This window comes from Zootoca vivipara, chromosome 4, assembly GCF_963506605.1.
Source record: "Zootoca vivipara chromosome 4, rZooViv1.1, whole genome shotgun sequence".
In the NCBI taxonomy this organism is placed as follows: Eukaryota; Metazoa; Chordata; class Lepidosauria; order Squamata; family Lacertidae; genus Zootoca; species Zootoca vivipara.
Genome location: NC_083279.1, coordinates 32,251,262 through 32,322,149, shown reverse-complemented (window position 1 = coordinate 32,322,149; position 70,888 = coordinate 32,251,262). Strand labels below are relative to the sequence as shown.

The 70,888-nt window shown below is 43.1% G+C and overlaps 4 protein-coding genes and 1 long non-coding RNA gene across 6 annotated transcripts in view; 3 read left to right on the top strand and 2 right to left on the bottom strand.

The window, feature by feature from the left end:
• LOC118085773 (P2Y purinoceptor 8-like) overlaps window positions 1–11,291 on the top strand; it is a 23,115-nt gene extending 11,824 nt beyond the window's left edge. For both annotated transcript variants that reach the window (XM_035116751.2, XM_035116749.2), the window contains exon 2: window positions 5,600–11,291. In XM_035116751.2, coding sequence (XP_034972642.1) covers window positions 5,667–6,746 — 1,080 coding nt within the window. In that variant the 5' untranslated portion in view covers window positions 5,600–5,666 and the 3' untranslated portion in view covers window positions 6,747–11,291. The remainder of the gene's footprint in view (window positions 1–5,599) is intronic.
• A 6,422-nt stretch (window positions 11,292–17,713) lies between these two features.
• On the top strand, window positions 17,714–39,101 carry ASMTL (acetylserotonin O-methyltransferase like). Its single transcript, XM_035115029.2, has 13 exons — window positions 17,714–17,895; window positions 18,958–19,089; window positions 19,569–19,616; window positions 20,693–20,757; window positions 21,746–21,807; window positions 27,774–27,882; window positions 32,668–33,082; window positions 34,225–34,387; window positions 35,333–35,514; window positions 35,970–36,102; window positions 36,761–36,904; window positions 37,273–37,395; window positions 38,736–39,101. Exons 1-13 carry the CDS (start codon window positions 17,803–17,805, stop codon window positions 38,951–38,953), a joined length of 1,887 nt encoding a protein of 628 aa, XP_034970920.1. The 5' UTR covers window positions 17,714–17,802; the 3' UTR covers window positions 38,954–39,101.
• Window positions 39,102–40,679: 1,578 nt separating this feature from the next.
• LOC132591982 (uncharacterized) lies at window positions 40,680–42,453 on the bottom strand. Its single transcript, XR_009557451.1, has 2 exons — window positions 41,987–42,453; window positions 40,680–41,643 (listed from the first exon to the last, which is right to left on the bottom strand). It is a non-coding gene; the product is annotated as an uncharacterized LOC132591982 (long non-coding RNA).
• Window positions 42,454–42,603: 150 nt separating this feature from the next.
• Window positions 42,604–49,477, top strand: LOC118084911 (ADP/ATP translocase 3). Its single transcript, XM_035115031.2, has 4 exons — window positions 42,604–42,828; window positions 45,463–45,949; window positions 47,798–47,938; window positions 48,851–49,477. Exons 1-4 carry the CDS (start codon window positions 42,718–42,720, stop codon window positions 49,006–49,008), a joined length of 897 nt encoding a protein of 298 aa, XP_034970922.1. The 5' UTR covers window positions 42,604–42,717; the 3' UTR covers window positions 49,009–49,477.
• Window positions 49,478–50,780: 1,303 nt separating this feature from the next.
• LOC118085219 (granulocyte-macrophage colony-stimulating factor receptor subunit alpha-like) lies at window positions 50,781–63,291 on the bottom strand. Its single transcript, XM_035115622.2, has 11 exons — window positions 63,255–63,291; window positions 62,660–62,783; window positions 61,830–61,955; window positions 60,248–60,380; window positions 59,970–60,151; window positions 59,395–59,525; window positions 57,434–57,460; window positions 54,884–55,004; window positions 53,139–53,232; window positions 52,668–52,740; window positions 50,781–51,787 (listed from the first exon to the last, which is right to left on the bottom strand). Exons 2-11 carry the CDS (start codon window positions 62,679–62,681, stop codon window positions 51,704–51,706), a joined length of 993 nt encoding a protein of 330 aa, XP_034971513.2. The 5' UTR covers window positions 62,682–62,783; window positions 63,255–63,291; the 3' UTR covers window positions 50,781–51,703.
• Between the last annotated feature and the right edge of the window lie 7,597 nt (window positions 63,292–70,888).

The window sequence follows — 70,888 nt, the reverse complement described above, 5'->3', positions numbered from 1 at the left end:
ATCTATGTGTGTGAGGACCATCTTGAGAAGGACAATTATTTCGACGCACTTCTCCTCCCTCACATCCTTTCACTTTCTTGCCTGATTGCTACTCCGCTCATTCATCTGTTGGACGCAGCAACGGATTGCATGAAAGGAAAGGTCTTTGGCCACCAGTTCTGATCTTCAGAATTCAACTTCAGTCGGAGAATGTGATAGATATAGCTTACTCTTTGGTAAGGGGTGGCCTATGACTGCTTCTTCTTTTTCTGACAGCCACAGGCTACTTCCAAGGTCTTCGACTTAGATGCCTTGCTTCAAAATCCAAAGCACTATTATTTTAAAAAACAAAACACTGTTCTACTGTATCTAAAGATTCCTGCATTGCAGGGGTTTGGACTAGAAAACCCTCGTGGTCTCTTCCAACTCTACAGTTCTAAGATTTGGTCTTGTATCTACTACAAGAGTGTCTGGAGGCGGTTGGATGGCGGATTGAGGTTGAATCCTGACAAGACAGAAGTACTGTTTGTGGGAGACAGGAGGCGGGCAGCTGTGGGGGACTCCCTGGTCCTGAATGGGGTAACTGTGCCCCTGAAGGACCAGGTGCGCAGCCTGGGAGTCATTTTGGACTCACAGCTGTCCATGGAGGCGCAGGTTAATTCTGTGTCCAGGGCAGCTGTTTATCAGCTCCATCTGGTACGCCGGCTGAAACCCTACCTGCCTGCGGACTGTCTTGCCAGAGTGGTGCATGCTCTAGTTATCTCTCGCTTGGACTACTGCAATGCGCTCTATGTGGGGCTACCTTTGAAGGTGACCCGGAAACTACAATTAATCCAGAATGCGGCAGCTAGGCTGGTGACTGGGAGCAGCCGCCGAGACCACATAACACCGGTCTTGAAAGACCTGCATTGGCTCCCAGTACATTTCCGAGCACAATTCAAAGTGTTGGTGGTGACCTTTAAAGCCCTAAACGGCCTCGGTCCAGTATACCTGAAGGAGCATCTCCACCTCCATCGCTCTGCTCGGACACTGAGGTCCAGTGTCAAGGGCCTTCTGGCGGTTCCCTCGCTACGAGAAGCCAAGTTACAGGGAACCAGGCAGAGGGCCTTCTCGGTAGTGGCACCCACCCTGTGGAACGCCCTCCCACCAGATGTCAAAAAGAAAAATAATTACCAGACGTTTAGAGGACATCTGAAGGCAGCCCTGTTTAGGGAAGCTTTTAATCTTTAAGAAATTAGTGTATTTTAATATTTCTGTTGGAAGCCACCCAGAGTGGCTGGGGAAAGCCAGCCAGATGGGCGGGGTATAAATAATAAATTATTATTATTATTATTATTATTATTATTATTATTAATCTGGATGTTTTCTTTTGCCCCGTTTTTCTCTGTGAAACACATTATGGTTTCTCATAAATAAAATGAATTAATCATGCTAATAACAGAACAAAATGTTTCCTGTAAATGAATGTTTTGAATCTCTTCACATTTTTTTCTAAGAATGTGTCAAAGTACTTTTAACAGTGAAACCAACAAGCCAACATCTTGTTGTCAGCTATGTTTAAAACATTAACCTATTTCAGTGAAAAAGTACTTCAGCCTTTAGAAAATCTCGTGCTGGCACAGACCTTCCCAAATACACAAGCAATTTGATAAATAAATCCACAGCTGTTCTAGGACTCAGCTATATAGCTGCAAATAAAATGTTTTAAGTGTATATTAAGTGCAATATACAATGTGACATTACATGATGATGGTGAGCCTTATGGGAAATGCAATGTATTTTTTAAAATGCTTTTTTAGAAAAAGCATTTTCAGAATGGTTTTTGTATGTGTGTAGATTCCACCCTAAACGTACCATTTTCATATTGCCAATTACTGTCTGAAAGAGCAGCAGATATACAAATCAGGTATATTTGCAGAACTAGCAGCAGCAGGGTCATATGTTAAGGCGTGGTCCGACTGAGGAAACCACATCCAAGTTTCCTTTCACATCTCTCCCCACCCCCGGGCAAAGTGCTATACTTCATTTGTCAACCTGGTTTCTCTAAAGCAGCACAAATAGATATGAGACAAAGGTGTGTTATGTCTTAGAATGGCACACCAAAAATAGCTGGTGCAAGTCTCAGCACCTGGTTTTCAGGGCGGTGCCTGTGCCTAGGACCCCACTTCTGGGCTTTGTTGTGGGGAAGGCAGCATCACATCAAAGAGGCACTAATTTCCACAGAATGGGCCTTGTGATGTCTAAGAGCCATTGTGAGGGATGTGATTTCACAGTGAGCATCTGCAACAAAGCAAGCTGCCTCCTATATTCTGAATAGTTGGCATAGAAGAGGGGAAATTTGGAAGGTCTCACTTTTGGAGCCCATAAATCAGAGGTTGCCTATCTTTCTGGACCAGCGAGCACATTCTGAATTTTGAGAAAGTGCTGCGGGTGCTGTCAGAAAATAGCTGGTGTGTGTGGCATAACACAAAACTAGAGAGGCAGCCACTCCCGCCATCCTTATGCATACCATGGTAAGACAGCTACCGGTATATCCTACTGGTCGTGACTAATAAATAATAATAATAATAATAATAATAATAATAATAATAATAATAATAAATACCCTGACCATCTGACTGGGTTTCTCCAGCCACTCAGGGCGGCTCCCAACAGAATATTAAAAACACAATAAAACATCAAACATTAAAAACTTCCCTCAAGAGGGCTGCCTTCAGATGTCTTCTAAAAGTCAGGTAGTTGTTTATTTCCTTGACATCTGATGGGAGGGCGTTCCACAGGGAGGGCACCACTACCAAGATGGCTGTCTGCCTGGAGGAGATCACACCATATTTTACATAACACATACAAACACACACACACACACACACACACACACTGCTGCTGCTGCTGCCTAAAAGCAACAGAGAGCATTTCTCAGTACCAGGGGAAAATACACAAGGTGGCTAAACCACACTCCCTCTCATTTCACAGAAATCGCTTAGAAGGTACCTACACATTTTGCCACATAACTTTCTTTTTAGAAAAAACTAGAGACTTACCGTATTTTTGCGTGTATAAGATTAGGTTCCCCCCCTAAAAATTACTGACCAAAATTTGGGGGCGTCTTATACACGGATAGGTCTTCCCCCATTTTCTTAAATCAGAACCCCCAAAATAGGGGGCGTCTTATACATGGAGGCATCTTATAGACAGAAAATATGGGACTTATTAGAAAAAGAAACAGCTTTGAGCCCAGGGGCAGCTGTGAAATCTATATGGGCAGCAGTTTAGTGACCCCTGCCCTAAATGATAAGCTGCAAATGTTGGCATGTGTAGCTTGCTTATCATTTGAGGGATACAGAAAGAGGAACCTTCCAAATCCTCCCTTCTATACAACTGTTAAAAATTATGTATGATAACAGTACAGGAAGCTTGCCCCACCCCTCTGCATTAGTTTACAGTGTTCCTTTGCAGAATGAAGCAGCAAGATGAAGCAACTTTTCACCACTGGTGTAGGCTCTCCAGCCTGCCGTTTGGTGTGGAAGGTTCAGGTATTTACCTGCTTCTTGAAAAAGGCTGCCTGCTTCTTCAAGCAGCGAGCATTTTCAGCAAAGAAGCATCCCTTGACCTGTTCCAAGCAGCAAGCTGGTGCACCTCCTCTTGAGTAGGTCTTGGAGGGGGTGCACTGAATGAGTTGTCTCCTTTCTAAGCTCAAAAGCCAATATACTTAATTTGAGTACGACGATGGCATAGTATCTCAGTAAATATCAACAGTGTGCTCACACCCTGACAGTTCTGGTCACTCCATTAGCTATGTAATATTTAGATATTTAGCATTTAATCTTTTCTAATAAGATATGCTTGTGCATGACTCAAGTTGTAGCACAATGATATGGTGCTTTTCATCAAAAGATCCACACTGTGGTTTGAAGATTTCATTACTTAATCGGTAGCTGTGAGGTTATTTTTTTGGTCAGTTTGATTTACTTTGCATTTGTCAACACAGAGATGTCATGCAAAGTCAGATATATGGGATGGAAATCTCTGCCTTTTACATCTTTGGCTTAATCTCTGAGGTTGACCTTTCTGTTTCGGCAATAAATGGTATATGGTTATAATCGCCGCCATCTTCAGTATTGGTTACGTGAAGAAAGGAAGCAATCCGTCACTTGACCAATGCAAAGGAACCACAAGAAAGTCTGCTTAACTGATGGACCTTTTCCAGTCCTGTCATTCTGTGGTGTGGTAGTGACAATAATATAGTAAATTGCTGGGAACCCAACAAGTCTTTCAATACAGGCAGATCAGCCCCAAATTCTTTACAAATGTTGGTGAAAATGTACCTTTGTCAACCTGGTTGGCTCTAGTTCCACTGAGACTAGACTGGTTTAACAGAGAAACATTAAGGATTTGGGGCCACGTATGTCAAAACATCTGAGCTTCCTAAATGGTGAAACTTCTCAGCTTCCTAAATTGGTTATGTTTTATTCAAACCGTAGGTTAAAAATAATGATTGTTTAGTAACTTTTAAAAATGTCTACTCAATAAATTCTCACCTCAAGCTGAGAGGGCGGTGGTTCTGGTCTGACACTACCTTTAAACACTTGTGCATTTGAGAAATTCTCCTCTCTCACATCAACTGCCCTTATATTGCTCTTGCTTCAGCAGTGAAGCAGGTCAGAATGGGAGGAAAGAAGCCTTCCGATCCAGACAGACCCACCCATCCTTCCCCAGGACTGCACAAGTGCCTGCTTAGCTGCACATGAGCTGTTTGGAAGGAAGAGGCAGCACATGGAAGTATCTGAGAGTTGGCTAGGGAGCCAGACAACTAGTGTGGATATCCCTAGTCCTGGGGATGCCGAGATCTGATGGCTCCTCAGGGCACTGGCAGTGCAAAGGTCTGCTGGGAGGTCCTGCACTCCTTGCTCCTCATCTGCAGAATGAAACCTCAGGTTCTGAGGTCTGGGCATGGCTGAGCCATGGCATTCTGCCATCGACTGAGGGGATGTGGGCAGTACCTGAGGAGAGAGCCTTCTCACCTGTGGTACCCTGCCTGCAGAATTCTCTCATCAAAAGGAGAATTCTTAATTAAGTCTTAAATAATTAAGTGAAAGCTTTCAATCTCCTGAGGGTTTTAATTCCTGCTGAAATACACAGACAGAGTCCTACCTCCCCTGAAACATCTTTCCCATTCATTGCAGTGGACAGGCCAGCTCATGGCATCCAACCCTTTGAGTATACACTGATCAGTGCCTCAGTGCTACCTAAATGATGCATTATTAAGCATAAAATAATTATAATAAAAACAGGTATTTTTATATCTTCCAATATAATCTTGGGATGTGCCTATTGATGCAATATTGCACTTTTGCACTGGTTGTGTTTGTATTATGTTCATAGTAGGAACAACTTGTTTTTGCATTTTACTTATGGCAGCAACATCAGCCATAATAACCATGTAAGTATTTTTTACGCAACAATCTGAAGATATTACACTATTGCATAATAGTAAGATATAAGGGAAACTTGGTGGTGGTGGTTTTTATATAGCTGGAAATGGATTTAGCCATAAAGGAAGCTGGAAAATCGATGTCATTGTTGCTACATGTTGTTTTCACTTATCTCTTCTCCACCCTAGGTTGCAGACCTCAGTCACATGACAGAATTCTGCAGAGCCTCAAGCGCCAACAAGCCCATCATACGGAATGTATTCAAATATTACCAATTCACCTCTGGACAATGCAACCATTAACATGCTCCAGAACCAAGCTATCATGGTCGCCTTGCCAGTTGTGTACTCCCTGACAGCAATCATCAGCATCCCTGGAAATGTTTTCTCCCTCTGGATACTCTTCTTCCACATCAAGCCCAGAACCACCTCAGTCATCTTCATGATTAATCTTAGCATCACCGATCTTGCGCTGGCTTCCTTTCTCCCCTTCCAGATTATATATCACTATGATGGGAACAACTGGACTTTTGGCAGGCGGATGTGCAGCATCGTCACGGTGATGTTTTACGCAAACATGTATTGCTCCATAATCACTATGACCTGCATCAGTTTGGAGCGCTACTTGGGAGTGGTCAAACCAATGACATCCCAGAAATGGAGAAGAAAGAGGTACGCGATTGCATGCTGCTTTGGAATGTGGTTTCTTGTTCTGTTAGCCCTATGGCCATTAGAAGCGGGAGACCTGACTTTCGAAGTGAAAGAACTGAACATCACCACATGTTTCGATGTGCTTAAGTGGAAAATGCTTCCTAGTATCGGGGCATGGGCAGCTTTCCTTTTGCTGCCCTTCTTCTTCTTCTTCTTGCTCCCGTTCATAGTGACCATAATCTGTTACTTTAGCATTATTCGGAAGCTGATCCAGGCCTCTCAGAAATATGGCAATGGGCAAAAGACACGGTCTATCTACTTGGCCACCATAGTCGTCTTGGTGTTCATCATTTGTTTTGCTCCCAACAACTTTGTCCTGCTGGTGCACATCATCTGCCGCCTCCGTAAACAGGAAGGCTACTACCACATTTACAAACTCACCTTGTGCCTCAGCTGCCTCAACAACTGCATCGACCCGTTCATTTACTACTTTGCATCCAAGGAGTTCTATCAGACGTTCATGCAGGTGATCGGCAAGAAGGTATCTCTGATGGAAAGCTGGGAAAGTAGAAGGGAAAGCATGCTCACTGCCAGGACGACGTCGGCAAGATCGATGTCAAGCGGACACGCGGAAGGGATGGCAGTGCATACACCCTTTCTGCAAAGAAGTGAAAGTGTGTTTTGACACCGGGGTTCCAATGGGAAGCGGGTGCCATCTTTGCTCCGTAAAATGAAACCATAGCACTGGTGTCATTGACTGAAACCACTGCTGGTGTCATTGGAAGGTATAGATATCAAGGAACACCTTGACTTGCGCACCAAAAGCAGAACTACATGTTACTGGAGAGACATGGCGCTGCTCCCCTCAAATGGCATTGTTGTTGTTTAGTCATTTAGTCGTGTCCAACTCTTCGTGACCCCATGGACCATAGCATGCCAGGCACTCCTGTCTTGCACTGCCTCCCACAGTTTGGTCAAACTCATGTTCGTAGCTTCGAGAACACTGTCCAACCATCTCGTCCTCTGTTGTCCACTTCTCCTAGTGCCCTCAATCTTTCCCAACATCAGGGTCTTTTCCAGGGAGTCTTCTCTTCTCATGAGGTGGCCAAAGTATTGGAGCCTCAGCTTCAGGATCTGTCCTTCCAGTGAGCGCTCAAATGGCATTACTTTTATTATTTATTAAATATCCATCCAAATATTATGTTCTCCTCAAACCTCCCTTTAAGGGCAGTAAGCTAATCATGTGAAGAAATGTCATCATGCCATGCATTTCAGCGCATGTCTCAACATCACCCAGGAATATGGGGCCAGGGTGGAAAAACTATGATATGATGGCATTACATCAAGGGATAAGTAATATAAATTATGGGGGACTGGGGTAGAGTTTGAGACAGGGTTACAGCCTTTCATGGCACCCCAAATGTGCTGTAATGTGGAGTTCTGCCCTAAGGAACCAATTCTAAAAAGGCATTCACTTACTTGCTGAAAATAAATGTTTAACATTCACCACTTTCCCATCTCTTTTCGGCTCATGGCAGTCAAACCATTTGCAACTCAATCCTCTCTGTTTTGACATACTGTGTCTATAGTATCTAGGGAATCTACTTTATGGAGATCTTAATGTTAAGCTTGAAAGTGCTGCCAAAGGTCAGCAACACCTTCACCCACTTACTTAACTATGAAACATTCAATGGGCTGCACTTTTGTATGTGTGCAAATACAGGTTCCATTGTCTCTTGAATTATTCTTTTTTTTTTGAAATCATTTCCGGCCTTGCTTCTAAGTTTGAGTAATTGTTTTTAATTTCCACTTAATGCAGTTTATACAATTTGATCAACAGAACTTTCAAGCTTAATATGGAGATACCAATAAAGTTTATTTCCTTGTTTCATAGGCAAGTCAGTGAGTGCAAGTGCTACTGACCTTTGGTGGCACCGTAAACAAAAATATTAAGACACACCAGGCAGTCTTACATGAGATTTAAACTGAGGTATGAGGTTATCATATTAAGTGTTCCATTGATGGAATAAGTAAAGGTGTGGCTCATTCAACAGCTGCAATCTTTTCAGAAATCTTCTGGATCATTAGTGCAACAAACAGAGCTAGAAACCAGAAGTGTGAGGACCCTCCAATGTATAATTCATGGTTGTATAAAATGGGAATCTGAGCTGAGTTTAATCCTATAGCTAATTTTAGAAGTTGCTGAAGCGATTTATAAGATTCTAGTCCTAACTAAAGGGGAATGTTTTGTAAGTTTTAAAGTTTGAGTGTACAATGTTGGGATTTTCTTAATGGTATGACGCCTGTGTTTTTCCTATTAAAAGCAATATACTGTGGTAGAAAACGGTGAATGATTTCAATTTCAAAAGCAGAATTTATTTACTTACATGAAGTGCTTAGGGGGGGAAATAGGCTGTATTTCTTTACCCAAGCTTTGCTGGAAGTAACCTCCCATGACCTCAATGAGGCTTATTTCTGAGTAGACAAAGACATTGTAGGGTTGCACTTTATTATCCTGAGACAGTTATCCAAAGAAAAAGTTTGCTTGCTTTTTAGTGCACGGGCGTGCGCGCGCGCACACACACACACGTGCATGTGTGTGTGTGTATGTGTGATAATTTCAAAAGTCCACTTTTCCGCTTGTCCAATGCCTAGAAAGCAGGGGTCTGAGCTGTTTTCCACTTGACTAGCAAACAGTAACCTTTGGAAATCCCGATCGCTGTTTGCTCCAATTGAGCACTAAAGAGTTTTCCCTGAGTGATGGGAAGCAGCGGGAAATGTTACTGCAGTGGACACCTAGTAGAAAAGGTAGCACAGGCAAGTCTGAATGGTACTTCACAGACATGTGGACAAGCAATGCAAGGGGAAAGACTCAGTGACAAAACATGTGTTTCTCACACAGAAGATCCTGAGTTCAATACCCAGCCCTTCCAAGTAGGACTAGGAACACCTCCATCCAGGGCCGGATTTAGGTTTGATGAGGCCCTAAGCTACTGAAGGTAATGGGGCCCTTTATATGTCCAGCCGTCCTTCGTCAACAACAAATTGTCGCTGTTTTTTGTGTTGAATATACAGTCATACCTCGGGTTAAGTACGCTTCAGGTTGAGTACTTTCAATTTAAGTACTCTGCGGACCCGTCTGGAACAGATTAATCCACTTTCCATTACTTTCAATGGGAAAGTTCGCTTCAGGTTAAGTACGCCTCAAGTTAAGTATAGACTTCCGGAACCAATGAAGTACTTACCAATTAAGTGCTATATGGCAATTAAGTGCTATATGGTAACTTATGGACCTAATAGGCATCGAAAGCCATTTGCACATAACAAAATATGTATTTTTACAGTGATATTTTAGGAAGCAGACTAGTAGGTGGGGCCCATTACTTACATCATAGGAGCCTACACAACACAAAACACTGTTGCTGCGTGTAGGTTTTACTTTATTTGTTTTTTATCTTATATTTTGGAAATGTACAGCCAGTGTTTTTCCCCTTTAATTTTTTTTTGCCCCCCCCCCAAGAGAGTGGGGCCCTAAGCTATAGTTTGTTTAGCTTATATGTAAATCCAGCACTGCCTCCATATGAACTCCTGGCAGTTGTTGCTGGTCATCTCTGCAGACGGGGTTAGATGGGTCTGAATAGAGTTCCCCTTCTTTCTCACAAAACCCACCCATGGCTACCTCCCCACCATGCCCAGCTTTCTTAATTTCAGGGTGTGTGTGTGTGTGTGTTTATATGTACTCTTCCAGATTCTCACTATTTTCAGGTGGGCTCCATTCACATACTGAGCTGAGCAATTATAGCATACATTCCAAGCGTCCTGATTTTCCAAGGACAGTCCTGAAATTACAAAAGCCCAACCAGCTTCTGATTTGATCCTGGAATGTCCCCGTCTCCCCGGCCACTGCTGCTGCCGCCAAGCTCGAGGAGGAGGAGGAACAACTGGTGCTTGTCCTGAGCAGTGGCAGCAAAGGAGCATCCCATTGATGCTTCTCCATGGCCGTTGCTGCTGGCCTACCCACTTCGGCAGCTTGTAGCGGTTGCTGGAGAGCGGGTGAAGAGGAGAGGATGCTGCCACCAGGGCCCAGCCCTACGTGACACACTGGTTCTGAGGGAAAGGCAGAGGGCAGGGCCACCCTGGGTGGGAAGAAAGGGGGAGCAGAGCAAACTCCATGGAGTCTTGATTACTATATTTTTAAGGAACACTTTGTGCATCCATGTGACTAATCTTGCCCCTTTCTAAAACTTAATTATCTCTCTGTGTTTGGAAATCGACCAAAGAATAAAATAAAATAAAATTGCAATTAAGGGGCTTTCTCAGGATGGCGCAGGGTATGTGTGCTGAGTCCTGTGGGGTGATGGTGGTTGCAATTGCCTTTCTTCCAATAGGAAATGCTGGGGGGGGGGCACAAAAATGGCAGGGTTGAGGTGGGTAGATGGGTTACAGTAAGAAATCTGAAGAATGTTGAAGGGTATCTTATAGTTCATTGAGAGGTCTTATGCAACAAACCCACTTCCCCCCAAAGAATGTTTTTTTTTGCAATAAGGACTGTGAAGGGAAATTGCATTGAAAAGTGTGTGGCGTAACACTTGCTTTAACACAACATCATCTAACCTCCTTGTAAACAAATCAGAATAGTTTTGAAAGAGCCAATGTGATCTGATCTCCCTGAAAACAAACCAGGACAAATGCCCACATTTTGTTGTTGCTATCGTTAAGCAATCGGGAATAAAAAAATGCTTGCTGATCTACTGCCTTTGAGAAGCAGCAGAGATACCTTATGCCTAGTTGCTTGTTTGAACAAATGAATGGGATGTCAGTGCAGCAAGTCCACAACAGACTGCTGCATGGAACCACCTCAGTGGTGCTTAGGAATGCAAGTTTTTTTGGCTTTTTTACAGTGGCCACAGGATGATGTCTTCAGCAAAATGCCATCCCGTTACCCCCCACCCCCAACCCAATGTAATTGAGATTTACCACAAGTTTCCACAAGTGCTTCTATTTATTGAAATAGAAAACCTGGATTAAAGAGGGAAATAATATGTGGCAGCATTTTTATGAGGATGGCAGGTGAATGCTGTGCACACTTTGCAAGCATGAGCAGAACCAAGACCACAGTGAGCTGCCACATGGGAGTGCAGACGATTAAGGGAGGGAAAGAAAGAAAGAATAGTCTTAAAATCTCACTGTTGAATTATTAGACTGACCTCTTGTGGTCAATTCAATGAAGAACCCCCAAATGATTTTTCTCCCAATTGTAGGCACCTGTATGGTAGTAGTTCTGTTTTGGGGGGACAGGGGGCGGGCGGGTGTGGGGGACTTCCTGGTCCTGAATGGGATAACTGTGCCCTTGAAGGACCAGGTGCGCAGCCTGGGAGTCATTTTGGACTCACAGCTGTCCATGGAGGCACAGGTTAATTCTGTGTCCAGGGCGGCTGTCTACCAGCTCCATCTGGTACACAGGTTGAGACCCTACCTGCCTGCAGACTGTCTCGCCAGAGTGGTGCATGCTCTAGTTATCTCCCGCTTGGACTACTGCAATGCGCTCTACGTGGGGCTACCTTTGAAGGTGACCCGGAAACTGCAATTAATCCAGAATGCGGCAGCTAGACTGGTGACTGGGAGCGGCCGCCGAGACCACATAACACCTGTCCTAAGAGACCTACATTGGCTCCCAGTACGTTTCCGAGCACAATTCAAAGTGTTGGTGCTGACCTTTAAAGCTGTAAATGGCCTCAGTCCTGTATACCTGAAGGAACGTCTCCACCCCCATTGTTCAGCCCGGACACTGAGATCCAGCGCCGAGGGCCTTCTGGTGGTTCCCTCACTGTGAGAAACAAAGCTACAGGGAACCAGGCAGAGGGCTTTCTTGGTAGTGGCGCCTGCCCTTTGGAACGCCCTCCCATCGGAGGTCAAGGAGATAAACAACTACCTGACATTTAGAAAACACCTAAAGGCAGCCCTGTTTAGGGATGTTTTTAATCTGTGATATTTTAATGTATTTTGGCATTTGTTGGAAGCTGCCCAGAGTGGCGGGGAAAACCCAGCCAGATGGGCAGGGTATAAATAAATAATAGTTCTGGGATTTTGTCACCGGTTGGAAACGTTTTTCTTTCGTCTGGCATTTTCAGGCACTTATTTTTGATTCAGTGTTATGTGTATTGTAATATATAGGAATAATTTAATAAATATTTTAATGATTTCATTGCCTTGAGTTTTTCATGAGTTGGCAGTTTATAAATATTCCAATGAATATTCCAATGAAACGAAAGAAATATGTTAATGTATACATTGGGATATTTTGCATAGGAGATTTAAAATGATTTCCCACTGGATCTCCTTTATTTAGAGAACATCTAGATGTGTACTTGTGCAGACTTGTGTTCTGTCTCATGCATAGGAGCCAGTTCCTGGGGCCAAGGTCCCTCAGCCCCCCCCCCATAAAATATTTGAATGGGCTGGGCCCCCATAGTTGATGGGCAATGCCATTCAAATGTGTGCCGTGTCATGTGATCAATTATGTGGGGTCCATTATGCAGCCACATTTGATCCATTATGCAGCCCCAAAAGTCAACAGTCATGTGCATTATCAGCAGATAATGAGGCTTGCCAAATTAAGAATAAAAATCTTTAGAAAGGGGAAATTCCACTACACCCACCACCATCATCCCAGTGGCAGACCTCAGAATCTCAAATTTCAGCAATGAGAGTCCTCAGTGAGAAATCGGGGGGGGGGGGGGAGCAAAAAGCAGAACTCCACATCGCCATCTGGTGTCACTGTGTTAGAATGCATAAACAACGCATATACAGTAAAGCAATTTTTTCTTTGCCAATGTAGCTGTGTCCTCAGTGAGAGACCCACTGTCTAAGATTTCCATATCTCACAGGGTTGGTGAGTGAAAGTCACTTATGTCAGTGGTAGACTTTGGTGGACTTTCAGTACCTCCCTGTGCATTGCAACACCCTAATTTGATGCCCACCCTGCCTCGCGTCTCACAGAATCACCCTCCATTGTTCATCACTATTGCATTGCCCCCTGTGACACCCTCTCAGTTTTGCACCCGGGGCAAGAGAACCGGTCCCTAAATCTGCCTCTGTTTCTGTCACCCTGAGCTCCTTGGAGAGCGTTGGTGAGATATGAGCGGAATAGAAATCGTAATCCTGCAGGCAGGAACTGACATTTGTAAGCTGACATTTGGGAGTGTGTTGTTGTTTTTTGGGTGTGTGTGTGTGTGTGTGTGTGTGTGTGTGTGTGAAGGACAAAGATGCTTTGAAATAAATAATAATGAAATAATAAACTGTATGCTTTTCTATACAAATGTTATGTTGCTATGTTCTAGCAAAGCAAGAAACAAAAATATGTTTGTCTTAGGAAACAAAATCCTCCCTGCTAGGCTTTCTATGGAAAAGTTCAAACACCCCAATGTCAACAAAGTAAACCATGCCTAATAAGTTAACACAGGGACCAGGTGACCCTGACAGGTAATCATTATAACTTACTCCAGAACAAATTTTGAGAAAACCAAAGGATGAAGTGAGCAAGTTGATTGAGATGGAGAACAATGACACCAGGAGTTATCAGGAAAGTAGTGGCCTAGGCTGGATAGGCAGGTCAAAGGTTACTACGTCCAAGGTTTCGTTATGAAACTGTTGACTTTTACAAATGTGTAATGTATTTTTCCTTTCACAGTATGGATTATAGACACAGAGAGCACAGTCTGTATAGATAACAATTTTACTGTGTTGTACAGGGAAATTGGTTCCTAAGTACCTGTGGTCTTCTGTCAAAGTCATTCCTAGCTGCAAATCACTGTGGGAAAGCTGTAAGGGGCAGAAGTGTATTTATGGCAGCAATAAAATAAAATAAGATCTGGTTAAATTTGGCAGAAAACCCAACCTTCTTGAAGCCCATAGCTGCCAAGTTATCCCTTTTTTTAAGGGAAATTCCCTTATGCTGAATAGGCTTCCTCGTGAGAAAAGGGAAAACTTGGCAGCTATGTTGAAGCCTAAAAACGGAAAACTTTACAGGACTCTAAGAAAATCATGGATCTGTTCAAAATTATAGTTTGTATAATTATGTGGGCCTTAGATTTAGTCACTTCTTAATTTTTTTTGGTATTTGATTCTTCTCTCAAGTTGTTTCTACCTGCAGAAGACCAAAATGTGACACACACACTCTCAGCTTAGAGCTGAAAATTTAAGCAAATGAGAGATACGATTTGGTAAAAGACATGGTTCTTTTTTGTTCGCAGATATTTTGTCATATTTAATTACGTCTCACGTCTTTAGTGTGTGGCGCTCTTTTGCTTTGTGTTCCATCATTTAATTTTTTTTTATTCTGTCTAAAGCTGGAAGCAGCCTAGGTCACTCTGGACCACTGAAACAGAGTATCCCTGATCATTGTTCTTGCTGGCCAGGGCAGGGAGCATCATACAGGCACTCAAAGGCTTGGCCGGTATTCTCTGTAAAACGGACTGCAAACACACACAGGAAGGTAAAAAAGAAGGTAGCGATGAAATCACCGTGTTTTCCAGGCTTAAAGATGTTATATAGCGGAAAGGCCATACAAAAAACGGTCACTGCATTGGCAATTGAGGCCAGTGGCATCAAGTGCTGGGCAATGATTATTTCAGAAGGTAGGGACTCCTCATCGTTTAATGGTATGCATATAATGTTGGCTTTCTTCATTGTAATTCTACGCACGGAACAGGCGCCCCAGGTCCCAATCCCTTCAATGCCAGGTTTGTTGCTGCCCATGATGTTCTCAACCTGGCACACTCTCCATTCAAGATTGGCAGATGATGGAGCTGATGCTCATAATTTAGCCGTAAGAGCCAGGACCAAGGCACCCAGTTGAAAACAGGACACCCTGCACAACAGCTGTACCGGAAAGAAGCCTTAATGTGCCCGGGGTGGAACTAGAGCTTTGGTACTGGGAAGGCTGGCAATAGAAGGCATGCTGGAGAAAACCAGACAAAAGATAAGAGTTAGATAGTTAGGTGCAGTATCCTATGGACAGCTCCTAAAGTTTGAGCAATTAGTGATGTGCAGTTAAAACAATGCCATCATTCTAGGGCAAATTCTGCATTTCCCCCCCTTGAGACGTAGGAATGGAAAAATCTGCTGTACCTGCAATCCTAAGTGCCAGGAATCAGACTTCCCCAGGGGTGAAGAAATTGCAGACCCGCACAACCCCTTTTGTTGCATGGGCCCTAGGGTGATGACTTTTTTACAACCTCATTTCCCTGTATCATAATTTGATGAGCTTTCATTAAAGATTAGATAAAATCTTACTTTCAAAGAGATTTGATTAAAAAATAACCTCACGCGCAAAATGATTTTTAAAAATTTATTTATCAGTTTTTTGACCATTTTTTGAAGTCACTGTAAGCAGATATAAAATTGGACCCAAGCTTTAGAGTCACATATACAGTATACAACATTACATAGGGTCATCAAACACACAAGGAAGCTTTTTTTTTTTTAGCTGCAGTAACAGTATAGACGCCGCTAGAGGACGATGTTATGCTACCTCTCCTGTAGGTTCTTTTCCCAGCATGCCCGGCAGGGTCTGCTGGCTGAGTTTTGAGGTCCCAAAAAGGGGCTTTTACCTTGCACAGGTGTGACATTTGTATACCCTATGTCGCCAAGAACACTCCCCATTGTGGAATGTGGTGTTGTGTCCAGATTTGATACAATATATATATAGAATTGTTAATATAATTTTATGAAATGGTAAAACGGCATACCAAAAAAATTAAAACGGTTTGTGCGTAACCTTTTTAAATATTTCAATGGAATATACCTCATTTTAGCCATTAATAGGCAAAAGTTCATCCATTTGTGCTACAGGAAATAATTTTTGAGGAAAAAAATTGAAAAAGTCATCACCCTAATAAGTGGGCTCTTGTCTTGTCCACTCCTCCTCTGCATTCCTATGCTTTTCTGCCTTCCCTCTCCATTGTCAAAATGTCAGGCATGATCCAAAGAAAGTTACGCATTCTACCCTTGAAAGAAAGTTTGGTGCAACAGACCAATACAGCTACTGTTCAGGACAGAATCCTTTCTGACTTTAATCCTCATTCTCTCTCTCTCTCTCTCTCTCTCACACACACACACACACACACACACACAATGTGAAAAGCCTACCAAGTGGCTCTCAGACAGGACAAAAGGAAATAAAAGTCAATTTGTTCTTATCTGAGAAAGAACAATGTTGGTGAGGAACTGAGGGGTGCTGCGTATATGCACCTACATGAGATCAGTTCTTCAACCAGTCTCTGTATGCAATGACTTTTCCCAGGGCTTTCTCTTCATGTGCCTGACCTCAGAGAAGACCTGAGAAGACTGAAGCTGGTCTGAGCTGGTCACTAAAGCAACTGCCCCTTGGAGTTCTGAGGCAGTTAGAATGCAGCTTGCTTTGAACGCTTGGAACAACACAAATCATAACTCCAGGGTACTGGTCGTTCGGAATGTTTGGCAACTGCTTGGAGGCAGTATGCATTTGAATACCAGTATGATCCTGGCACTTTGAAAATACACTTTTTTGTTAGACGTGAGCTTATGCAAAGATTGGGTACAAAATGTGGAAATAAACACTCCAAGCTGCCAGTTCCAAAGGAATGAGCGAGCAAGATTTGAAACAAACGAACAGACAAACAAAAACAAAGAAATATTTAGTTGTTTCCATTGGGTTTGAACACCACTTTGAATTACAGCAACTTTATTCAGTATTACTGGTGGATCTGACTAGTCCAGTATCCCTTTTCTAAAAATGAAAAGCTTTATAAAAACTCTATGGCGACAGGCAAGTATTATCTCCATATTACAGCCCGCCAGAGGTGTGGAGACGTCTGGTACTGTGAAATAAGTTATTGCTTAAGTTAAGACCACTCTGTAAATTCACGGAGAGGGGGATCTTTGAGTCAGAATTCCCAGCTCCTTGGTTGCTTTCCAGGTCACCCTACTGTCGCTGGTCCCCAGGTAGACTCTTTTGAGATTCGCTGGTTTTTATGTGCTATGGACTCGTCATATTTGTTTGTAGATTTATAAAAGTCGTCTGCAAAGATTTTTCCTGCACCTCCTCGTGGGGATCCCTTCCCTTATAATGAAACGTGGGACTGAAAATATCCCGCATTCCAAAGCAGACCCCCAATTTGAACCCCTGAATGGGAGACCGCCCTCTTGTTCCAAACGTGGCTGGTGTTAGGTGGTGCTTATTTTCCAACGTCGTGCGTGCTTTGCTGTGGTTGCCTTGGAAGGAAAGCCCCCTCATTCTGCAGCAAGAACAAAATACAGTACAGGAACTGCTTAGTTGGAGACGAGTCACTAAGCCCAGTGCCACCAAGTGACAAAAACACTTAAGAATGCCATGCTTAGTTGCTGCGTTTTTAAATGCACTCCCCACCCCCACCCCACCCACCTCCTTGAGATACTGTTGGTTTGTCTGCGTTGCAAACAGATCTTGCCCCTTATTTGTTCAATAATTTCTAGGGCACTTCCCCCAGCCTACAAGGCATGGAAAACGTCTTTCCCAAGCCACGGTAGCAGCAGCCGCCCACTGGCGGAAGGAAGGCGAGGCTGCTCTTTCCCTCCCCTCCGCGCAATCTGGGGAGGAGAGGCTAGAGGACTCCGCCCCTCGCCGCTTCCCCCAAGTGCGCCGCGATAAAGGCGCCGGCTGGCTCCCTCCTCTCCTCTCCGTCGGCTCGTCCTTCCCGCGGCTGTCCGGTCCCGCCGCAGCCATGGTCCTGAACCCCGTCATCGGAAAGCTGGTCCACAAGAGGGTGGTGCTGGCCAGCGCCTCTCCGCGCCGCCAGGAGATCCTCACCAACGCGGTGAGTGTGCCGCCTTCGCTGCTCGGCGCAGCTCCTGCGCCCTTCTTGGCACCGCCTGCCTTCCTTTCCGCCAGGGGGGCTTCTGCGTTTGGGGCGGCTGCACAGGTGGCGAGTTCACCTGTAAGTCGCCTTGAGACGGTGGTTTGGAAGGCGATTGATAAATAACTTGTAATGATATTAATAAACAGCCCATCACTGCATCTTGCTGGAAAAGCTGCACCGCTTGAATCCCTGCCTCCCAGGTTGACAGCTCGAGAGGGAGAGAGGGGGAGGGAGGCTGACAATCCCATTGGCAACCACTTTCTTCTCAACTACTTATCAAGAAAAAATAATACAAATCTGTGGTTCTGCCCCAACCACAACAAAAGTCTGCCCCCCCCCCAACAAAACAAGTTCGTTTTGTGGCAACCCTCCTCTGAGCCGGGGCTTGATGTGCTCTCTCTCTCTCTCTCTCTCTCTCTCTCTCACACACACACACACACACACACACACACAGCCCTCTGCTTTTGGCTCTGGGAAGCAACAATGAAGTGCCCAGGATATATTAGTGTCCTAGAATCCTCCTCTGCATGTGTTGGAACCACTGCCCCAGCCACAAATAGCACATCTGTCCTTTGGATGAGCCTCTGTTTCAAAGGAGACAAAAAATTCAGACAAACCTTTGTGTCAGTTATTGGGGTGGGGGTTTAAAAGTAAGTTCTAAAGAAAGGAACAAGTTTTCAAGTTCATCTGGCTGGCGAGGAAATAAATGGATGTTGAGTGCGATGGAAAGTTCACGTCTGCAGCCTGTAATAGTTTATGAGATGGCCTGTCTAAGCCAGCATCCTGTTCTCACAGTGGCTAACCAGATGCCTGTGGGAAATCTGCAAACAGGATTCAAGCACAAGAGCGCTCCCCCTCCCGTAATTTCCAGCAACTGCGTCCAGAATCCTGGAGATGAAGGCTTTCAGTAGCCGCTAGCCAGTTCAATAGTCCCTCCACCAGGGCCTTAAGCAGAGAGCATCCACATAGCCTTCAAGTTTTGTAAGATTTATTGCTGATATAACTTAGTGTCTCTAACAGGGCCTCCGGTTTGAAGTTGTTCCCTCCTGGTTCAAGGAGACGCTTGAGAAGTCATCTTTCGCAGCTCCCTTTGAATATGCCGTAGAAACTGCAAGGCAAAAGGCACTTGAAGTGGCAAACAGAATGCATCTGGTAAGCCATATATGTACCTCCATTGTCTGTGACGATGCTTTAAAAAGCTGCCAAGCTCTTTGCTGTTGCCGTCCAGATCCCTGCATCTTGGTTTATTGAACTTGGCTTATTAACAACAAACGATTTAACTACAAAAGTACATGAGTGTTTGAGATGGGGCATACAAACGATTAGTTGTGTCCATGTGACATTAGGTTGACATTCAATCTATAGTACAGTAGTACAGGAAGGCTTCCTGTTCCAGACAGTTGTGCACTAGTGATGGGACAAAGCAAGAGCCCCCTCATGTGACACCTTTTGCTGGCTGAGTTAGTATAACTGTTTTACTTAATGGTTGATGGGGAAGCTGGATGCAATCTAAATCAATTCAAGAGTGCTTCTATTGTGCTAATTCCCCACTTGCTGTTTAAATTCCCAACTGTTAGTTTAAGCTATTGTTAAGGTGGAAAACTGAACAAAATGCATTTTTATTTTTTCAGAAACATCTTAGAACACCCGATGTCGTTATAGGGGCAGACACCATAGTGGTAAGTCATATATACCAGCAGCTGAAAACTAGAATCTCTCTAGTTAGCAACTCTTGTTTTATCAATACACGCAGGTCCCGCTTTCACTCGCAATACAGAAATTCACTTATCCAAACAGAAAGAATTGTTCCCAAACCTTGCTACACACACCACTGATTCAGATGTCCGATCAGCCAGAGTTTGCCACTTCCTTACTTGTTTGTGCTTTCCTGATCAACGGCAACCATTTTGGGCAGAAACCAAGGAGAGAGGGATGGGGGAGAGATCAGACAATTCAGAGAGCAGAAGGGATCAGACAAATCAGTTTTTCTTTTGTCTCTCTTTTGCTGTTTGGCTGCAGCCAATAATGGAAATCGTCAGGAAATAACGGAAATCATCAGCTCGTCATGCAAACACTCACCTAAGGAACAATTTCCTAGGAACACATTTTGTTTGGAAAGTGGAAGTTGCATGTACTTATAATTGCACGATAGAAATTGGGTATGCCAAACAGTCCAGCCCAAGCTTCCATCAATGTGCTTTTTTTTAAACTCTAGGGTTGGTTTAAACATCTCTTTCCTAGACTTCCTGCTTTTACTTGTGCATGGAATTAAACGCTTATCACCTGCAGTGTTTACTTTAAGCGCTTTGTACACAGACAGAAAGCAAAGTAGCTAATCATTAATGTGTAAAAATATCCCAGGGTGAAAATGAGTTTAAGCGGGGAAGGACTGTAGCTTGAGTTGTACAGTAGATACTTTAAATGCAAAAAGTCCAGAGCAGGATGGTAAAAACTCCTGTCTGAAATGCTGGTGAACTGCTGCCAATAAGTGTCAACAGCACTGAACTAGATAGGCCATTGGACTGACTTGGTATAAAGTAGCTTCCTATGTCCCTATTTCACCTCGAGTAGCAACTCTTCTATGGGAGACATAGCTGCCAAGTTATCCCTTTTTTAAAGGGAAATTCCCTTATGCTGAATAGGCTTCCTCGTGAGAAAAGGGAAAACTTGGCAGCTATGATGGGAGAGAACAAGGCTTTCCCTTGACAAGCGTGTGTAAATATACATATTTAAATATATTTATTTTCCATTTCAGACAATAGAAGAACAGATTTTGGAGAAACCAGTGGACAAACAAGACGCATATAGGATGCTTTCAAAGTTTGTACTTCAAATCACTGCTTATTTCTAACCATGTTATACTGCCTTTGTCAGCCTTATTTGTGGATATGGAAAGCAAATGAAAAATTACTTGATTGGGATATGCTTTTCAGTTGCCCTTCATAAGAATGATAAGCATGTCGTTTCATTTGTTGGGGAAATATTTCAGTTACCTGCATTTATTGTGTAGTTATATTCCCACAGCTCTGTTTCATATTAATCTCTGGATCACTTCGTAATTCTGCTTGTCAAATACAACCATAAACATACCTGTGTGTGAATCACAGCAGGCAGGCTGTGATACAGTTTTGTGAAAGCACCGAGCTTTTATTTTAATCCATGCTTAGACCTACTGTTCTGCGTAATCAAATTGGACATAATTTGACCATGGCTATTTATTGCATAGTTGAGTTTCCTATAAAAGTTTCTCTTGCCTAGTCACACATTAGAAGAGACCAATATTTTGTTACGTGCGCTGCTCAGAGAGTTTCATGATTAAGTAGTTTATTAATCTAATTGTTAAAAACATAAAATGAGACCTCACGTCCATCAGAGTTAGAGGCAAGCAACCCCAAAGTGTAGATACACATCAGTTTTTCCCACCAATGCTTAAAATTTTTATGTCTGTTTTTCATTTAGATAAGGGGGGAAAGGCATCATTTTGTGCCTGGTTCTCCTTGCCTTTTTCAGGTTTTCAGCAGTACTTCAGTTCAAAGGTAGCAATCAGTGTAAACACAATCCAGCCAAAGTCAAGCACTCTGAAGTCCAATTCAGTTTGGTGGGAGAATAAAACAGAATCAAAGTGAAGTGCCTAGCTTTGCCTGGTTTGTAAGGCTATAAAATTGAGTAGATTGCCAACATCGCTACATCGTTCATAAATGAGCAGAATTTGTTTTTCAAATTCAAATTCAAATAAATTCAAGTGTTAAATTTCCAAGATATTAGTGCAAATTGGCTGGGGGCTAAATATATCTGTTTTTCCTCGCAGGCTGAGTGGCAAGGAGCACAGTGTCTTCACGGGTGTCGCAATTGTTCATTGCAGCAGTAAAGGTAATTGGTAAGAATGAATACAGATACTCGTGGTGAATCAAAGTCTCATTTGACACTGTAGCCTACTTACTAGGCAGTGAAATCTTCCCCAAACCGGAAGCCTCCAAATGTTGTTGGACTACAGCTCCCATTAGCCCCAGTCAATATGGCCATTAGGGTAAGGAATGATGGTATTTGTAGTCTAACCTCATTTGAAAGTCACCAAGTGGGGGACTTTAGTGTCTGCGTGAGTCGGAAGACTGCAGGAATTTGGCTTTTCTCTCTTTCTCCACACTGAGGAGTACATTGGGTGATATCCAACTAAGTTTTACTCAGAGTAAGGTAAAGGTAAAGTGACCCCTGACCATTAGGTCCAGTCGTGACCGACTCTGGGGTTGCGGCGCTCATCTCACGTTATTGGCCGAGGGAGCCGGTGTACAGCTTCCTGGTCATGTGGTCAGTATGACAAAGCCGCTTCTGGCGAACCAGAGCAGCACACGGAAACGCTGTTTACCTTCCCGCTGTAGCAGTGCCTATTTATCTACTTGCACTTTGACGTGCTTTCGAACTGCTAGGTTGGGAGGAGCTGGGACCGAGCAATGGGAGCTCACCCCATCGCGGGGATTCGAACCGCCGACCTTCTGATCGGCAAGCCCTAGGCTCTGTGGTTTAACCCACAGTGCCACCCGTGTCCCTTACATAGAGTAGATCCATTCAAATTAATGAACATGACTGAGTTAAGTCTATTAATATTTCATTGGGTCTGCTCTGAGTTGGATAGCATCCACTGTTTTCAGAGGGCACCACTTTGGGAAGAATGGAATTGCGTAGAAGTCTTGAGAATTCATTTTGAAGTGGGTGGATATCAGACACCCCAGCCCAAACGCTATGTGATGGCACCTCAGTGGCTTCTGTAGAGGCTTGTGGCATCCGCTGGAAGACACAAAGGGCTGGATTCAAGGACGTCTGCTAGTGTAGTGGGACCCCATCTCCCCAAACCCCGTGCCCACCCCAAATTGACCCTGGAAGGTCAGGAGAACACACACAGTAACAGGCAAAATGATAACAAGCATTTTAAGTAGGTCTCAGATCTAGAAATAAATTGAATCTAACTACAATAGAACTGGGCACTGTCAACTTCCTGTTCATAGTAAAACTCTTGGAGTTAGGGTTTGTATCTGTTGCCCTTGCCAACTTGTTGCCTTGCTGGCTGTGACTCGGCTTGACAACTTTCATGTTGATTCTGCTTGCAAACATGTTGACTATCAAACCATGACCCACTTTAGGGTTGCCAGACTCAATGGAGGACAGGACTTCTGTGCCTTTAATTGCCCTGCTCTCTTTTGAGTCTGGAAACCTTAAAGAGAAACCAGCAGACCCTTTGCTTAATTTCCAAGCAAAGGGTCTGCTGGTTTCTCTTTAAGGTTTCCAGACCCAAAAGAGAGCAGGGCAATTAAAGGCACAGAAGTCCTGTCCTAACCCAGTTTCATGTATTTATCTTTCCAGAAATTTCCAGTAATTGTTCCCTTTCCCTCAAATGCCGATCTCAATTGAAGGTCACTGAGGAGCATAAGATTGATCAGGCAAAAGACAGTAAAGCCAACCCTGGGGATAATTTTGGCAAAGTGACTTCTATCTTTATTTACTCCCCCCTTACATGAACACAATGGCAGTAAATCGCAGAATCAGATGAGAGTGTAGGCAGACACCTTAGCAACTAGAATTAGTCCAGTGGCGGAAGACAGCCCAGAAGCACCAAACAGAACATGCAGTCAGTATCACCAGCATAAATCAGAATCTTTGCCATTTCACGGCAACCTGATACATGCATTCCCACTGAAAGTGTCTTGTTCCCATGTACTATCCTTGTCTCTCAAAATAAAATGGATTATTGCATTGTATTGTATTGTGGCCCTGAATGTCTACTCAGGTAAATCCCATTCATTAAGTTCAAGGAGATTTACTCTCAGGAAAATATGTATAGGATCATAGCCACAATGTTTGTCAAAACGGGATAAACTCCAAATCTCAAATCAAAATGAAGGGTCCTGACCAAAGGGGGTTGTTTAAAAATGTATGTTGCAACATTGAAAAGTATAAAGTCATATCGTAGCCCCACAATAATAGACTTGTGTTTATTCAGTGCTTTTTTTTCTGGGGGTATGAAGGGGTACGCATACACCTAAACATTTTGTGAATCTAAGTTTGGCCTCATTGAGGGGCAGTATTTCAATATGAGTAGGAAAATGAGAGTACCCCAAAACATTATTATTTTTTAGAAAAAAAGCACTGTATTTATTCATTTGATTTATATCTTAAGGACTCAAAAGTGGCTTTCAGTAGTTTTTTATTGGTGCTAATTTGCCTGCTCCCAAAAGGCTCTCCAGCTTAGGAAATCAAATGGTACGTGGGATAAAAGAGGCCAAACTAAATGAAAATGGTGCAGCAACAAGCAAGCCGTAGCACTGATACAAAAATATATCTAATGGACAATGCTCTAACCACCTTCGAAATGCCTAGTTGTGCATTAAAAGAGCTGCTGCATAATTGATGGGGCTGTTGTTGGTTTATACGGAGAACATCCCACAAGGCAGCCCAGTTCCAGCAATCCTGCTCCTTCTCCAAAACGTGATAACGGTGACTGTTTGAGAACATGGGTGTAGACAGGGGGGGCAGGAGGGGGCAGCTGCCCCCCCTAGAAGCAAAAAAAAAAGTATTTTACAGACCATAAACAGCACTTTCCCCCTCCAAAAACTGAAGTGGAAAGGGCTTTGCTTTAGCAAGAGCAGCTCTCCACTTGCTGGGGGCGGGGGGGGGGGGGGGCGGGTGGAACACAGCTGTAACAAAAACACATCAAATAAATAAAGCAAAGTGGCTACCGGTACTTAAGCAGTTAAGAATATCCCTTCAGGCAAGGTTCACCCTATTCACCCTATTGTTCTTCAGTGGAAGTTGTTAATGAGCATTCAGGGATCGCATTAACAGTTCTATTGGCGATTTAATGAGGGTGCAGAGGATTCAATTTGACTAAGGTGGCCCTGCAAGGCTAAAAGGAAGTGAATAAGAAGGGGGGGGGCTGTAGCTTTGATAGACACAGTGATGTTTATAAAAAGCAGTGGTGTTCCAGTCTGCCCCTCCTCCTGCATCTGTATACTGTAAATCAGTTGTGGCCACCTCCCAAGAGACTTTGATCTACTCAGAGTTAAAAACTGGGAGTGATCTACCCCCTTTTGGGGGGTTCAGGTCAAAGCTGTTGAGTTTTTTTAAGAAAGGGAAGCCCTGATTTGGGGGGTTTAGGTCAAACTTGTTGAGCTTCTTTTAGGAGGGAGGGGGGCCCATTTTTGGTTAGGGCTTCAGGTCATAGTTCAGCTTTTTTTAGGGAGGAGGAAAATTTTGGGTGAGCTTTTTTTAGGGGTGCCAGTGATCTAGCAGTGATCTACCACAGACATCCAGTGATCTACTGGTAGATCACAATCTACCTGTTGGACATGCCTGCTGTAAATCAAGCAGAGAGAAAGCTGCTTACGAGGCTCCTGTACAGGTGTAGCATCACAGCGTCACCCAGAGGCACCCACAAATGTGAGTTATCCCTCTCTCTATTATTCCTTCCTTTCCTCCCTCTTCCATCCTCAATAAAATACTTGGGGGGGGCAGATAAGCCCCACATAGAAAGCCCATCAACATGGGGGGGGATGACTCTTTAAAATACAGTATTTACCAGTAATTGGGGGGGGGGGAGGCACCTAGGCCTCTAGGAGTTGGCTGCTATGCCTAGGACAATTCAAGGAAGCAGAATGATGCATATGCTATGGTAATATATCAATAGAATCATGGAATTGTAGTCGGAAGGGACCACAAGGGTCATCTAGTCCAACCCCCTGCAATGCAGGAATTTTTTCCTAAGGTGGGGCTTGAACCCACGACATGGTTGAAATATTATGCTGATATGCAGCAACGCCGCGGAGCCATCGTGACTGCGGCCGTGCCTTCCCTCACCCTCGCCCGCCCTGCCACCCCCTCTCGCCTGCCCGACCCTCCCGTCCTCTTGCTGCAGAGTTCCAGCATCAGAGCATCACCCAGATGCACCCACAAATATGAGGTATCCCTCTCTCTATTCTTCCTTCCCTCCCTCCCTCTTCCATCCTTAATAAAATACTGGGGGGGGGGCAGATAAGCCCCACATAGAAAGCCCATCGAAATGGGGGGGTGACTCTTTCAAATACGGTATTTACTAGTAATTGGGGGGGGGGGACACCTAGGCCTCTAGGAGTTGGCTGCTATGCCTAGGAGTAGGAGAATTCAAGAAAGCAGAATGATGCATATGCTATGGCAATGCATCAATAGAATCATAGAATTGTAGTCGGAAGGGACCACAAGGGTCATCTAGTCCAACCCCCTGCAATGCAGGAATTTTTTCCTAAGGTGGGGCTTGAACCCACAACATGGTTGAAATATTATGCTGATTTGCAGCAACGCCTCGGAGCCGTCGTGACTGCGGCCGTGCCTTGCCTTGCCCTCGCCCACCCTGTCACCCCCTCTCACCTGCCCGATCCTCCCGTCCTCTCCAGCCAAGCAGGGTAGCCGCCACCGCTGCCAGCCCCAGAAGCACAAGGTGGCCGCTGCCACCGCCGCCACCACCACGATGTCGTCAGGCCAGCTGGCCCTGTAGCCCCGCCCACATTCCCACTTTGTGGCCCCGCCCCTGAACGACTATGGCTTGCCCCCCCCCCCTAGTTTTGATCCTGGCTTTGTTGTTGTTTAGTCATTTAGTCGTGTTTGAGAAGGTGCTGCAGACTGGGCTGGGTGGAAAGCAAAGCTCAGTTCCAGGTCTGACAATGATAGTTTCTCTGGAGCTCTGCCCAGGAGGCAGGTGGATTTTAACACACAGGCCCTGCAATGGGTTTCCTCTCCAGCGGCAGCATCAAGAGTTTGGTGTTGACTGTTGGGAAACATGCTTGTAGATTCTGGGTGGGGACCAGAACTGATTATCCGGATAATGGTAACATTTCAACCTGAATAAGCTTTTCTCTTTTTAATGCAAAACAAAGGCTAGTCTCCAAAGAGCTGCGCAACTCATTTCACATGCCCAAAGGTTAGGGGGTTGAGGGTTGGAATCGTTTCTCAAAAAGGAGCCCTCCATACCCAAAGGTAAAGGTAAAGGGACCCCTGGTTGGCAGGAGCTGGGACCAAGCAACGGGAGCTCACCCCATCACAGGGATTCGAACCGCCGACCTTCTGATCAGCAAGCCCTAGGCTCAGTAGTTTAACCCACAGCGCCACCTGGGTCCCTCCATACCCAAAGGCTACCCATTAAAAAAAATGAAGCATGTTTTTAACAGACGTTTGTAATGTGCCTTTAGTTCAAAGGAGAGAGAGTCATAAGCCTACTTGAGTATGTCCGATCCTGTGTAAAAGAGTTCGTAGTACAGCTGCCAAATATAACTTATCCCACTGTTTTGCATTTTATACGTTTTAAATGAGTAAGTGAGCTTTTGGAAAGCACGTTTTGTTTTTATTGAACTACATATGCTGGTACTGAGGAGCATATTAGTTAATGCTGTTCCTTCAGTCTGTAATAATCTTTACAACATGCTTCTCTTCCACTATCATTTGCACCAATCTATGCCGCAGCTATTTAGCTCATTGTATATTGCTGCTGCCTCCAGAATGTTAACAAAGACCTGCACTGCAGATCAGTCCTTGAAGGGCAAGAGAAATATAAAGCCAGTTTTCAATAGATTGGATCAAATGCCTCACCAATATTTAGAGGGATATTTATAAACTAGCATCTCATTTTATTGAAGTAACTGGAAGGACATTTATGTGTAGAAGATCCATGTATTCATTGCAGCATAATTTGGATTTGGATTTAGAAATGCAGGCCTACTGACTGCAGTGTAACGTATTCATAATAAAAATGCTTTAAAACTGCTGGTGTTCATCAGATATGTCATTTTTTTTTTAACCAGTGGCTTTTATTTTTCTAGATAATCAGCTAGAGACTGAAGTCACAGATTTCTATGAAGAAACCAAAGTTAAGTTTTCTGCCCTCTCTGAGGAACTCTTATGGGAGTATATTCACAGTGGTGAGCCCATGTAAGCACAATAGTTGGGAGTGGATTTGAATGCAGACCTGATCACTCTAGATTGCTTGTTGTGTGGGGAAAACCGGCTGTTTGTGTAGCACATGAAACAAAAGGGGAGTTTAGTCTGGGAATGCGTAACATGAGAGGGAACAGTTTGGGATTTTGAGGGTGAGGGCAGGAAAAAAATGGTAGCAGAATGTTAAAGAATGAATGTGGAATACAGGATATATCAAAAGCCTTTGTTTATTCTGCATCATAGATATAACACTGTTATCTGTTGGGATACGCCCCTGGGGGAGACGGCAGACCCCCAGTGCCTCTGAGCGTAACCCGATTGGCTCACCTCTGGCTGGCATTTCCCCTTCAGTCCAGAGTGCCGGCAATACACGACCCTTCTCTCCTGCGAAGAGCACGCTGGTCTTCTGGCATCCTTTGGCGAGAAGAAAGATTCATGTGTAGTTCTCAAACTACTTTAGTAGCAAACTATATACAGAGGCTTCATAATCACATCTGCTCTCTCTGCTACCATAGAACAGAACCGCACTGAACTGCGACACATCAGAAGTGAACCTGAATACTACAATAACACTCGCAGTAGGAAACAGATAAGACAGACTTCTGTTCCCACACTCTCTCAGACTCATGACACTCATGTGATATAACAAATCACACCAGTCCTTGCTGAAGCAGCACAGGATAGCAATAATCCTAACATTATCAAGACAGACAGTCTCTCTCCCTCCTTCCTTTTTTTTATCTCGAGGAATTGGATTTGTGCCTCTGATGTTTCAGCTTTGTAGACATACTTTAATTGTATGTGACAGTCATACAGGGGAGTAGAATGAGTTGCCAAAAACACAGGTTTGCCTGGAGAACCTAAAAATCTTGCCCCCCCCTAAATATTACCCTGTAAATTATTTAACATGATTTGAACATCTAAGCCAGGGCTGGATCTTTTGGAGCCTGTGGGTAGTATTATTATTATTATTATTATTATTATTATTATTATTATTATTATCATCATCATCATCATCATCATCATTAATTTATTTGTTCCCCGCCTTTTTTCCTGATGGGACTCAAGGTGGCTTACAGATATAATTGACAGAAAACTGGCCACTTCTGGTTGCTTCTCTCTCTTGGGTTATTCCTCCACCAGCCACACACATACACATACAGTACTTCCTTTTTCTGTGGGGTTTGGGTGAAAGTCTCATCCAATAGAATTAAAAATGAGCCTGTTGAACTTGCATGATTTTTCAAGGTCCCCAAAAAACCAACATCACATTGGATGATGATTTTAAAAAACTGCATTGAGGCATACAAGATCCTGTCTGTAGATTTCCCTTCTGTATCAAAGGCCTCTGAGTATTTGGAGGCATCACAGGGAATTGCTTTAGGAAGGCAGGGAGCTTAGAATTCCTAGTACCTGTGAACACCTCACTTATGTTGGTGTCTGCGTGTCATATGTAGGGGACTAAAGAAACTAGATGCAAATGGTTGCTAACTAAGCTTTAGGTATTGCCATTTTTGCTGGTGGGAAATTCTGGTGTTTTTTTAGTGCTCAAACTAGCATGTTTTAAAATCTTTGTTGAGAACATGTGGCTGATCAGAATTGTGTCATTTGCATAGTGAATGCTAGGGATTTTTAGGATGAACTTCAGTCTTGCAACCGAGAGAGATGTTTAGACTACAGATGTTCAGGCCTTGATCTTTCTGTGCAAATCAATAAGCAAATGCTGCCCTGGCAGAGTGTTTGGGAGGGATCGGTGATGGATTTAGCTGATTCTCTTCCTGCCAGGATTTTGTGGCTCGCCCATAATTAAACTCGTGTGCTTTAGACGGGTCAAAAGTTCATGAGATCTCAAAATGGAACAGAAGTCAATCAGCCTTTAAATGGAATGACCCAAACCCTCTGGGTTTAGAAAACAGCCTCAACATGGCACATGTGGGCCTCACAGTTCTGTCTGCCCAACTAGAACAAAGGGGAAAAGTCTTTTGCAACAAGATTTTAGGAGAGCTTATGTGTTCTCCACAACTGAATTTATTTTTAGATGACTCTGTACCGTTTCTTCTCCTTTTGTGAGCAGTGGAAAAATCCAAAGGGCTTCCTGGATTTATTACCTTCCATTAAGAGTAATGAAAGTGTGTACTGAAACTGATTTATCTACTCCTCTAGCTCATATCACCCCATTCGGCACAGATATAAAAATAGATGTCTGCTTATGTATGTGGATATGAAGCAGAAATTGGGGGGGTTCTGAACACTACATTCTTCCTTGAAGGGGAAAGAGAAACAAGCCACACCTACTTCTAGAACAATATTGTTGTGCTCTTCTTTTCTTAAGCAATTAACATACCAGCTAACAGCAGCGTTAACTTTGCTGAATCAGAGTTCAGTGGCACCTTTAAGACATGTTGTTTATGTGTTAGATCAGGGTCAGCAAGGTTTACGGGCCATGGACCGGATCACTCCCACAGAGATCGTCAGTGGGCCGGACTGGCACAGTGTGATGCAGGAAATCACGTCCGTGCATGTTCGCAGTGCCGGAAATCGCTTCTGCGCATGCCCAGATGCCAGGAATTGCACCTGCGCAGAAGTGATTTTCGGTGTCTGGACATGCACACAGACACAATTTTCGGTGTCTAGACATGCGCAGATGCAATTTCCGGTATCTGCGCATGCGCAGATGCAATTTCCGACGCCGCTCAGCAAGTCCCCACACCACGCTGCGCTGGTTTAGTGCAGTGCGCACGGGACTCGCCGAGCAGGTGGCTCGGTTTGGGGGTGGCTTGTGGGCCGGTAAAATGGTCTTCGTGGGCCAGCTCATGGGCCTCACATTGCCAACCCGTGTTAGATGCTACATTGGCCCTTGGGTTTTGCTGAGCCTGCTAGTCACTGAGCAGGGAATTAGAAGCATTATACAGCAAATCCAGCATTTTGAATTGTGCCTAGAAGGCTATAAATAGCTGTGAAAGCCCTATATACTATTACGCCAACAGATGCATTCTTAATTAAGCCATTTGACTGTTTTCTGCATCTCAGCTCTTGAAGATTCCATATAGTATTATGGGTTAGCAAAGAGTCATAATGAATGTCCTAGGTGCTCTGGTTGTCACAGAGTTGCTGAAGTTAACCAGGTTCAGACCTGGTAGTAGTAGTAGTAATAAAAATAAAAATAATACTATACCACCCAAGGAATGTGGGTGGCGCTGTGGCCTAAACCACTGAGCCTCTTGGGCTTGCCGATCAGAAGGTCGGCAGTTTGAATCCTGCGACAGGGCAAGCTCTTGTTGCTCAGTCCCAGCTCCTGCACACCTAGCAGTTGAAAAGCACGCAAAAAAAGTGCAAGTAGATAAACAGATACTGCTCCGGTGGGAAGTAAAGGCGTTTCCATGCGCTGCTCTGATTTCAGTGTTCCATTGCTCCAGAAGCAAGTTAGTCATGCTGGCCACATGACCTGGAAAAACTGTCTGCAGACAAACACCAGCTCCCTCAGCCTGTAAAGTGAGATGAGCGCCGCAACTCCAGAGTCGTCTGCGACTGGACTTAACTCTCAGAGTTTTTTTACCTCCCCCCCCCCCAACTATACCACCCATTTGACTGGGTTGCCCCAGCCACTCTAAGCAGCTTACAGCAAAATATAACAACAGAATAAAATGTCAAATATCTAAAACCTCCCTATACAGGGCTGCCTTCAGATGCATATAGTTGTTTATCTCCTTGGCATCTGATGGGAGGGCGTTCCACAGGGAGGGTGCCACTACCAAGAAGGCCCTCTGCCTGGTTCCCTGTAACTTCACTTCTTGCAATGAGGGAACCACCAGAAGGCCCTTGGAGCTGAACCTCAGTGGGAGTATAGATGCACCTTCAGGTATACAGGGCTGAAGCCATTTAGGGTTTTAAAGATCAGCACCAACATTTTGAATTGTGCTCAGAAATGTACTGGGAGACAAGGTAGATCCTTTAGGACTGAGATTATATGGTCCTGGCGGCTGTTCCCAGTCACCAGTCTGGCAGCCACATTCTAGATTAGTTGTAGTTTCTGAGTCACCTTCAAAGGTAGCCCCACATAGAGCGCATTGCAGTAGTCCAAGCGGGAGATAACCAGGGCATGTATCACTCTGGCAAGACAGTCTGCGGGCAGGTAGGGTCTCAGCCGGCATATCAGATGGAGCTGGTAGACAACTGCTTTGGACACCAAATCGACCTGCGCCTCCATGGGCAGCTGTGAGTCCAAAATGACTCCCAGGCTGTGCACCTGGTACTTTAGGGTCACAGTTACCCCATTCAGGACCATGGAGTCCCCCACACCTGCCTACCGCCTTTCCCCCAGAAACAGTACAGTATCCTGCATGGGAGACCAAAAACCTTCCATGCAAGAGCTGGATCTAAGTATAATGAAATTAGTGCCATTCATTTCTCAGGTGTATGTGTAGGCTTGTATACTTAAGCCCAAGACTGAAAGAACTGCTACACTAGTTCATGAGTCCCAGGAAGCTTTAGACGTGTTTTTCATAAATGGCTGCCCCTTACCCACCTGAACTGCTTTTGAACTCAAGGGAAGTGTCAAACAGTTTGATGGTTGGGTCAACTTCACAAAGAAAATACAAGACAAAAAAAAATCTACTGGGCTAGCATCTCTTTATTTGGTTCTCTATATTTTCAGATCCTGGACAAAATGTTTAGCCTTTGAAATACGTAATACAGCATAACTAAGTGAAACTAAGATACACGATCCTTTTCCTCCCAAGTGCTGATTCAATTTGTTTGTTTTTTTAACTTTCTCTCTAGGGACAAAGCTGGTGGCTATGGGATCCAGGCACTTGGGGGAATGTTAGTGGAATATGTTCACGGAGACTTCTTGAACGTGGTGGGGTTTCCTTTGAATCGCTTCTGCAAAAAGTTAGCAGAATTGTATTATCCGCCCCCAAAGCACACCATCCATCACATAAAGCATGACTCCATCCCTTCAGTAGAGACTTTTGAGATTTTAAGTGATGGGGAGTGTGACTCTTCGGATAACCACACACAGTTTGAAAGCGCTAAGAAGCAAAACAGCAGTGGAGTCCCCCACAGCCTGGAAAAGTGCACAAAGAGCAGTCATTCTTGCAACACACCTGTGGAAAGTCAGAATGGAGTAATAGAAAATGCAACGCAATTCCCATCTAAACTCACTCACCTTCTGGATGGCTTCAGAGCATCAAAGGTAACCCATCTTTTGTTCTTTTGTATCTAGATCTGTAAAAAAGTTTTTGTTAATTTTATGGAATGTGGCACCTGTGGGCCTGGGGAATGCGCCGGCATTTTAAGGACAATAACCTGAGCTCCAGAGACCTTGAAATAAACAGGTTTTATTCTGTTTGTAGAGGTTTGTCCATTAGGATACATTGAATTTTTAGTGAACAAGAGTGTTTACAGCTGCAATTCTTTATATGCTGGTTCTTACATTTCTTAGTGGCTCAAATACTTGGTCAAGGGTAAATAAGAGATCTTTTGTGAAGATCTGAAAGCAGCCTGAGATGTTTGTAAATACTACAAAACTCTCCCTCTGTTGCTGCAAATGGGAGGTGGCTGTTGACACGACATAGACTCAGTGCCCTAACTCATCATTGCTACACCCAGTGTGGGCTCTCGTCTCTCTTCTCCATTCTCCTACCCTACCTGGAACTCCAATGAGGTAAACTGAAGCTTGTCATTAATTTTTAAGAAAAAGTTGACATTATCACTTCTCTCCGCTTGGTTGTTGTGCAAACCATCGTATATTGTCCAAGTCTAATGCTGCAAGTGTCAGATTCAATCCCCCACTTATCCAGTATTCAGCAAGGAACATTTCAGAACACTTGAGTATCTGTTCAGCATTAAAAATGTTAAGCAGCCATGAAGTCTTGTGAACAGCTGTCTGGTTCTGCCAAGGCAACCATCATTTCCTCTGTAATATCCTTACCATGGCTTGTCTTTTGATTGATGATCGGAACAAACTGACAGAAGTGACAGTGAAAGAAAAATCAGTAAACAGTTCCACATATGCTGCTTTTCAAGTGACTACTGTTTGTCTACCACAGGCATCCCCAAGCTCAGCCCTCCAGATGTTTTGGGACTACAATTCCCATAATCCCTGACCACTGGTTCTCTTACCTTGGGATGATGGGAGTCGTAGTCCCAAAACATCTGGAGGGCCGAGTTTGGGGATACCTGGTCCACCATAATCTCTTGCATGTTGTGATCAAGAGCAAATTTCAGCAGGTGAACTTCCATCCAACGTAGTGCAGCCAAAGTGGGACTTAGTAGCTTATGGATCACCTTGATTAGTTTTTCTTTTAGTAATCAATGTACATTTCTTATCCCCAGGCTTTGTTTGTGGCATCTAAGCTGAAAGTATTTGATGTTCTGAAAGATAAGGGCACCTTGACAGCTGTGGAAGCTGCTAATAAACTTAAAACCTCGGTGTGTGGCACAGAAAGATTACTTGATGCCTGTACCTCTCTTGGCCTATTGGACAAGAACCATCTAGGTGAGCCTTCTTCTCTAAAACAGTTGGGGGTGGGGAATGAAAAGGAACTTGTAGCAGGATCTTAATGCAATTGGGTTGTTTGTTTAGACCACCAGGCATCCCCAAACTGCGGCCCTCCAGATGTTTTGGCCTACAACTCCCATGATCCCTAGCTAAGAGGACCAGTGGTCAAGGAAGATGGGAATTGTAGTCCAAAACATCTGGAGGGCCGAACGTTTGGGGATGCATGGTTTAGACTATGGGCATATGTAACGGAGAAGAACAAATATGATTTCCTGGTGAACTTAGTACAGCCTTAGAAAAAGCAACACTTAAGGCCAAACTATTCTGGTGTCTGCAAATCCCTTTTTTAAATTTTTAAATAGCAGCCATGGGGGACAGGGATTCCTGATCTTATTTGGGATAGCGGGAGGAGAAGCCATTTCCTAAGTTTCTCAAACGATGCCATTGCCTTTAAACATGCTACACTGGCATTTTTCAGAGATAAATCACAGCTTGGTGGAGGTCTTAACTTAGGGGCATTTAGTAGGAAGTGGGGTTTGTATTTCCTACCCCAGCACCCAAAATATTTTGGACCAACACTTTGGTCAATGCGAGTATGTCCTGTGGTTAGAAGTGCCTATCTGTCTGTCCCTGGGACACTTCCCATGCTTCCACATGCACACTACTGCACTCATGTTGAACTTTGTCATTTGAAAACAATGCATTTTTAGGGCTGCAGTGTCGTTTTCTTAACATCACATTGCATCTTTCAGTGGCAAGGAAATGTGCAGACTGATTATAAGAAACAATTATAATATTGGGTTTAATTATATTCTTTACTGAGCTGTGGAAATCAACTGAGCTGTGAAACCCTTGCAGCTGGTTAGGTTTAGTTTAATGAATTGAAAAAAGAGACACTAAGGAAAAATAATACGGATCTTGCAAAATTCTCTGTCTTCAAAGGTTACAGCAATACAGATATGACAAATTTATATCTAGCATCAGATGGCGAATGTTCACTTCATGACTACGTTCTCTACTGTAATGACCACACATGGCCTCTGTATAAACATTTGGAGTTGGCAGTCAAAGAGGGGACTCCGCTGAACCAAATATTTGAGAAGAAAGCAGAAGATTGTATTCAGGTAGTGTAGAATCCACACATCTTCTTCTGTATATATAAAAATGTAAACTGGGCATGTGGGTTATTATCCACTTTTCTCCGAAACCGCTCCACCGATTGCGTTCTGACAACGTCCCAAGCGAATGTCCGAATTTAGTGAACACTGTTTTCTAACATGATCCAGAGAGTAGACTTCTCTGTTCTGCTCACTATTGACATGGTCTTCAGAATAATCTGAAATGTTTGAATTATCACTCTTAAATTGAGAAGGAAACTCACTTTTGTGGTCATGTTAAGATTAATAAAAAATAAATATGACATTTCTCTTTTGTGTGGGTGTGGCTATGGCTATTTCTTTTTTTAGGATGAAAAAGCAAGTCTTTTTCAAGGTGTTTTTTAAACACCTCTGCATATGTTCTGTTTATATCCTAATTCATTTGAATGAGCCTAGAAACTTTGGTCTGCTCTGTTTTTAAGGATTTCTGTTGCCAAACTACAGAGGCGAAGCAACGTTTTATGAGTGCCATGCACAGCATTTCCAAACTAACAGCAAGAGATGTAGCCGCGGCTTTTGACCTTTCACAGTTCAGAGCTGCGTGTGATTTGGGAGGTAGGAATTCCAACATCTGGATGCATTGATGGAAAATTTCGTTATAATTCCTCCTTGTCATTCAATATGTAATTCTCTATTATTTGTTTCCTCTTGGGTATCCTTCTCTATAACTTTGGTTCTATTATAAGTGTTGAACTTCAAAGAGAATCCATGGTATAGATAAGAAAACTCTTTGTTTTCTTCTGGGTGCAGTTAAGCCTGTTCATGGTTAACTTAGGCAAGACAGGTAAATGTTAAATGCAGACTTGATGGTAGAATGTCAAAGTACATATGAAGCTACTGAGATGGAAATGCAAGCATACTTTCTAGAATTAACAACAAATGCATAGCAGCTTGGAACAGCTCAGTGTTGGGAGTACTTTTTTTGTTTTCAGAGAAAGAGTGGTTAAGATCATTCTCTGAAAATCTGACAGCCTGACAACCAGCATAAGCAAATCTCAGTGGTTGAGGATGTTATGATCCATACGAGCAGCTTAAATGCATTTTCTCACTTCTAAAAGAAAATATGTGAAAGCATCTTGCAAGTTTTATAATTAGGCAGATTTTAATAGCTGCTGCTGGGTAAGCACTGAGTGCTAATATCATCAGAAGTAAGTTTTAACTAAATGAGGAACTAAATACAGGCGCTATTGTGATAATATTTTGCTCTCTTCAGGTTGCACTGGAGCTTTAGCTTATGAGCTGGTCCATATCTACCCAGAGATGAGAGTCACGGTATTTGACCTTCCAGAAATCATCACGAGTGTCTCCAGCTGTCAGCCTTCAAGACAAAACCCAGCTCAGGTTTCCTTCATGTCAGGTAAACATACCTCTTAGGTACAGTGTGTATAGAATCTTGGCATATGTGGATACAAATGAGGCTTATCACAAGGCAAAGTTTGTATGTTGAGTCATCTTTGCTTCCTTGAATACTCAGTTTCTTGTGAAAGTATTATTGGCAAAGAATATATGTGATGAACATTTGTGTCAAAGGGCTGCTTATAACATATAGGGTGATATTCAACTAAATTTAACTCAGAGTAGGTCCACTCTGAGCACTCTAATAAACCTGTTAGATCTATTTCAAAAACTAACTTGATATTTGGGGTATTGATGTGTATATTAGGCTGCTGAGATATGGATTTGTTCATTCGTTTTAGAATTGATGAAAATGCATTTTTCAAACAGGTGACTTTTTCAAAGATAATCTTCCAAAAGGTGACCTTTATATTCTTTCACGAGTTCTACATGACTGTTCAGAGGAGAAGATTTCCACTCTCTTTAGCAAAATATATGCTGTTTGCAAGCCAGGTAAGATTTGACTGCTCTTTCCCCTTTTCCTTTGTATTAGTATATCATGAAATAAGTTTATTTTAGCACCAGTGAAAAGGGTTATTTCCCCAAAGACTGTGCAAAATTAAATATTACAAGAGAGTGTAAGGTTGCTAGTACATGTGGCCACCTCTTGTCTGTGTTTTCCCTTATAATGTTTAACTCTACACAGAGTCTCTAGGGAGAATTGTCCTTTTTACTGTAAAATTGCAGTAAGTAGTGTATCAAAGGACAATTGCAAACATGTAAAAGTTGAATATTAGCTCTTAAGAACCATTAACATCCTTCTAATGGCAGTTTTGATTAGAGCTTCACAGAATGGTTTTAAAGTACATCCTTGACATCTCTTAAGTTGCAGTCCTATGCACACTTATCTGCAAATGAAACCAGTAGGACTTCTGCTAAACACACCTAACTTTGTGCATTACATATTTTGTCTTCTTAAAAACAAAAAAGAAAAAGTGGAGTGATTACGATGCAGGGAGATCACTTGCTTTCTCCCCAACCTTAAAAAAAAGGGCAGGGATATATCTAGACATGGTGATGTAGACTCCAGAGCTGGAAAGGAGAAAAGTACAGCCAGTAATTAAAGCAGGTTTTTACTGCCCTGTCACAGTGTGGTGAATGAAGGAAGGAATGTGATAATGAAGCCTAATATCGCTGGCACTTTATTATTTTTAAATTTCAACGTTAAAGGCACTGGAGTGGTGCAGTGCAAAGCAGTCAGTCTCTTGAATCAGTAACAATATATTTAAAACTAAATCTTCATGTAAAAGAAAAAAGTTAGGGTCTGTGTCATCACCAAAAACAGTGATGTGTACCTTCAAAGTGCCTATAGCACTTCAGATAGCAATGTAAATTTTGAGGAATGTAAATTTTAAGCACATCCTCCTCCCTTGCTGCCCACAACTATTAAACAGCTGTAGGGAATCAGGATTTCCCCACACTAGGGGTTCAAGTAAAAATTGAGGAGTGGGATGAAGTTGCTATTAGTGCAGGGGAAAGGGTTGAATTCCCTACACACACACACACACACACACACACACACACACACACACACACACAGCAATCCCAGTTCTGGTTAGACTTTTTCCTGTAGCAGTTGCTCTTTTTAGTTCAAACTCTGCACATTTCTAGTTTAGCTGTACAAACACCTCTAGTAAGATAGAGCAACTTTAGGAAAATAAACAAATCTCCTGACTCTTAATAAAATAAAATAAAAACCTTCCTGTAGAGCAAAATAAGACAAAATGCTAACTTGAAGTTAGAAATTTGTAACTAAACTGTGTTGTTGCTTTCTTTCTTTCCTTTAAATGCAGGCAGTGCTTTGCTGGTAGCAGAAATTGTGCTTGATGAGAAACGAACAAGCCCTGCTAGAGCTGTCCTGCAGTCCCTTAGTATGACGGAAGGCAAGCAAAGAACTGGCTTGGAGTATAAACAGTTATTGGAGAAACACGGATTTACCAATGTGCAGATTAAGATAACAGGAAACCTGCTAGATGCAATTTTGTGTTTCAAGAAAACATCTACCCATTAAATTAGATGGAGCAAGTAATTTGATTTACTGCCCCCATCAGCCGGAATTAGTATAGATGTTTCTGTTTTGGGGTTGCACTAATGATTGTCCTGTTACAGTTTGAACTGTGCATGTTCTACTTTTGTTGATTAAAACAGTTCTAAGAAAATCTGGTGACCTATTTTTTTCCCTGTCTGGAAAATGCATTGCTTGCCCCTTGATATAATTGATGGCAATTTAGTTTCAAATCCATACTTATTTTTTCTTACCATGTGCCCCTTGCAGCCACTCTTTAAAACTCAGGAAACATCAAGGAAGCAAGAGAGAACAAACTGTGCATTAAGCTATAGTTCGACTAACTTAAGTGGGACTACTACGTAGTTTCTCATGCAATCTGTACAGCAGTTTTTGAAAGGGAGAGGTGTGCAGTGCATTCAGGGCTGTATCAGATATTGTCTTAGATACCAACTAAGTTTGTCATATGTAGGAGCTTTCGTGTGCATGCACACTTCTTCAGATACACACGAAAGCTCATACCTATGACAAACTTAGTTGGTCTCTAAGGTGCTACTGGAAGGATTTTTTGTTTTTGACTGCGTCAGACCAACATGGCTACCTACCTGTAACAGATATTGTCTGTTTGTGCAAGGTTAAATGTGGCAAAGAATAATCCAATGCAACAGTAGCACTAGCAGAAACTTGTTGCCCAACAGACTGTGAAATCTATTGTGCAACAAAGTTGCAAACAACCAGTTCACACATTCTCTCGTGCAACAATGTTTCACTAGTGCAGTGTTTCTCAAATGTGGGTTCCCCAGCTGTTGTTGGACTACAACTTCCACCATTCCTTGCTAGCTGGACTAATGGTCAAGTATGATGGGAGTTTTAGTCCAACAACAGCTAGGGACCCAAACTGAACAAGTATAAGTGACTTAGCAATTTGCTGTGAACATCCATGCCAGATTTAGTGGGCATGTAAGAGAAACTACATCCATATTTGGAGTGGGTCAGCATGGAATAAAACTTCATACTACAAAATATCCCACTCCATTTAACGGCATTAAAATGTGTAGATGGAGGTGGGTGATGAGAGCCTCCTCTCTGATCCAGAATAATTTAGTTAAATAGCACTTCAAGAAAAGACATGAATACATATCTCTTTGATTTTTTAATGTCTTTTCAGAGAACTTGAAATGAATTCAATCATATTCCTTCCCAGTTCTCTGTCCTAGGAAGCTGTATAGAAAAATGACCGTTTTTATTTAAAACAATAGGTATAAATTGGTTTCTAGATCTGCAAAAACAACTTGTGACTAGTTCTATTGTTTTGTGGGTTTCAAAATACTGTATGATTCTATACACAGTTTACTTTGCTAAAATTGACTGGACTGGGGTTTTTTAGGGGAGGCATGCAAGTTTTTTTCTTTGACCTCTGGTTCACCCCTGAACCATGCTATACAATCATTCTGAATACTATCTCCTCTCATCTGATCAAAGGAGGGAGGAGAGCTACTCAAAGCTGACTATAGTAACTTTCCAAAGACTATCAGCAGGTGAGTTACAGATTTTTATTTTCTTGAGCTAATCTTGAAACCATAAATACAAAGCATTAGCAAAGTTCCTTCATACAACATGCAATGTGGAGAGCAAAGGTCTTCCTGATGAATCAAACAAGGAACACTTTATATTGTAACCATTTGATTTGCATTTCAACCATAGAAAATTTCTCCTGAATTTTTTTTTAAAAAACATTGCGTTTCCTCTCTGTGTGCCCTCATGTTCCACATGCAACTTATATATACTGCACAGAATGTGTGGTGGTACTTGTTTGTTTAATCTATTTGTCAAAAACTTATTTCTTATTCCTTTTAAGATTGTTCAAAGATATCTAAAATGAAAGTTTGCAATCAGTGTTTTAACGATTTAAGTTCCAAAAATGACTTATTACCATATATTTGCATAACCATTTCTGAAATAAAAAACGAGCCTCCTGATATTTGTACTATTAATACAAACGGAGTCTCATTCTTTGAAAAGCACTATGCAAATTAGTGAAACTAAATTATCATTGTTTACAATTAGCCAATTTTTTAAATTTCCTTCTTTTGAAATCACTTAATCATTTCGCTGTTAATGCTAAGTAACAGTCAAAGTACCAATTCAAAGTTTCAAAATATCAACAGTTTTTGATAAATTGTTTTTACCTAGGCATGTTTACTCAGAAGGCCCATTGAATTAACTTTTTCTTGGTAGCTGCAGCTTTCAAATAAAAAGGTTGTTTAGTAGTTTGGCTGCAATCCTGTGTTATTTTCCAGATATGAAGTCCCGTAAAACCAATGGTACTTCTGAATAAATAAGGGTTTTACAAAAATTTGTGAAAGCAAGCTAACAAGTTAAAATGATAAAGCTTAAGCCAAGCCCATCTGCTGATGAAGACAAAGTATATGTGCTTAATTAAAAATAGTAAAGGAGAATCTAATATTACGTGAAACTTTGAACCATCCCAGCCTGTGGGGCGGGGTGGAATCACAGCTCAGTAAAGCAGTAACTGTCAATGTGAATGTGTACATATTTTAATACAGCATGTAAAAACAGTCCTGCAGCATCTTAAAATTTACAAAGACGCATGTCATTACAATAAATTCATTAGTCTTCTAGCTGTGCCTCCAGGCTCCTTTGTTTTGGCTGCTACAGACTAACAGGCTGGTCCTCTGGAATATATAAGGAAACATTACAAACATTACATACAAAAGGGAAATATCCAAGGACTTGCAACAATTATATATGAAAGTGCAGTGTTTCATAAGTGATAACACTGTAATCTTTATACCCTTCCCTGTCATGCCATGTTGAAACAAGCTGTCAGGCCTCAGCATTGTTTGCACTGTAATATTAATAGAATAGGACCATAATCTAAAACAAATGTAATACAGGTATACGGATAGACTCTACAAAGCAATTAAACTGCAACACTGTCATGCACAATGGAGTCTACTAACATTAGGGATTTCAGAGTGCTTTCCTGTAATGCGTTTCAACTTTGCTCGTTCGTACCTCCAATCCAGGTTTAAAAAGTCCTGATAAAATAACCCACGATAACCAACAGGGTGAATTGCTGGCACAGCAAGCCCAGTGCGGAATCTATTCCCGACCCAACGCAAATCGGAGTCGGCACGAGCCGGGACTGACTTCGTGTAACCTCACTGACACAAAGATGCATGCAGTTCGCGCTTCCGCTCCCCGCCCCCCGCAGCACTTTACACGGGAGTAAAACCACTGTAACTCCCCCCCCCCTCGAGCCACAACGGGGATATACCGGTAGCTCCGACCATAGCTGCCAAGTTATCCCTTTTTAAAGGGATTTTCCCTTATGCTGAATAGGCTTCCTCGCGAGAAAAGGGAAAACTTGGCAGCTATGGCTCCGACAAGGACCGCAGTCCAGTCATAACACCCACCGGGCCCCGCCATTCGAATTTAATAAAGAATAATGATAATGATAATAAATTCACTCAACAGCTCATGGGCGGGTTTGCTGGGGAAAGGAAGCGTCAGGAAGCCGCCTCTTCCTCCACCGGCGTCTGCGAGGCCACGGATCCCTCCTCCTTGCGGCTGCCCCGCCAATGGAGCCCGGCGGGCGGAGCCTCTTGAGCCGGCCATTTAGCTCACGAGCCGGGCTTGCCCTTCCCTTTTCGGCGGCCTGAGTTGCGACAGCGCCCGTGGTCTCTCGCCTCGCAGCCCCTTTCCCCGCACACTCGCCGCTACCAAGCACCACCACCACCACCGCTATGGCAGACCAGGCTCTCTCCTTCGCCAAGGACTTCCTGGCAGGCGGCGTGGCGGCAGCCATCAGCAAGACGGCCGTGGCGCCCATCGAGAGGGTCAAGCTGCTGCTTCAGGTCAGGCCTCCTCGCGGGGCGCTTTTATTTGTGGGAGAGATAAGAGGGGGCAGGGCTGGGAACGAGGCGTTTGGGGTGCGCGGTCCGGACCCCCCCACCCCACTGCGCGGTTTCTTTTTAAAAATTTTTTAATACGCATTCATGTGTGTATGTTTGTGAGGAACTACTTATCCCCTCGAAAGGCTGCCCGTGACGACGGCTGCAACAAGGACAAGAGAGGCGCCCGCCCCGTGTGAGTTTGTGTGTGTGCGTGCGCAAAGCCGCCGTTAGGCCGGTTCCGCTGTAGAAAGTTCGTAGGCGGCAGTTTGAATGCGCGCGGCGCTGTCCCCCTCCTCTTGCCCCCACCCCAACCAACGCGCAGATGAAAGGGTTCTCTCCTCACGAGCGGGGGGAGCACGCCTTCTCCATTCCCTATGCCCCCCCTTTTTTTGTAGCGGTGTACTTAAGATGTAGAGGGCGGGAACGCACTGAGGTCGAAGGAAGCTGCCGCCGCCATCTTCTTCTGCGGCGACGTGTCGTTGATTGGTGCGGCAACGGCGTAGGGCGTCTGCGCCCATTGGATGCGGCCGGCGTCCCGCCTCCGGGCCCCGCCCTTGCTCTCGTCTCGCGAGGCTTTGTCGGGTGACCCCTGCGGAGCGCGCGAGGTCACCGTCGCCTGTGCTGCAGTGGGGCCTAAGCCCAAGCCCCTCCCCTCGGGCCGCAGCCGGGCGGATGCGTGACTGAGGCGGGGCGGCCTGTGAGACTCCTTATGCGGGCAGACAGAGCAGGCCTCGCGCTGCACAGCGTCACATAGTGCGCGACCTTTCCCAGGCCAGTTCCGCTATGTACATACAAAGGACATAACTTTCTCCTTTTAATTGGGGAGGATATATTCTTAACAGAGAGGGGCCGCCCAGAGTATCCGGCTGGCACGAAGAAGGGAATGAATTTAATGCTAAACCTCGGCATTGCCCGAAATCCCAGAGAGTAACTGCCCACCGTTGTAGACAGTTGACCCAGTGGCTGACTTTATTTTTTCTATTTATTGCACTTATATCCCACTTTCTCCCCCCCCCCCAAAAATGAGCTCAAGGTCGCCTACATGGCTCTCATCATTCTCATTTAATGTCCAGAAACAACCCTGTGGGGTAGGTTTGGCTGAGAGGCAGTAACTGGCCCCAAGGTCACCCAGTCAACTTCCTAGCAGAGTGAGGAGTTGAAGTCTGGTCTTTCATGTCCTTGTCTGACACTAACTGCTACACCAAACTTCCACTGACTATTTGGTATAAGGTGTGTTCTGCATCTACAGCCTACGCTACAAGTATGGGCAAATACCACGAAAGGACATGGCAGAAGAGAATGTTCTTTGGTAGCTTCAGAACCTGTGATGAACAGTACAATTTAAAAAGTCGAGCCCATTTAGTTCCTTGGGTCTTTACTCTGAGGTAACTGCATACAGCAGGGATGGGGAACCTGCAGCCTGCTACATGTCCCCATTTGGCCCACAAAGCTGTTTCTGGACAAGCTATACCCACCTGCCGTGCATCTGAGGTCAGGTGTGGGGAAGTTAAAGGTGGGGCTTTGCCAAACGGGGCTTTGTAGGCACTGCCTGGAATTCCTAAGCACTCAACAATCAGCTGGTACTCAGAACCATTATGATGTTAGACCATTGACAATGGGGTTGAACCACAAAATTGACCCATGAGTAGGAGAGTTATAAATGAAAATCCCACAGCAATGAGGAATGGCTGTAGTTCTACTGGTTTAACTTCCTTTAGAAATTAAGTTGCAATAGTTATATCCCTGCTCATTAGTTTAATTTTTACAGTAAGCTGATATTTTCACAGTCTACTTGTGGCTTTAACAAGACTCATGGGAATATTAACTACATAGTGAGCCAATCTTTATTATTTGTTTATAAGAGCATTTCTAAACTGCCAATTCATAGAAAATATGAGGGGAAATTAAAATCATTAGAGAACAAATAACCAACACAATCAAATTCTCTAGAAACACTTGTTGAAACCAATATTTTCAGCAATGACAACATAACCAGAATTGTAGGCGTCTTATCTGATTTTAATAGGAATAGTGTTCCAAAGTACTGATGTCACTATACTAAAGCATAGTTTGAGTAGAAACAAATGAATATGTGATAACTTTGAGACAGTCGGGAGGATTTCTCCAGATAATCATAATTTATAATAGTTATTGATAGGGGGAAACCAAAAATGGATGTAGCCCTGATTTTTAGGTGCCTGATATGGATTGCTTAGCTGTTTTTCCACTTATGGTATTTACTGTTGCATTTGCCTATTTATTAACTTTGCATTATATCCAATGAAATGATCAGAATGACTTCTGCCCATGCAACAGAATTTCCCTCTTTCCCCCACAAATTCGCTCTTAGGGCTTCACCAATCTTCAAAGGCAGATTGGAGGGGGGAAAGGAGGGGAAGCTTTGTGGTATGAGTGGAAGTCATTTTGTTCCTTTAATGACATAATTGGATTAAATTATTCTATCCCATTTTCTCTAGCTCCCATTGTGACTTCAGATCTTTGAAATGTATATTTCAGATTGAACCTGAAAGAATAAAGCTTATTTGGAACCACACAATTTCTCATTTAGAGTAACTGAACATCTTTTTCTTGCAGGTACAACATGCAAGTCAACAGATTGCTGCTGATCAGCAGTACAAAGGAATCATTGATTGTGTTGTCCGCATTCCTAAAGAGCAAGGAATGCTGTCCTTTTGGCGTGGGAATTTTGCCAATGTCATCAGATATTTCCCAACTCAGGCGCTCAACTTTGCCTTCAAGGATAAGTATAAGCAAGTATTCTTAGGCGGAGTAGACAAGCACACACAGTTCTGGAGGTATTTTGCTGGTAACCTGGCCTCTGGTGGTGCAGCTGGAGCAACCTCCCTCTGCTTTGTCTATCCTTTGGATTTTGCAAGAACCCGACTGGCTGCTGATGTTGGAAAAGCTGGCGCTGAAAGAGAATTCAAAGGCCTGGGGGACTGCCTAGTCAAAATCTTCAGGTCTGATGGTCTGCGCGGCTTATATCAAGGGTTCAATGTCTCTGTCCAGGGAATAATCATCTATAGAGCTGCCTACTTTGGGATCTATGACACAGCAAAAGGTAAATGTGATGGTCAGGCTGATACTGACAAGCAACATGCTGGGTGCTTTGGAATAGCACCATGTAACTATTGAGATGTGCCTAGTAGCACAAGTAAAACTGTTATACTATCCACGTAGAGGCGGGCATCGCCGTCTTAAGCGCTCGCGGCGCCGTGGTGTGCCGGATCCTCCGGCGCCCGCCGGATCCCTCCGGCGCCCTCCCACCCCGTTTCCCAGTGCGGTGGGCGGCAGGCGCAGCTGCGCAGCGGACCGGTCGGCCAGCGGGTGGGCGCAGCTCGCGGCGCCCTCCTGGCAGGCCGGCGCCATGGTGCCCTGCGCCACCCAGCCTGCACGTAGGGCCGGGCCTGGAGGCGGGGGGGGGGGAAGAGAGAGCTAAACCACAGAAAGTGTTGGTTTACAAAGCCACACAGATAATCTAGCGAAGAAAAGTCATGTGAATCAGTTTGACAAAATGAATTAGATTTAAATAGGCTGTGTGACACTATTTATTTGGTTCTGTACTCAGTGATGGAAACCTCTCTTGGAATGCAGGGAGTGGAACCCTGGGCAGTCATGGTTGAAGAAGGTTATGAAAGAGACTAGGAGGGAAAAGATCGAAGGCCAGGGGTTGAAACGTTACTTATGTACTAAAGGGAAAGTTGTAAAAGCTAAAATGGTTACATTAACTGTTCCTATAATTTTAACTGTAACCAAGTATGTAAATTACCCAAGGCTGTTCATTTAGGGCAGAGGACTAGAGCTTAAATTTACTGCTGTAATCCCAAAGCTCATATTATTGAGATAGATTTTATTGGTGATTCTCTATTTAGATGCTCTGCATTTTTGTTAATTAAATAAAAAAGTGTTGACACCTGAATGGAGTGTCTTTCCAGTATCACACATCTTCACTGTTTACCAAAGAGATGACAGGAAGGAGCATATTTTAAAAACAAAACAACTTTACTAAAAGAACTGAGGTTACCTGATCAGAGGTGGAGTTAAAAAATAGCAAAACATTAAAATGTAGTTCATAACTAGCAGTCAGTGAAGTTCTCTACTGTATATGGATTCAATCCCTGAGTAAAAGAGGTTACTGTCCATTTGGACGCAAGCAAACTAGAATTTCAGATTTGACCACACATAGTACCGTAGCTGCAGTGTTAGTCACAAGGGATTATAAACCTTCTCTAGTAACTAGATATTTTTAAAATGTACCATCAGTTGTGTGTTAATGGCTGAATCATAAAACAGGTACAGTGGAACCCCTACTTACAAATGACTCTACTTACAAAAAAATCGACTTACGAATTTTAAAAATTGGGGCGCGCTTACGAATTTCTTCGACATCCGAATGGCCTCGGTGCCCCGCGCTCGCCGCCACCGCCGGGTCAGGCCCTCGCCAGCGAAGGCCTGATCCAGCGGCGGCGGCAAGCCTGGGGCAGCGAGGGAGGTAAGGCTCCGGAACGAATTAATCCGTTCCCAATGAATTCCTATGGGAAACATTGTTTCGATTTACGAATGTTTCTACATACAAATGTGCATTTGGAACGGATTGAATCCGTTCCCAATGAATTTAATCCGTTCCCAATGAATTCCTATGGGAAACATCGTTTCGATTTACGAATGTTTCTACATATGAATGTGCATTTGGAACGGATTAAATTTGTAAGTAGGGGTTCCACTGTAAACAGAGTTACCTGTACTATGATCTTCTATATTAACCAGGAAGACAAAATTCAACAGTTGAGGATTATTTCATGATATACCATAAAGTGCCCCAAAATATGTATTCAAATGTTGCATATTGGTAAACAGATCCTTTCTTCAATTTTCAAAATGATGCAGAAGTTCTGTTTTTTCATTATAGGTATGCTCCCAGATCCTAGAAACACTCACATTTTTATAAGCTGGATGATTGCACAATCAGTGACTGCAGTAGCTGGTGTGGTTTCCTATCCATTTGATACAGTGCGACGTCGAATGATGATGCAGTCTGGACGTAAAGCAGGTAAGCAACACATAAAAATAAGCCAATTTTACATTAAGCATCAGCCTGATAGTCCTGTGCTGCAAGGAATTTCATGCAAGTGTTTGCATGAAATTGAATGCAAACCTAGTGAGCAGGCTAACAGAGGAGAGAGCAGAGTGCTATATCTCTTCTGCATTTCCAACATTGACTCTTTCTGCCAGTAGTCCCGCCAAGACTTAATAGGGTAATAAGTAATGTTTATGGGCTATGTGGCTTTTAATTATTTTTGGTGGCAGATGTAAGCACTTTTGTGGTGAGCGGAATACAATACCACACTCTTGATTGTGCTGTTCTCGGGGTTCTCCCAACCCCCTAGAGCTGATTTGGGAGAGTGCAGGGGGAAGAGAGAGGGGAAAGGCCCCATTGCGCTAGTGGAAGTCATTGCTCTGGCTTCCACTAGCACACTAGGTTAGGTGAATCTGGCCCTGTGTCCCATTGTTTCTGTTCTACTAAGCTTGTGCTTCAGACACCATATATATAGACTTCACATTGATTCTAAATAAGTAGTTAATATTTAACTCCCTGTTAATACTGATTCTAATTTAGTTCTTCTGGGGTCATAGGACAAGACTGTCCTCATATAAGCATTGTAAAATCGGCTTGGTAGTAATACCTGGGATCCTTCTTCCACCCTACATCCACCCCCAATAAAAGCAGTATATTATCTAGTTTCAGAGTAATATTTGAAGAACAACTTTCTGTGCATAAGTTCTAAAATGTGTTAGCTCAGTACTGCTTTTACATTTCTCTGGACAGAAGTTAACATGATAGTCCTGCTGTCCTTGAAACTTTTATTTATTAAATTTATATACTGTCCTTCATCAAAAGATCTCAGGGTGGTTCACAGAATAAATAAATGCTTCAAATTAATAAACTTCTTTTTCCCTACAGCTGACATCATGTACTCTGGAACAATTGACTGTTGGAAGAAGATTGCAAAAGATGAAGGTGGAAAGGCTTTCTTCAAGGGTGCATGGTCTAATGTTCTTCGAGGCATGGGTGGTGCTTTTGTGCTTGTGTTGTATGATGAATTCAAGAAAGTCATCTAAAAAAAAACCTTACTAGAATTGTAAGTTAAATTGACAGATCATGTAGAATAACTTGCCATTATGGACCATTGATCTTTGAAAAATTCCAGTGTGGAGTCTTATTTATCGGGGCCAGATTGTGTTTAAGTAGGGCTAGAAACTGCCTTCAGTGAACTGATAACACTTTGAGATACCATTTTTCCAGCATTGAAACAGACAACTCAGCTTACTGAGTTTGTCTATTTTTGGTGATAATTGTAGTGCTAGCAGTTCTGGGTCCAAGGCAGCTGAACTTCACTGAAGAGCAGCCTGAAGTTTCAAGTCCTATCTTAGAGGACCATAAAATCATGTTTTGAGAAGTATTCATTTAACAAATCATGTTTTTCCACTTGTACTTAAGCACTATGTACTGTTTGCACAGCTGAACATCTAGCATTTGTGTTCTCAGAATTGAGGCATTCTGTGAAATAAAAAACAAAATTAACTCTGATGTATTGAATTTACTGTTATAACTTGATATTCAGGGTCATGCCTGCTATGCAGTACAGTGGTACCTCGGGTTACAGACACTCACCCAGAAATAGTACCTCCGGTTAAGAACTTTGCTTCAGGATGAGAACAGAAATTGCATGGCGGCGCAACAGCAGCGGGAGTCCCCATTAGCTAAAGTGGTGTCTCAGGTTAAGAATGGACCTCCGAAACGAATTAAGTTCTTAACCCAAGGTACCACTGTATGGTACTTCTACCAGCTTCAGATAGGGGAGGGGAGATGAAAAAATAAATTGGTGCAGCAGAATTTTGTAGAGGAGTGGGCCTAGCTGAGGGGTGAGTAACATTTGAATTTGGCTTGGCTTGGCACTGCTAATACCGCATTTGATCAGTGTGTCCACTGATGATTGAACTTCCACTTTTAAATTAAAAGAGTAAATGAGATCTACTTTCTGGGACTTCCAGAGGTTTGACTACATATTTATGACAAATGGGCAAAATAGTTTGATGTAGAATCCAAGGAACCTGCTTTGAATATGGTAACTCTAGAACCTGCAAAATAATAATAATAAATGGCTGGGCAATGCTTATGTACATAATTTGTGCATTAGTATGACTCCAAAAGGGAAGTGGTGGGAAGCACGTCATAAACCACATTGGAAAGCAGGTACCGTGTTTCTCATATTTTAAGACGTAGCCATAAAATAAGACGTAGCAGGATTTTCAAGCATTTGAGAAATATAAGCCATACCCCAAAAATAAGCCATAGTGGTAGGCACCGTTCTGGAGGGCGCCAAGGAAGAGGCGAGGCTGCCCGCACCTCTCCGGTCACCTCCGAGCCTCCGGGAGCCAGCAGCAGCAATGCCAGCTGCGGCAGGAGGAGGAGGCTTGCCGGCTCGGCACCCAGCAGCGCGCGCAGAGCGCCCCAACCCTCCAGGAACCAACGCTCCTGCTGGCTTGGGGCTTGGAGTGCGTGGCGCTGCTGGGCACCGACCCGGCAGGCCGCCTCCTCCTCCTGCTGTGTTGCTGCTGCTGACTCCCGGAGGCTCGGGGCGCGCTGGGCGCCGACCTGGCAGGCTGCCTCCGGAGCCCCGGCGGGACGCAGCAAGAGCCGCAGCGCGTGCCGCTCCGAGCGCCGACCCAGCGGGACCCAGCAGCGTGCCCTGCTGAAGCGCCAACAAAGTGCCCACCAGCGCAGCAGCAGCCAGTTCCAGGCGCCGAGCAGCGACAGGAAGTGGAGGTAATTTTTTAAGAAAATAAGACACCCCCGAAAATAAGCCATAGGCATTAGATACATCATAGAATTGTAGAGTTGGAAGGTACCTCAAGAGTCATCTATTCTAACCCCCTGAAACAGGAATATTTTGCAGCATAACTAGCTCTGATGCAACTATTCTGGTAATGCTTAGGATTACACAGTACCTTAGAAATGGTTTTTATAAACCTTTATTAACTCTAGCAAAAGGAATGAAGAGCTAAAAATGCTAACGATACTTGTAAAATCTCAGTGCAGAGCACAAAACATCAATACACTAAAACTTAAAACATACATAAAACATACATAAAACATACATGAATGCGGAAGTATCACAATAATCACTTAAGGCTTGGCTAGCAATAAAAACCAGCAAAATGTAAGATGCAGCTAATCAACAGACTGTCTTAACAGGCTTGTCAAAAAGCCTTGTTGACCAAAAAGGCTCATTTATTGGAGCAGTGGGCATCTTAAGAAAATGTTGAGATCTATGAAGCATGGCAGACTACAAACATTACATTAGCCCCTGTCCTTTAGTGATTCCCAAACAGTTAAGTCCCCCAACCCTTTTGAATTTAGTGCACCCAATCTAACCCTATATATTTTAGGGGACAGAAATTTTGTGTAGATATTTCAGCTGCATACACCTTGCTGTCATCATTGCCACTTCCTTGTGTAGCAAAGCAAAATGACACACCTGACTTGATCTCTGTGTTGGCTGTGTGTTGATCCCTACAGTTGGATACACACACACACATACATATACATATATACACAGTATCTACACACAAGCTTCTTTCTCTAACTGTTACTTGCAAAGGAAACCTATCCCTGGCATTGTCTTCCAGTGTGCTTGAGTAGCAGCTTTTGTACTTGTATACTGTACATGCATTTGCAGCTGAGAAAAGGAAGCACCAAAATAATAGCATTTCCCTAATTTATTTGGGGTAGCAGCTGGCTGGTGGAAATCTGTCATTGTTTTTGCAATTCACAGTTCATTTCTTCAACCACTGTTATTTTTTCATCTGCTGCTGGTGTCGGGTCCACCCATGTTTTCTACAAAAAGGGAAAAGAAAAATCCCCTTAAGGTTAATTCCTAAGGCTCGTGACCACTTCAGTTTCACTTCTTTATTACAGCTCATAACGAAGTTCTACTAGCATAGCCAGTATTGAAGAATAGTGTGCTGGTGGTTGAGCTATCCACAGTTCCTCCAACATTTAGCAAGTGACAAATGGCAGCTGCAGCAAACTCTTTTTGCAATAAAATAAAAAAAATCCTTCAGTAGCACCTTAAAGACCAACTAAGTTTTTATTTTGGTATGAGCTTTCGTGTGCATGCACACTTCATTCTTTTTACAATGCAATGCAACTTTTCCTCTGTAATATATTTTCAGTTCAACCCTGTTTCTAATTTCCCCAGAGTGGCTGGGGAAACCCAGCCAGGTGGGCAGGGTATAATTATAATTATTACAGTTTCAATATCTCCATTTAAGTTAAAACTTACTTAAAAGTCCCATTTCTTTTAGATGAAATTAAGCAACTACCCATGGCACTAGAATGTAAGTAAAATTACCAGGTACTAGTTTCTTACACAGACCTTCCACTAATGGAGCTAGTTAGGTGAATCCATTGTAACTAGAAACTCTTAATTTTGTTGTTTTTATGACCACACAGATAGGTTTGGGGAAGTGGTTTCAGTGTTTGGAGACTTCCATCGTTCATACACAATTGTGGCAATATTTTACTAGACTAGATAAAATTCTAGCACACAAACATCTCTAGGAATGGGGGGGAAACTGCTAGATCAGCAATTTCATGGCACCTTCCTTGTGGCAGTAAACAATCGCATAGCATTACTTTGTGAATTACAGCCATTCATCTTCAAATTGTTTTAAAATCCGGCAGAACACCGCATTCAAGGCATTCTAGAACTCACCACATTCTCATATTGCCAAAGAACATCTTTTGGTTGTGGAACTGGAAAAGTTAGGCATCTCCATATGTGGAATCTGCAGGAAGGAAAATTTGGGCCATTGACCAGGGTCTCAAATCCCGTTCTTCCTAATCCATATCCTCTTGCCTGCAGATGGAGAGCTTCATGCATAGAAGGGGACCACCCACCAAAACAGCATGCCCAGATAGGACATAGATTGAATTATGCACTATATGTACTGCATTGTCTTAAATCTTTAACAGATCCTTCTATTCCACATTTTGATTAGAATATTAATACGTCATATTTTCATTTAGTGTTTTCAGATCTTCTGGAAATGTTGAGTTGTTCAGATCTTTTGGTTAAAATCCTAACAAAGAATACACAGGCTTGTCAAATCTCAGAACAATGGTAATTAAAAATGCTAGCCGTTTTCTAGATGCAGGTAAAAAAAGGAGGGTCATTGTGTTTTACCTTTTCCAGATCAAAATCAGGAGCAAGATTGTTATGACGGTCCCAAGAACTACCAGTATTAATAATACTGTAGGAAATGGGTTGGGGTCAGCACCTGAAAAGATAGGAAGTCATTAGTATTAAGTGTATCATAAACACAGGCCCAGCATCAGCTTGTGACGTGGTTGGGCCAGGCACCAACGATGCTGGCATGATTTTTATTTATAACTTTTAAGGTCCCGGCGCTGAAAGGGGAAGCGCCAAGCCAGGAGGCTGTGACTGCCATTGCTTTCCCTTAAAAGCCTTTGAACCTGCCTCCAAATACAATGTTCCTCTAGGGCAGTGGTGGCCAAACTTGGCCCTCCAATGTTGTTGGACTACAACTCTCACCAGCCCTAGCGAACAGGACCAGTGGTCAGGGATGATGGGAATTGTAGTCCCAAAACAGCTGGAGGGCCAAGTTTGGCCACCACTGCTCTAGGGCATTACATTGTGGCCCAGATGCATTGCAAGGAAAGAAGATAGTGGCAGCTACAGCTGCCTAGCTCAGCACTTCTCAGAGTCAGGCCCTTAAAAGGTAAATCAAAAATTCAATAGTGGCACCTCCCCAAACAGCACTCTTGTTTCCCTCCTCCAACCAGCTTACTGGTGATCAGGGCAGTCAATGGTTAGTTCTGGTCCTTAAAGGAGCACCAGACCTGGTAACAACCACTCTTGCCACTTGGCTCTGTCCACATAGGCCAAGCTTGCTGGGATGGGGGCTTCCAGAGTAGTGTTTTGGGGGAAGAACCAGGATGGTATTTTGGAAATCTGGCATCTTATATAAACACACAGGTACGGCGGTGTCCATCAATTGATCTGCCTTACCAAAGTGGTGCATGCTCTGGTTATCTCCTACTTGGACTGCTGCAATGCACTCTATATGGGGCTACCTTTGAAGGTGACCCGGAAACTGCAAGTAAGCCAGAATGCGACAGCTAGACCGGTGATTGGGCGTAGCAGCCAAGACCATATAACACCGGTCTTGAACGACCTACATTGGCTCCTAGCACGTTTCCGAACACAATTCCAAGTGTTGGTGCTGACATTTAAAGCCCTAAATGGCTTCGGCCCAGTATATCTGAAGGAGTGTCTCCACCACCATCATTCAGCCCAGACACTGAGATCCAGCTCTGAGGGTCTTCTGGCGGTTCACTCACTGTGAGGTCATATGGGAACCAGGCAGAGGGCCTTCTTGGTAGTGGCACCCACCCTGTTGAATTCCTTCCCATCAGATGTCAAGGATATAAACAACTATCTGACTTTTAGAAGAGGTAGCCTTTTCTAGGGAAGTTTTTAGTGTTTGGTGTTTTATCGTGTTTTTAATATTCTGTTGAGAGTTGCTCAGAGTGACTGGGGAAACCCAGCCAGATGGGTGGGATATAAATAATAATAATAATAATTATTATTATTATTATTAAAGTTCCATCTCTAAACAGGAGGGCTGACACTAATATCATTTTTGTTGTCTTCTAGAACTTTCCGTAAGTCCTAGAAGCTGGAAGTCTTGGAAGTATGGGCTGTTTTCTTTAAAAAAATATTATAGTCTGCAAATTTATATAGTTCTGCGTGCTGAGGGAATCCTCTGAATAAATATATATAAATATTTTTGGATGGCTTTGTTTCTCAGGCTGATAGAGGCACACAAGCACCTGAGTTAGCCATTAGAGAAAATAATAGAGAAAGGGCCAATGGAAAAATATATATAAATAAATCCGTAAACTTACCAAACACAATTGGTTTACTCCAGTCACTCCACTGTGTTCCAATAGGACAATACTGTCCAGCTGCACGAAGCCTCAATGAGTATTTCCCACGTATCGTGTAATTTTGGTGGGTTTGTTGTAACTAAAAGTAGAAAATGAAACTGCTTTATGTCTTTGTAGGTGAAATACCGTAGCATGCCAATTCATATTCATCAACTTATTATTTCATAAACTTACACACCACTTGATTGTAAAAGGACACAAACCTCAAACAGTAAAGAAAGATAAAACAAGAAAAATCAAGAAAAAAATCACAACCATGTTTTAAAACATACTAAAACAGATTAAATGAGATTCTCAATATTAGATCTCAATAGGCAGGGAGTTCCAAAGTATACTACACTAAATGATTAAAGTGTACTACACTAAATGATTAACTTCTTACAAATGCAGAAGGGGTATTATGTGGCACCTGTAGCAGCGACATCTTAGGTGTATGTTTATTATATTTTGCATTTTGTTGTATGTGTTTAATTACCCCTAGCTCCTCCCCATATTATAAAACCTAGTTTGCCAAATTTATATCTTTGGCCCCTCCACACTGGGGTGTTGTTGTTGTTTTTCCAGGCGTATTCAGCAACATGTCATTCATGCAACGATAGTGTATTGGTGCTGGATTTATGCTGGGCCATCCACATTAATTTTTCTGCAATGCTTGGTCAGAGAGTGCTACCATGTCATTGCTGCCTGGAGGGGCACTCTTGCACCACCAAAGCAGGACAAAAAAAATCAAACCAGAACATTAGTGTTACAAAAAGTTACAGGATTGCAGAAAGAAGTTACAGGGCACACACTGGCTGGAAATGAAGCAGTATGCCTGCCCTTAAACATTTGAAGGTAAAACAGTATTCAAAGCAGAATTGTGTGTAACTGCTTGATGTTATCATGAGAGCAAATAATCGTGAACAAACAATGAATGCTGGTCAGGGAATGGAATCCAGGAAGAGGGCTATGCAGATAGGATAGAGCCCCCCTCTCTCCAACAAATTAAAAGAGACGAATTAAGTGGATTGGTGTTGAATTCACAGCTTGGGGGAGCCAAAATTCTCTTCTCAGACAACTCAGAATCTACCTTCCTTGTGATAGATTCCTTTCTTTTATACTGTTTTTATTTATTTTAAGAAGATACATTTTGAGAAAAGAATTGTTACAACAGTAAACAACAAGTAACCTGTCCTGATAAAAATTACAGATTTTTATTTTGCCGTGTGTTAAAATTTCACTTGATTACTCTAAGAAATCGCACCACATTTTTCCACGAGTGCTGGCTGGATTCCTACCACAGTCTGAACAATTTATGCATTCAATAAACATTTGCCATATGTTATAAAACAGGCATCCCCAAACTTTGGCCCTCCAGATGTTTTGGACTACAATTCCCATCTTCCCCGACCACTGGTCCTGTTAGCTAGGGATCATGGGAGCTGTAGGCCAAAACATCTGGAGGGCTGCAGGTTGGGGATGCCTGTTATAAAGGAACATGGATTGTGTTTGCCCTTTACTGCTCTCACCTGGCACGTTAGTTTCTCAGTCAATGCTACTGACCATACTTTGTTATACCAAGAATCAATGTTCAGCCCATTACTGGTTTTCCAACATCTGGCTACCTCCATACGAGCAACAGTCAATAGAAAGGCAAAGAGGTCATTTTTAGGATAATCATGAACAGACGAGATCCTACGCCCAAGTAGTGCTAGTGCAGGGCACATTTCAATTGTTTTGCTGTATATCAAGCTTTTTTCATTGAAGACAGCATCCCTTTGTTTTCTAACACATAAGTAAAGTGCTACACTTGTGGTGTGAGCTAAACCAGCCCTTCACTCATAGCACCAAACAGTTTTGCCTCCGCAGGCAGAAATCTCAGAGGGGGCCATGATATGTTTCTCTGCATGCATCACGGACAGACACAGTACTGTATAACCCCTTCCCTATTGAACTTCTGTCATGCAGTAAAGACTTTATTTCAGCAGGTGTTTAAAGTATTTTTTTCCAGATTTTATTTTATTGCATTTTAAACCTTATTAGGCACTGCCTAGAGACTAAGGAGTTAAGCAGTATATAAACAGTTGAAATAAATACAGAAAATGAAAAGATTATAGGCACTTGTTGACTTCCCCATTCTAGTGAATGGGGAAGTCTCCTAAGGCTTTGGAAATGGAAGGTAATCAGATCTGAAGCACAATGTCACATTGAATATCTGAAGCAATGAAGCAGGTTCCAAACCAAATATTTATTTTACCTTGTGCCACCCATCCTTTGAGAATTCTGAATATATATTTTTTGCTCCCCCTTCCCCTTTTGGACCAAATCTGGGTGGGGTGTAAGCAATAAATGCATTATTTATTTATTTATTTATTTATTTATTTATTTCAGAATGCTGTGAACAAAGAATACTAATCTGCCTTCTTAATATTTATAGCCCAGATTTCTTCCAAGGCAGCATTCACATGATCCTCCCATTCTTAAATTCAGTTCACATGCCTCATGTTTATATAAGGTAACAATACTTACTGTTGAAATTTGGCCTCTGATTTCATCCTTAGAGACAAAAAAAGTAACATTTTTAGTTGGTTTTCCTTGTACTTTTTCAAAGTATGCTAGATTTCACAAATTTAGCTGTATACCTTAAGTAGCAAGGAAGGCAAAAATTGTCAAGAGTAACTGATTATATCGGAGGACAGAGGGCTGACTTTCTTGTGGGTGGATTATTAACTTCCCCCATAATCTTCTCTTTTTTTCATTGTGTAACATACACATATTATAAACATACATATTAAAAGAAGACGAGTGAGTTATAGAAGTTCACGTTTTCCAATATATTGATAGATGTGAAACTTTAGAAGGTAGTGTTTGGCCTTCCCACTGTTGCATGCCAAAAAATGGCTTTATCTTCTGAGTTAGGCCAATAAAACTCAGAGACAAGAGGAGTTAGGAGTCCACTGTACTGCATAGCATTTTGTTTATTGCAAAGCAATAAGGTTACAGTCAAATATTTTTGCAAAACTGCAACCCCGCCCAGCGTGGGGCAGAGGAATTTATAATATTTCAGACAAAGGATTTTGGTTTTAACCAATCATATAAATCATTACATCATTTTATATTTAATATTCATCATTACCTCATTTCATGTTTAATACGCATGCGCAATAAGCATCGCTAACTAAACTTTGATTCTCATTATAATGTTACATTGTGAGTTAGTATGCATGTTGGGAACCTGTGTTATGTATACCATGTATCAAATTATGTTCTTAGCTTGTGAGCTGTATCTCTGTGATTTGCGTATTAGCTGACCCTCTATCCCAGTAGCTACGGCTTCTTGCTGAATCATCAGTTTCTTTAAAGCATCAGGTTACCATAACTCTTCTAAAATAAGCATATTCCAAGATTTACTGGGATTTACATTATCACCTTAATTGTGGCCCTTTGGGCCCCTGCTACACCACAAGTGCTGACCATGAAGCACCAGGCAACCATTTTGCATTCCTATAGACCAGGCACCCCCAAACTTCGGCCCTCCAGATGCTTTGGACTACAATTCCCATCTTCCCCGACCACTGGTCCTGTTAGCTAGGGATCATGGGAGTTGTAGGCCAAAACATCTGGAGGGCCACAGTTTGGGGATGCCTGCTATAGACCAAGGGTGGAAAAAACTGATCCTCCAGATGTAGGGTGATCCTGTCATCTATTGGCTATGCCAACTGAGGCTAAGAGGTGGGCCGCAATTATGCCTCCTCTGTTATAATGCAAGGATTTGGCAGAGCAGCTTTTGATGTACATAGGAACTCAGCAAATAAATGTATCACCACAATCCAGTCGTTATTTTAAATATGTAGGATAGACCTGGCATTTGTGTACCAGCATGCATACCAAAACTGAGCCACACTGTATGAAGGTAGGAAGGATGAACAATTTCATCCATTGTTGCTGGATGCTGCTGCACATGGGTACATTGATGCACCCACATGTATGGGGTGATGGTATATGCCTGTCAATGTAGCTCACACATTGCAACCTCTGCATCACCATGAAAGATGGGTGATGGCTCTGTCCTCATGGGAACTTTCTAAACTGGATTGCAGACATTGGTTTTTGGCTGAGAACAAAACAGTCGAGAAACAGATTCAGATAAAATACTATAAGCTTTTTCTAATAGGCTGCAATGCATAATTTGTTGGGAGGTCATCCCACAAGAGAAGTATCACTCTATTTTATCTGAGGATTTTCTTTACTCATGTAAAGAACTGTACACAACTCCATCTCTACCAACCAAAACCTATCTAAGAATTACCATTCTCCCTGGTAGTCAGGAAATAGCAGTCAAACTAAATTCCATGTACATTTGAAATTGGACAAATTTTCAAAATGTGAAATGTTTCTTTCGCCACGAATTTCTACACCAGATATCTGCATGTGACTAGCAAAGGTAACAAAAAGCTATTCAACAAGCAAAACCACAATTAACCTCTTACCCTTATTTCATACTTAAAGCAGTAGTCTGAATTATCTTTCAAGGCACATGGAGGGGGTTTCCATTGTACTTTGCACCCCCACGGCTGTTCATGACAATTCCAAGTGATATTTTGTGGTGGAGCAAGTTTTTCTGTAATGAAATAGCCAGTATTTTACTTGACAGGTGGAGAGCTGTGAAATTTCAAGGGCATTTGAGTGGTGAACTTCCCTGCTTCCAGTTCCTAAGCATTTCAGATCCACATACATTGTGGTCAGGTGTCACTCGGCTTAAAGCCAGGAATTTTGTGGTGAGAGGTCTTGAAGGGGTACAGGGTGTGTGAATGCAGGCAGACAAATACACCGCTGAGGTTTCTTTAATTTTGCAAGCATTTTAAAACAAAGGACTGGAGAAGGGGTGACGAATTTCTGACTCCACAGCCAGCCTAGCCTGTGATCGGGGTGAAGAGATTTAGAGTCTAATAATATTGGAGGCACACAGGTTCCCCATACCTGATTTATAAGGTATCTCGAGATATCTTTTTTTTTTTTGCACTATGAGTAAATGAACGAACAAGACCCACCCTCTTTCTCTTACCATGATCGAAAGGCCAGAATTGCTGATCCAAAGGCTGAACCAGTGATTCTTCACTTGATCCATTCACTCTGAGGGTAATATGATTCTCAGGAACTTTCACATTAGGAAAATGGCACCCAACATGTCTTCCAAGTTCATTACTTTTGTACTGAGGGCACTCCATCTCTTCTCCATCATTTTTGCTGCATGCCAAAACATTTTGTTAAAAACCCAACCAGGAACAGCATATTCTAACTATTCCCTTCCCCACCGCCATTTAACAAATGAAAATGAATTACTGATATATCAAGTATAGAAAATACTGGACGTCTTTAGAAATATTCCTGCCAGCTTCCCAAGTGCAATCCATTGAGGTAACACGAACTGTGTAAATGACACAGGATAAATTTTCAGCTGATGTCCCTTCCAGTCCTGGGGAGAAAAAATAGGAATGGTCAGTGTCTCTGTGTGTGTGGCTCTGAGGCTGCATACCTGCATGGATTAATGTGCTCATCCTATATGTGTTTTATGAGATCAATGTATGCAAAGTGCTTCCTTTAATGTCAAGTGGCTTTTCACCACAGTTTCCATCAGCAATGTTTACCCCTCGTGGGGATGTGATTCTCTATTGCTTACCTGCTGTCAGAGACTGGGTTGAGGGGTACAACTCTGATGAGGAATGGCGGGAGCCTACCCCCCCCCCCGCCGCTCATGGCCAGGATCCTGAAACTCCACAGGAGCAGTAGTGTTGATTTGGAACAATGGTTTGCTGAGGGGCACAGTTTGGAAGACAATAGTTGGGCAGAACTAGGAGGTGAACAGCAAGAAGAAGAACGGGGAGAGAGTGAACTAGCTGACTCTCTTTCATTGGAGGATGTGCAGGCTCTGAGTCCCAAGGCTAGGAGATTAGATAAGGTGGCTTCATGAAAGGCTCAATGGTTGAGAAATCCGGTGGCTAGGAGACGAGAGGACAGAAGTGACTAGAGGGAAGTGGGCGGAACCTTAATTGGGATCACCTGCACTCTGAGAATGGTTGTGTGTTCTTTTGCTGCAGTCAAAAAACTGGGGTCCTATACACAGATAGTGGTGTGGTGTGGGGGGACTGCACACTGCCAGCCAGCTGGTTGGTGGCTCGTGCTCTAGGAAGCTTCCTGCCCACAGTGGCGTGGGGGGAGCAGCTGCCCACTTTGCCACCCCCCAGCAACAGCCCTGCTGCGGTGATGGTGCACATGCAATTCCCCCTCAAGAAAGCTCAACAACTTTGGGCCCTCCCCCCTCATTTTCTTTAAATTTAGTCCCCCAAAATAGGGGGTGTCTTATACATGGAAAAATACGGTATCTACGGCCAAGGAGGGAGGAAGCAGATCCTGTTCCATAGCTGCTTGTTTATGTAATTTCATGGTAGTTTCATTCCTGTTTGCTGCAGTTTTGGGGAGCTTCATGATTTGTTTCATATCTCATGGTTGTTTTCGTATCATCTTCAGCAGACACAAATGCTTCCTACCATAATATGTTATTTGTTTACAGTACCTAACTAACCTTCTTCAAGTAGCCATCTGCCCCAAGGTATATTGTGTGCCTACATGTGTGTACTATATATGTGTGTGTGTGAGTGAGTGAGAGAGAGATTTTCAAGCAGACATGCTTTTTCCATCTCTCCTCACTTTCCATCTTACACCCACATAAGAACCAACCCTACCCCAAAACTAAAATGCCTGATCCACACACACATTAATGAACTACTTTGGTAATAAATACATTCCCTTCCTCCCCAACTTTGCCTGCTCTCCACTGTCACTCATCTGAGCTTCCACAATTCTAACCCTGTCTATGCTAAAGTACTGGTAAGTCCCACACAGTTCAATGGAAATGTATACTTACCCTGATTATTCACAAAAGTAAAAAAGAAAACAGAGCAGAACACTGTGAGGCAACTCATGTGAGCAAATCCTATATTGGGCACCATACTGATTTTTCCTTTTTTATGTAAATACACAGAAATAAATCCTAAAATGAAAGAAAGAATTTGTTTTATTTCATTATGCTGCCACATTTTCATTGGAGTGGTATTCTTTTAAGTTACTCCATTAGGAGAAAGGAACATTCCCTCCCTCTCATCTCCCTTTATGTCCATCCTGTGCCCTCCCTAAATCTGCTCCAGAGGATTTGAGGGAAACCCAGGAAAGATCTGAGGGTGGCCAGGCAGAGAAGAGTGAGAGGAAATGGAAATCCTTTTGTATTACGTTAGCATTATCCTCTTCTGTAAATCTGTTTTATCAAACACTGACACCTAACAATAAGATGATATATACATATTCCCAAGTTAAAAATTAAAAACGTATTGATAATTCTCTCTATTTCTATATATATCTCTCTGTTTAAAAATACACAAAGCTTGGGTGTTTGTTTGTTTGTTAAATAGCACATGGCTAATTTGCAAAAAGTTGCATGGAAAACCCTGCTAAAATTTCAAAACAAACCCCCATAAAATTCTTAAATTTGACATTTTAATATTGCCTCATAAACAAGGGGGGGGGAACCTGGGTGTACAGATGGGGGAAAATAAATAAATGCAGAGTGGGGAATGACAGGTTTCCAACGCTCTCCACTTAGTTATTCTCACCCCACCCCACCCATGTAAGGTTGCAATCATGTATGTAAAGTAAGTATAAGTTGCAGGTCCACTGTATATAGAAATATAGGTGAGTTACCTGTATTTTTCCAGCTTTTCATTTGTCAGTTCTAATCTCTAATCTTGATAGCAATCCAGTCCCTTTTCCTTCTAGATATGAAAGTTCCCTACGTGTCCATCTATTCATCTTTCATCATCTTGTACTGGATCAATGGGTAATGTTTTGGGGAGTAAAGAAAGAATGCCCAATCTGTTAAGCAGTTGTTTTTTAATACAGTTTGCACACAATAATATTTTTGGTCTAGTTCTTTTAGACATCAATCAAAGACATGTTCGTTTTCACTAAGAATCCTTCCATTGGTCTAAAATACTGATTTTCTTTCCTAACCCACAAACCTTTCTAAGTCATAACAAGATTCCTGCTTCTTGGTAGCATTCCTCTGTCTTGGATACCCAAACCACCCTCTTTCCAGTTTTTGAGAATAGCAAAGGGTTTCTCAAGACCTAGAGGGGTTGGACTGGTGACGACTGTCACAATGTTGAAAGGATTGGGATAGTAGATATATTCTATTATTCCTGCTCTCTCTCTCTCCCCACCAATGAAAAATGGGTGATGTATTTGTGAAAGGTTATGAATGTGGCCCCTTGTCTGCTGAGTGGGGAGTTGTTCTTACCGTCTCCTCTTACAGGCTCAATAAGGTTGTAGGGAAGAGAAGCTGTGGCAGGGCAGAGAGAAAGCAATGATATATATGTCGCTTTCATAAGGAGCATTGCATCACAAACTTCCTTCTTTCACTTCCAATTTAAGTGAATAAGAAAGAACAAAGTAGTGGGATGCTTTCTCTTACTCTTGAAGGCCTTTCTGGTGTCTTCCTTATATTCTTGATACTGCTTGAAGAAGAATGCACCATGAACAGGCCCAGTGAACAAATATATCTCCTAGAGAGAACATTGTCAAAAGATTTTGTTCACAAATGATATGATGATAAAAACTCCAAACTCAGTGTTTGGGCGGGGTTCACCAAGGGTTCCTGGACATAAGAGACCTCCTGGTGTTCTGAGGATCCTTGGGACCTGGAGAAAAGTGTCTGAAACCTTCACACCCACCGTTTTCTAATCAAAGTAACAGACATGGGGAAATTCAGGAAATTCTCATCATAGGCCATCTCAGTTGTCACAGTTGCCTCACTAAGAACAACCACTTCCTGTCTTTAATGTCAGCCAAAAGTTTCCTTTTTGGGGAGTTCCTTTTTTCACATTTTCTTAGCCCAGGGAAGACAATAGCTTGTGGGCTGCAGAGTGTTCTTTTGTTGAATGACAGTTGTCACCATGGCATTCTGAAGGTGCAAGCAAGTTTCTGTCAAAACTGAGGGAGAGCTTCAGTTTTGCTCCTGAGGCTGGAATGGATATCCACTGGGAACTCGACTCAGGATATTTCCATTGTTATGCTCAGGAAAATAATATTTTAACCAACAGAAGCGACGTGTATCAAATCTAGTCACCATTCCCTTTATTTCTGATATTCAGCCTTTGTTTATTTAGCCAATGCACAAGAGAGAGGTATCAGCAACCTTGGAAGAATTCAAAGATTTACAGAACTCCAAAAATGGGGGATGGGGGATGGGACATAATAGGATAGAACCCCAACTCACCCCAACAAGCCAATGGTATCTGTAATCAATGGGTTCCCAATGCCTGGTTAAAAGTCTGTCCTGTTGGAGCTGTAGTGTACACAAACCACTTTGAAGGGCGTTTCATAACTGTGGGGACACCACCGAAAAGCTGCTTTCTCTCATACTAACTGATCTAATTGATCTTACCAATTGGACTACTAACAAGACCTCTGAAGCTGCCCTTAAGACACAGAGAGGTTTACTTTGGCACAATAAATTTGCCAACCTGTAGAGAACCTGAAAGTTTTGTTCTGAGTGGCACATAAAAGCTGTGTGGTGATGGAAAAGGGATGATTTCAATTGGAAGTGTCATTGTCCCAATCTGAATAAGCCCCATCTTCCACAGCTAATATTAACACCCCACAAAAAAACCCATGGGAAAATAAGGATCTTCTGCTTCATGTCTACTTTGGTCCTAAGTTTTATAAGGTACCACAAGACTGAGCTCTTTTAACAAAATATTCAGTGATTTTCATTATAAACCGTTCCCATAACTATAGGGTTGGATCTAATTAAATCATATTTAAGAGTAGACTCATTAACTAATGAATCCATGGATTTCACTGTGTCCACTCTAAACATAACTTATTTGGATAAAACCCATGCCCAAATTAATGTAACATCAAGTGGTGTGGTACCACACAGTGTTACACAATTGATGGATAGACCCCAGCTGACCTCTTCCTCTTTTTGGGAAGCAGCAGAAATTATAGGAAACAGTTGTGACTCAAGCAGCGGGGAACATTTGGCTAGGGCTGAGGAATATTTCCACCTATCTAATACACTTTTTCTTCCACACCAGCTTGTACTCGACAGGGGTTTGTCGACAACAAACATGCAATATTATAGCAGCAAATCACTAAAGCCATTAAGAAAGTAGCACCTGCAGAAAAGTAGCATCAGACTAGAAACAAATTTCAGGAGCGTTAGGTAGGAACTAAGCTTCTAAATCTAACTGATTGTGCATGAATAGCAACAGTAACAGAACATTGTCTGGGGTTTCGTAGCTGTTCTGTGAAAATTCAGATTTGGGGTTTTAATGATTAAATAATGTGAAAGGATTTATGAGGCAGTTGGCATTGTGCATTTCACTTGACCAAATGGGAGTGGAATACAATGAAGTCATTTTGAAAAAGCAGCCATGAATTCAGTGGTACAAACTATGTGAAAAACAGTGCATGCCATGCTCATGAAATGCATTTCCAAATTGATTCCACAGTATTAGACTGAGAAAGCAAAGGATGTAATTCTGTAAGAGGCCTGCCAGAGAAGTGGCTTTTTTAAAGGAAGGAGGCAGACCCATGCTTACAAAAATAGAAAACAGCCCACGAACACGGGCTAGTTTGTTTTCCTAAATCAAGATGGAACTTTCATTTATCTCTATATGACAAATGAACGCTGAGCAATTCATTACACACACAGCGGTGGCATATTTTTTGGGCCAACACAAGCCTGTCCAGCTCTAGTCAGAGGCAAGGCCTTATTATTCAGTGGGGTTTTCCCCCCAAGTAAGTGGGGTTAGGATTGCTGCATACGTAGTTGTTGTTTTCTGTTCTTGTTGGAGCTTTAAAAGTCCTTTGGATGAAGCCAGCCTGGGGGGAAGAAGCTGCTAGACTGACTTCTTGCTCGCAAGTAGCCCAAATGGCAATTGGCCCCAGATGAACTGCAGTTGGATGAGGGTGGGGCTGATGAGAAGCTACAAGCTTCCCAGCTCCTCCTAAAGGCTTATAAACCTCAGGCAGAGTTGTGGAAGGGAGCAGGGCAAAGGCAGAGCTTTCTTACTGAGAAGAGGAAAAAGGAACTGGTGAGAAGTGGTTGGCTGGGTTATGAGGAAGGCTCCTCTGGCCTAATGAGAACATAGAGAAGCTCTGATGTGACACAGCCGTTTTGGGAGTGCTGACTTGGAGTTCAATGATTCACTCTGCCAAAAACAGTACAATAACCTAATTTGGAGCATGTTAAGTGGGAAATACTTATTTCTATGTGAGGGAGCTTAGATTGTAACCATTGTTAGGAAGAAGCATAGGAGCACAGAAAGCTGCCTTCTATTGAGTCAGACCATTGATTCATTTACATCAGAATTACAGTCATACCTTGTTTTAAGTACGCCTCGGTTTGAGTAGTTTCAGTTTAAGTACTCCGCGGACCTGTCTGGAACGGATTAATCCACTTTCCATTACTTTCAATGGGAAAGTTCGCTTCAGGTTAAGTACGCTTCAGGTTAAGTACAGACTTCCGGAACCAATTGTGTTTGTAAAGTGAGGTACCACTGTATCTACACTGACGGACTGAAGCTGAAGGCAAGTTTCTCTCCCACCTCAGCCCAGATGTTTTGCATACAGAATAGATGCACTGCCACTAAGCTACAGCCCTTGCTGTAGCCAGGGGACCAGGGTCGTCTTAAGCTTATCTGGCACCGTGGTGCAAGGATCCTTCGCCCCCCCCCCCACGTTTTAACGCTTGGGATATAAGCCTGATCCACAGAGGCACATTCCCGATGTTTCTAAAACAACCACCGCAATACACTCGTGTTTCTGCTGCAACAGACTAACAAGGCTTCCCCCAGGACCCCTCCACCCACACCCAAGTAATCTTCCCCAAGGCCCTCTTAGAAGTGTGTGTGTGGGGGGGGGGAAGCAGCCCGACTCTTCCCATTGAAGGACCAGGAAGGGAGATCCTTGGGCAGCAGCAGCAGTAGGAAATCTTATAAAAAGGAAAGGAAATCTTATTAGAGGCTTCCGGTTCAGCGCCAGCGCTGATCGGCGGGGTCTCGTCTCGTCTCCGAGACGGCCCGTCCCTGCTAGAAGTGGGGAGGGCAGCGAGAGCGACGCTGCGCCCCTTAGAACCCCGGGAAGGGCGTCCCGGGGGCAAATTTTGCTCGGCAGAGCCCCAATCCGGACTCCCCAACTCTCCGGCTAGCTCTAATAAGAGCTCCGGAGCGAGGAGGGTAGAAGTCGCGGGGGCCATTTTGAGCGGCAACGTTATCCTAGCGGGGAGAAGCTTCAAGCCGAAGGCGGAGAGCGCTGGATTCTTCTGAAAATAAAACGATTGGAAATAAGACTGTAAGTAATCTCACGATTTGGATTATAAAACAATTTGGATCTGGGAGAGAGGGGAGAAAAGAGGAAGCCACCCCCCCCCCCCCACGGCAACAAAAGAGACAGTAAATAGAAACCCGAAGCCGTAAATAGAAGATTTCAATTTAAAAGGATCCCTCAAAGGCATCAAAGAGAATCTCCCCTAAATGCAGGGTAAAAGGGGAGAGAGACTGTGGTTGTGAGTGCCCTGCAGTAAGAGGTAAAGACTAAGAAAAACCTTTCTTTTCCTCGGGAGCCGGCAGCCCAGACAACCCAGTGAGTTGATCAGGATTTATAAGTCAAATTTTTATTTCAATTTGTATTTCTGGACTTTGTGGAAATTCTTTTTTGGTTTAAATGCTTGTGAAATGTGAGTTCGAACTTTATTTTTAATAAGACTTGAAGAATGCAGCCAGCTTGTTAAAATGGAGTCGAGAAAATAAACTGTGATCATATTCCACCCCATGTGACAAGTTTTGACCTTGGCAGGATTGAACTATGTCAACAAAAAGGTATTCGCCTGAGTTCCAGCGGTCTGTTTTGACCTTAATGTGGGAAGCAAGAATAGAACTATGTCAAGAGGAGACACAACGGCAAGAGTTACAGCAACAATTCCAGATGGTGATGGCAGAATATGATTTCTTAGAAGATGAAGCTTTTGAAACTGAAGAAGACGAATGTGAGAATGACAATGATGGTGACTGTGATTTGGAAGGAAAAGATGAAGATGAGGACTGTGATGATTTAACACAAAATGAAGCCCACCACGAAAAAAATGATGATTTTACTCTACAAAAAGTTGGATGGAGTGCCTTTCCTTTGAGGGGGGCACGATTGGTATTACTGGAATTTCAGAATGCCCACAGGGAAGAGGGAAAAAATATGCAGAGAAGAGAAGAAACTCAGGGGTCTTGTATGGAGGCCTGGATGGCAAAAGATTGTAAACAGGGGGTGGGGTGAAGGGAAAGTGAAGTTGTGATTATAAGGATGGATTAACAGGTTTATAACTGGTCTGCTGATTATGGAATTTGCTGGATTGGGGGGGTGGAGCCGGTAATCGGGGATGTAAGGTTAAATTGGGAATAGTTATAGTTTTAAAAGTGAATTGATTTTGGAAAAATGTGAAAATATGGAGGCTTATAGAGGGGGTAAAAATTAGGCACGGGAAGATAAAATGGGAGTTTGATTTTTCAGTGATTTGGACATTAGGTGAAAATGATAATAATCAATTTATAAGTAGTATAAGGTATAAAGGTGTATTTTTATAAAATAAGAAACTGTTGAAGATGATAAAAAAGGGATGAAAACCGGGGAAGGGGGGAGGGTGGGGAAGCCCACAAAATATGGTTTAATAATTATGAATGAAAGAAAGATTTTTTCTGTTTTGTATTGTCTTTTTCTCTTTTTTGATATTTTTTTCTTCTCTTTTTTCTCTTTTTTTCTATTTTTACTTTTTTTGGGGGGGTATGATAATAGATGGTTGGATGGATGACCTCCTGCGTACTGCCCTGGTTTACTGGAGCTCCCTGGTGGCAGGGGGGGGGCTTTGGGGACAGGGGAGGGGGAGGAGGACAGAAATCCAAGCATAAAATGGACCATCTCTGACTGTTCACTTACATGGGATACTTCTGTGGCAGGGGAGGACCCATGGAGGGGGGTGGGAAGGAGGTGGAAAAGGTGTTTATGTATGTACCGTTTTTTTGTAATTTGTAAAATTAATAAAAATTATGTTTAAAAAAAAAAAAGAAAGCGCGGAGAAAGGGAGCATTTCTTTTCCACTCATGTGCGCGCTCTTCCCCTTTAAGACACACACGGCTGCTGCTGACCTTCCTGGCTCGGCCTGCCCGCACCTCTCGAGATCTGTGCCGCGGCCGCAACAGAGAGGCTGCAACACCTATGCGGTGTTGGCTTTCCGAGCCCCCCTTGGCTCCCTCCTGTTGCATTTCCCTGGGCTTAAAGGCACGGCATGGAGAAGGCGGACAAGGGCAGTGACCTGATGCTGGGAGGTGCAGCATCCAGTCTCCACTTCTTCCACTGCGCCCTCCATAACTCCTGCTCCCCCACTCACTGGGACGCCCCTGAGAGGCCGGCGCCCTGGCACATTGCCCCAGTAGCCCCAGTAGGAAAGACGCCTCTGCATGGGACCTATTTACAGATAGGATAAGTGTCTGCCCCTGTTAGCAGTAGGTGTGACATGAGGATATGATAGTGGAGGGGAGGATTTGCTAATGCAGTCCGATTTCTTAAGGGTAGTGATGGGACACTGGGGTGGGAAATGGAGTGCTCCACAAGGAGCCTTGGAAACAATAAAGGCCAAGACCTGGTGGTTTTTTTTTAATAAAAAATGCTGGGTAGTTTTATTGTTTCCAGTTTTATACAAGCAAACCAGAGAAGCCCATTGGTCCAGCAGAAGACTAGGGATGGGGAAGGGTCGCCACTTATGCAGGCCTGTCCTGCCCATGAGGAAGGCTGAAGCAGCCACCTTGGATTGTGGAATCCCCACACAGGGACTCCACCTGCCCCTACCACCACTGGAGAATGCAGAGCAGAAGGAGAGATCTTCCGGGAAGCCACTGCTGTGCAAGCATGGTAAGCAAGGCTTCGGCTAGGGACACTTTCCTGTTTTGCCTCAGGCGGCAAAATGGGATGGTCTGCCCCTTGAACTTATGCATTGCTATCAAATTTGCATCAAATTTACATTTGCTAATTTATATGTACAGCTGCAAATTTAGCTAGTACTTTTATCCAAACAACACAACTCACCTTGGGCTGCGGATAGCCAGGTGGCCTACATGTCTGTTTTCCCTCCTGGTCTTTAAACTGGACTTGAACTAGACAGTGCTTCAAAAAGAAGGCTCTTTCAAATAGAGGTCCTTTGAGAGTCCTTCAGACAGAGAGTCCTTCTTCTCCATCATGGACTGTCCTACAGACCAACTGTTCTTGAATCTTGGCTAGGGTTGAGAATTGAATCTAAAATAAACCACTGCACAGGCTGTGGACATGGGGAATGACACATGACACATCCAACAAGAGTGAAAAAGTGGGGCAATGAAACAAGAGAAATGATGGGACTTAGATGAATTTGCATGCAAAGCAAGAGGAGGGTGTAACCTTGCATGGAAGCTTGCTTCATTTTTGTTCTGAGAGGAACTTGTCATGAGAAAGAGGCTTCTTTCCTCTTTTCACAGAATACAGTGGTACCGGTACCTCGGGTTACAGACGCTTCAGGTTACAGACACTTCAGGATACAGACTCCACTAACCCAGAAATAGTACCTCGGGTTAAGAACTTTGCTTCAGGATGAGAACAGAAATCGTCCTCTGGCGGCCCAGTGGCAGCGGGTGGCCCCATTAGATAAAGTGGTACCTCAGGTTAAGAACAGTTTCAGGTTAAGAACGGACCTCCAGAATGAATTAAGTTCTTAACCTGAGGTACCACTATAGTGTCTTTCTTCATATCCTGGTCTAACTACAGAAAACCTAGTTCTGAGTACAAAACTAATTGAATAGCCATTCATTGATTTCCTGTTTTTTTATCTTTCTAAGAAGCTGAATTTCC

Coding starts and splice junctions, on each gene's coding strand:
- ASMTL (XM_035115029.2), top strand. CDS start 17,803: ATGGTCCTGAACCCCGTCATCGGAAAGCTGGTCCACAAGAGGGTGGTG. Junction 27,883..32,667: donor ATTCACAGTGGTGAGCCCAT/GTAAGCACAATA, acceptor CTTTCTCTCTAG/GGACAAAGCTGGTGGCTATG. Junction 36,905..37,272: donor TCAGGTTTCCTTCATGTCAG/GTAAACATACCT, acceptor TTTTTCAAACAG/GTGACTTTTTCAAAGATAAT.
- LOC118084911 (XM_035115031.2), top strand. CDS start 42,718: ATGGCAGACCAGGCTCTCTCCTTCGCCAAGGACTTCCTGGCAGGCGGC. Junction 42,829..45,462: donor GGGTCAAGCTGCTGCTTCAG/GTCAGGCCTCCT, acceptor TTTTTCTTGCAG/GTACAACATGCAAGTCAACA. Junction 45,950..47,797: donor GATCTATGACACAGCAAAAG/GTAAATGTGATG, acceptor TTTTCATTATAG/GTATGCTCCCAGATCCTAGA.
- LOC118085219 (XM_035115622.2), bottom strand. CDS start 62,681: ATGAAAAGCTGGAAAAATACAG. Junction 60,381..61,829: donor TACTTTTGTGAATAATCAGG/GTAAGTATACAT, acceptor TTTTCTCCCCAG/GACTGGAAGGGACATCAGCT. Junction 51,788..52,667: donor TTTGGCAATATGAGAATGTG/GTGAGTTCTAGA, acceptor CCCTTTTTGTAG/AAAACATGGGTGGACCCGAC.